The following is a 70,572-nucleotide window of genomic DNA, read 5'->3' on the forward strand; positions in this document are numbered from 1 at the left end:
AGTGTGAGTGAGGGCTCACACCCGAGCACTCTCCATTTATAGAGTAGAGCACTGGCCGAGAGGGGGAGGGAGCAATGGCCCCTAGCCGTTGGAGAAGTGGGGGGGGCACGACAGTAGGCAGGGGTGCAGCCGCACAAGAGGTGGGCCTGCTTCTACCCCCCCCCCCCCTTTGGCCGGTTACTCCCAACGGCTAAGTGGGAGCTAGTCGTTGGGGTCTTGCAAATTTTTTTAAACTTCCTCTTCTCAGAATTGATTTTCCACAAAACTTTTATTATATTTTGAATTTTCATAAATATTTTTTAAAATAAGAAATGATAATAGAAAAATCTATACTATCAAAAAATGATTTTTATTTTATTTTTCTAAAAATTTTATTTTGAATTAAAATTTTAAATTTTAAATTTTGAAAATTAAAATTTTGATTTTTTTTCTAAAATTTTTCAAGGATAACTACTGATTTACCATCGGCAAGGGCTCGCCATTTATAGTTCGTCGGCAAGACTTCTCCTCCTTTATTGCTCTGTAGCTGCATGAACAAATTTGGAGGAATTCTCGGGTTGCCCCAGGATTTTCACTGAATGGTTGATCGGAATAGCAGCAGCTATTTGAGCTATTTGAGTTTCTATCATTTTATTCAAACTTAATTGATTCTTTATGGAGGAAGACAAACTTTCAATTTTGGAATTTATATTTTCAAACATTTTATCATTAAACATCAGCTTTTTAGTAAGATTTTCATTTATTTTAGCTTGGCCTAAGACCAAGTCTTTCAAGGAAGGTTGATTCGAATTGAAATTCGAATTACCTCCTTGCGGGCAGGACTAGTTATTCCACCCACTATTATTTTGCTATCGGGGCCCATTGTTGATGTACGTGGCATCTTTATGGGTCTCAGGCTAGTTGTTCCCCAAATGTCCGATTTCTCCACAGACTTCGCAAGTCATTTGCGAGTCCGTGACCAGAACAGTGGCCTTCCTGGTTTTCTTCTTAGTGGCATGCTCGTCCAGTCTTTTTAATAGTAAGTCCATTTCTGCGGCAAGCATATCTGCCTCCTTCACGGTATGCATGCCTTTTGTTGTTTTCTTTCTTCCGCCCAGCTTTGATTGGACACCATTTTGTTGATGAGAGCCATAGCTCCATCGATGGTGAGGGAAAGAAATGTGCCTCCATCAGTGGCATTAATGTGCTCCTTCGACATGGGTGTCAGTCCATCGTAGAAGTTTTGGATCATGAGCCAATTCTCTATCCCATGCTGCGGGCATGCCTGGATGTAATCTTGCAGCCTTTCCCACACCTCGGGTATAGATTCCATGGAATTATACTGTAAGTTTGAAATTCTCCCCCTCAAGGCGTTGGTTTTGCCCATGGGGAAGAATTTTGCGAGGAACATCATGGAACATTTGTCCTAGGTGTTGACGGCTTCCTTGTCCTTGTAAAACCACTACTTTGCCTTCCCCGTGACGGAGAAGGGAAATAGACGGAGCCTAATGCTTGCTGGTGTGATGTCTTTTATGATGATGGTGTCACACAGCTCACGGAAGTGCTGAAGGTGTGCACTTGCATCCTCAAGGCAAACCATAGAACTAGTTTGCCTACATCAACGTGATGAGGCCAGTCTAGAGCTCGAAGTTTTTGGTGCCCGTGTTGACAGTGGGCCCAACGGACACATTGGCAACAATGGGGGTGGAGTAATCGCAGAGGGACTTGGCCATGGCAGAAGTAGTGGATGGTGTGGGGGTGACTGGTTCACTTGCCGACGGAGTAGCATAAGAAGAAGCAGTATAAGACCGGCTCTTCCTTAGGAGTGCCTCTAGATTATCGATATAGTTTTCCGGCAGGTTGTAACCAGTCATACACTATCTGATTTTCATCCACAATAGGAGAAAACAAGAAGAGTTATTCTGCATAAACTATGGCTACCATTCATGCATATGATCATGATCATATCCTACTAGATTCTTTTAACCTATGCCTTCCCCGGCAACGACGCTAGAAATGCTTGTTGGCATTTCTTAGCGCAATCACCAAGTATGGATATGGAATCCATTACTGGCAACATCACTAGAAATCCCTATTGGTATTTCTTAGCACCATCACTAAGATTTGGATGAATCTTAGCAATGCCACCAAGGAACACCAACGTGATAGTTCTTAATGATTAAAGAAACAATATCTGCAAGCGCACGGATCTATCATAATAGCATTTCACCCAGAAGCATTCAGGGTATCGTTATTTATATTTTCCCAAAGGAAGGCATGGTGTAAAGAGTCTAGCATGGATATGAACAAGATTACATGCTTGCATAGTGAGCCAAAGTTTATAACATGGGTAAATATGGTATATTTCAGGATAGTGGACACACACTTGGACCAACCTCAAGGATAAAATAGAAACAAAGAATAAAAGAATATTCCTAAGCGAAGCACGCGTGTTCTAATATAGCTGTGCAAAGGATAGTTGATGATCATATAAATTACATGGTTAGAGCTAGATCTAAGTGTAAGCTGGGTCGGGAGGCCACCGAGTACTGGTCTGCCAGCAACCTTATGTGACAATTTAGACACCTACACCCTACCCGAACGTGGGAGATTACGAAGGATGGATAGGGCTGTCACCACCTGCCGCCTACCCCTCAACTATGGAGCAGGAAATGCATTCACCTATCCCTATGTACCTGGGCACCACACCCGATTACACAGAAACTACCCAGATCCCCCCGGGACTCTAACCCTACAGATCGACAAGCATAGGACATGGGCACACCTGAAGGCACGATGAACCACCACCTCAACTTAGCTCTACTTCTAATCATATAAGTCATATGAATGATTAAGCATAAAGTTCTACATGTTAAGATCATGACATAGAAACTATATGCTAGTTCATGTATCAAGATTATATCATGAAGACTATACTCTAATTCAATAGCACAACTATATTGATAATATGAGAACAAAACTTTGAAAGATTTCTTCATAATATTCATACCAAAGATCATTTCTTCCAAGGAGCCAAGCTCGCCTTGATAGCTCTTACTAGCTCCAAAATACTACTAAAATGTAAAAGAATACAAGAATGTGGTAGTGAGGTGTAGAGCCCAAATGAGGTGTGTGTGGGAGAGAGCTCCACCCTCCTATTTATATAACCTGGAGGTCGGTTTGGGTGTAGGTAAATTAGGAAACCACCATGAACCGCCTGTGCATGCCACCATGCAACCGCTAGAGAAGAGTGGGGCCGAGTGGAGCGGCCACACCCTGGGCTGGCCCGCTCGCCACCACCTTGCTCTGGTGGATTCCTAGCTAGGCCTAGGTGGCTCCCACATCGGTGCTTGGTCCAGGTTTGGCGTGTAGGTGGGCTTTCTCCTTTTATTCCTTTGCGTATTTCTGCTTTACGCTTTCCGAGTTGCGCCTTTTGTCTTGTTTTGCACATGTATTCAAATATACGTCCTACAAAACATGATTCTTCCTATACAAGTGGAACTATGTCAATAATAAATGCATATATGTCATAAGTTTGTTTATTTCTCCTGTTTTGGATCTTAATTGGCGGTTGGATTTGGTCGTTAAGGACCGCCAACAGTCAAATGTGGTCGGTGTTTTGGCCCATCTCAGACGAGGTGGTGTAGCGGTTACTGTGATGTAGACGCCTCCGAGCGCCAACTCCTGGTCTCACTGATCTTGGTGAGTATCAAGTCCGCCAAAGATGATCATGACACGCTTGGCATCCCAAACTTAGTTGTTGTTCCTATGCCTCTTGTCCTTGTTCGGGAGATCCCCTCTTGCTGCCTTCTCTTCATTGGCAAGCATCCTTTGTAAATGATGCAGTCTTTGGCGGGGTGGGCCATCGGAAAGCCATGGTTATGGCATGGACTGTTCATGATCTGGTCGAACTTGTCATGGCTGCTTTGTTTCTTCTTGTGGCTAGTGCTTCGGCCCTTGCGCTTGTGATCCTTCTTCGTTATCCGGGATGGCCCGGTCCTGTTAGGGGGGAATCTTCATAGTCTGGTGGACCTGCCAGGTGTGAATGGCCGTTGCGCTTATGAGCTTGTTTGAGAATCCAGGCAAGACATAGCTGGGTAGCGATGGTGGATCCACGTCACGAGCCCAGCGTGGATCTTTCTATATCTAAAAAGCTATGTTAAGGAGGTACTCCCAACTGAACATATAGAAGTCTTCTTCAGCTTAGCGGTTCATGTGGTGGGCTAGTTCGACTGGCCCGGCCTCCATGGCATCTTCAAGTCTGGAAAGGAAGGGGCAGACAAAGGATGGTTGCTCCTCCTCTTGTACATATGGCTCGGGATCTTGCAGATGCAAGTTCCCAAGTCGATCGGCAACGAAGGCCATGCGGTCGAAGGCGATCTTGTCGTCCGTCTGCACCTGGTTGACGTCATCGTGGATCCTAGTGACGAGGCCCATTTGAAACATAACAAATCTGCACGCAAAAGGCCCCTACCTAGCGTGCCAACCGTCGGAAGATTTAGCTCCGACAATACCTATCAGCGTATTCACGTACAGAGATTCAGATGGGTAGCACACAAGACAGAGTTTATACTAGTTCAAGCATGTGGTGTCCTACGTCCAGTTTAGTCGTAAACCTTGCGACTTGTTTAGGGAGCTTGTTTTGTGGTGTTTTAGTCGAGGCAAAGTAGTGGCTATTAGAATTATCTTTTATACTAATTGCCCTTGACTAGTGTGTTTGTCTTTGAAGAGAAATTTTTTATATGCTATTCAAAGCCCCTACCCCTTTCTCTCTATCCATCTAGATCTTTTTAACCGCCACGTCCTCTGCACACTCCATGGAGACCTCCTTCTGCCACACTGGTGTAGTACATGTCCGTCCCCCACCTCAACCTTTAATTTCCCTCTACACACGTGACCCCTGGCCTCCTCCACCATCCGCGCCTGACCCCTCCTGCTCCCAGGGGTATGGCGCCATGGGCATTGCCGCGCTCACCACCATGTGCCTGGGCCTTGCGGACCTCAACCTCTCCAATGGGGGTCGACTGCAACGACTGAGCTGAATAGTCCCAGGACCACACAAGTTTTCTTATTGAATTGGTTGAACTTTAGCCCTTGATCCAGACAGACTCATGTCTAAAGCTTACCTGTCTAGAGTTTAGTCCTTAAATTCAGTCGACTAAGCTGAATAGTCCCAGGACCACACAAGTTTCCTTATTGAATTGGTTGACTAGCTCATATTTAGTAGCTACTCTCTCTGTCCCAGAAAACTGGATGTTTTAGGATTCAAAAATTTGTCCTAAAAACTTGATGTTTTGGCTCTTGGAACTAGTTAGGGCTCATATTCACTTGGGATTGTGATCCACGTATCTCTATGCATTCCCTTTTATTAGGGGCTTATTTCTTAATTAGAATGGATCACCTTCAATAAACTGGGCTACATAGGTAATTTCAATTGAGCACTAATCTATTCTAAATAAAAAAACTAAAACACCATGTTTTTTTTATGGAGAGTACTAACTATTAGATAGCTAACTATTGTGCCAGTGGATCCAAACATACCCTTATTTGTCATACGTGTTTGGGAAAACAGCTAACACATCAATTGCTTTTGCTGGAATCATATTCCCTGTGTCGTGTTAAACAAGTTTCCAAAAAACAATGGGAAGAATCTAGTTCCGACCACCAAGCCTCTTGCACTCGGTTCTCGCCCTGATCGTTTGGGCTGGTTTAGCTTATAAGGCATGGCTGAAAGTACTGTTGGCTGGTTTGGTGTTAGAGAAAAATACTGTTCATTGGCTGATAAGCCATGGCTTATAAGCCAAATACGACCAAGCGATCAGGTGTATGTGTGTTGCCCCTTTTTTAAGAATATTCGACGCCATTCTTTCAGGCATTATGGTCAGAAAAATTAGACAGCATCTGCAGTGCACTGGACTGGATTTATTTTTCTTTTTTTCAAAATTAGATGCTCATGTGACTAGGTTAGACCGCTAGTTCTGAGATTGACGAAGTCAGTCTCGCTGTCCACGTACACCCTCCGTTCCAAAATATACGTCGCTTTCGTTTTCCGAGAAATAACTTTGATAAAATATATATTACAAAATATTAATATTTATGGTACATAATTAGTATCATTGAAAAGATCTTTGAATCTAGTTTTTTAATAAATTTATTTGGAGATACAAATGTTGTACGTATTTTCTACAAATCGAGTCAAACTTGTGGCACGAAAACCGGAAACGACAAATAATATGGGATAGAGTAGTATACGTTGCCTACCTGTAGCTCAGTTCGCTACTCGATTTATTATTTATTATAGGAGTAGAGCAATCTCTGTTCTTCTCTTGGTTGCGTATGATAAACAGCATGTACTACCTAATGTAACTAAGGATCCCACCGATAAAAGAATGTACTGCACTAGTTTGCGGTGGCTCATCCACGCCAAGAACTAACGGTCTTCATTAATATGTTTATTCGTAGCGTAAAATGTCGAGGCCTGCTTTACCAATTACCATTAACATCAAAATTGTGCAGGTTTCCACGGTGTGTTTGTCACAAATTTAGGCAATTTCAGTATCATTTTTAATCTAGAAAATATTAAAATAAGTTTGTGGCCTCAGATATGTACACGTGTGATTCAAGTGTCATGAACATTTACATGATACTAATCATCATGATTTTAATCATAAAAAACAAAGGACTGGTTGCAACAGCATACCCAGCGTCACCAGCGTGGCGGTGTTGTGGCTATATGTTATCTTCTCTCTTCTCACTCGTGAACAGGAGAAAGAGTGCCCCTTTTATGCAGCGACAAAGGAAGATGAAGCTGAAGAGCTAGGTGCATGAAGAGTTAGTAGTCATCATGTCATTGTCTGTTACAAGTAACTTATGAAACCAACAAATGAATTCTCTCTTATTAGTAACGGAAACCACTATGACACTATGAACCACTAAATCATGATGCGCCAACACATAATGGTCATCATCCACTTAACACTCGTCAAACCGTAAGTTACACCACTGAAGGAACCAACAAATTACACTAGCATTAACTTTGATCTTGGAGTTTCATTTGATTTAATTGCTGAATAAAAATTGGACAAACCCAATTAAATCCAACAGTGTTGTCCACAACGTAAATTCAGCACCAGCAGCATGGAAGAACCTGATGCAATGCAACCGATTGATGGAAAAAAAATACGGCTGCAAAACATATTCTGGAAGATGGCAGGAGAAGTGCATAATGATTAGGCTACGTGAAGCGATGGGTCTACAAAATACTAGCCGTGCCAGAAGACAACAAGGCTGAGCCAGAAATTATCCAACTAGGTTACATCATTCTCTTTGAATGGTACTGGGACAATGTGGGAATCATCATGTCTCGGTTACAATCCTGCTCTTTAGTCCTTATTCGGAGAGCAAATCAAAGGACTATTGTTCCCAATTCTGCTGCAAAACAAGGGTGATGATGCAAGCGATCGTGGAACCAAATGCAAGTACAAACTTGTGGCTTTTAGTTTTAGCCGTTGGTAGACTAGCCTGCGAGGACGCTGGCACCGGTGCAGTCCTGGAACTGGAACAGTCTTCCCTGTATTCAGATGAGAGGATTCCCGACAACGCTGCAAGAAAACCATGAGCAGAAAAAAACTTAAATCTAAAACTTTGTGAAAATCTCAGACAGGAACAGGTGGATTACAGCCTTACTAGAGTGTCCCTGCAAACGATCTCGGTATCTGTCCGCTCAAGTTATTAAAGGACAAGTCTTTGGAAAGACAAGAGTGCTAGCACACCGAGTATAAATTAAACCAAGCTGTAGCTACTTAAATAACGCAGCAAGGTAGAAATGGCATATGCCACAGCGCTCACTCACAAGTACCAGAGGCTTTCAAGGTGGACCACAGAGGAAGGGATTTCACCATACAAGTGGTTGCTGGAGAGGTTGAGTTCCCTGAGCCTCCCAAGCCTGCCAATCTCTGGAGGGATTGTCCCGGTTATGTGGTTTTTCTCCAGCAAACTGTGGACACAGATGGATACAATGAAAGGCTAGCCCTCACAGTCAGAAAGGGGGAAAGGAACTCAGCTGGACACAAAGGCTACCATCTACCATATCCATGAGACCATGAGAACTGATAGGAAGCAACATGACACTCACAGAATCTCGAGATTCGTCAAGTTTCCTATGCTTGGTGAGAGGCGGCCGGATAGCTTCTGGCTTGGAGCTTCCCTGCCAAATGTTCAAGGACGGAGCCACACAACAGCCATGGGGAGAACTTCACGGATGGTGAAAACAAACCGAGAGGAAACGGGTGTGCAGCTCGCTTACAGGCTGGTGACAAGATTCTGGGTTGAGCAGGAGACCAAGGAACACGAGCAGGGTGTTGGTCTCGAGATCTCCCTCACAGATGAGCCAACCGCTTACTGTTATTGCCGACCACACACACTACGGCTAGAGGTAAAAGATGGGAGAGAGAACAAAGCACACACACAAAGCACAAGCACCAGCATTGGCTGAAACTCTGCAGAGTAGATGGCAAAAATTGAACTCACTCACTTTACTGAGTTGCAGTGGGAAGATACATATACAACTCTACCCATCTAATCCAAGTACTAGACATGCCAGGCTTTCATGCTGCTACAGTGATTAGATGTGATAGCAGGGCTAACTTTGGTGTCTGCCCCTGTTGTTGGCTACAATGCGGCAGGGGAGTCTTTCGGCGGCTGTCCCTGCTGCGGCTACAGTGCAGCAGCAGGGAGCCCTTTCGGTGCCTGCCCCTGTCGCGCGTTCAGAAATGGGAGAGCAGCAGATTACTTTATAATTCTTTCCCTAATCCTGCTGCTAACCCTAGAACCTCCACCATACCGATCATCTTCTTCAGCTCTGTGAACCGAAGATGGCCGAGCGGCTTGGTGAGGACGTCCGCGAGTTGCCGACCAATTTCGACGAACTCGATGACGATCTGCCCTCCATCGACACAATCCCTGAGGAAGTGGAACTTGATGTTGATGTGCTTGCTCCGGTCGTGGAGAACCGGATTCTTCGCGAGGGCGATGGCGGGCTGGTTATCCACCATCAATGCTGGTGGGTGAGCTTCCACACCGGTCAGCTCGCCCAGCAACTGGCGCATCCACACAGCTTGGCACGCCGCTATGACCACCGCCACGTACTCTGCCTCGCACATAGATAGCTCCACCACCTTCTGTTTTAGCGACAGCCATGAGATTGGAGCCGACCTGAGAAAGACGAGCACGCCAGAGGTGCTCCGCCATCCATCGATGTCCCCCGCCATGTCTGCATCATTGAACACAGTGAGCTACAGCCCACTTCCGCTGGTCTTGGGAAAGACGATCCCCTGATCCACCGTCCCCTTGACGTAGTGCAGCAGTTGCTTCACTGCGACCCAGTGATCCTCTCGGGGATCCTCCATGAAGCGGCTAATGTAGCCCACAGTGAACGCAATGTCTGGCCTCGTGTGGACTAGGTAGCGTAGACCACCGATGATGCTTCGGTAGAGTGTTGCATCTACCCTCGCTGCAGTACTGGCCTTCGTCAGCTTCAACTGCTCCTCCATCAGAGTCACGCACGGCTTGCACTCAGCCATGCCGCTCCACTCCAACAGCTTTGAGGCATACGCGCTCTGACTAAGTGTGAGCGCCTCCTTCCCCTGTCTCACCTCGATGTCGAGGTAGTAGGAGAGCGTACCGAGATCGTTCATTCGAAAACGAGCCATCATCTCGTGCTTGAAGCTATCGATGTCCTCCGCATACGCACCAGTGATGATCAAGTCGTCCACATACACGCCGACGATGAGCTCCTCCTTCCCCCGTTGTTGCGTGTAGAGCACATGCTCGGTTGCGCACCGCGTGAACCCAAGCTCGCCCAACATGGCGTCAAGCTTAGCGTTCCATGCTTCGTTGGGCCTACAGCAGCCCGTAGAGTGCCTTGTGCAGTCGGAGCACCTTGTGCTCCGCTCCCTTGACGGTGAAACCCGGAGGTGACCTGACGAAGACTGTCTCCGCTAGCTCGCCGTTGAGGAAGGCCGATTTTACGTCTAGGTGATGGACGTGCCAGTCCTTCACTGCTGGCAAAGCCAGCAGCAATCGGATAGACTCCATGCGCGCTACCGGTGCAAAGACTTCCTCGAAGTCAACGCCCTCGCGCTGGACAAAGCCTCGGGTGACGAGGCATGCCTTGTGTTTAACAATGGCGCTGCGCTCGTCTCGCTTGACCTTGTACACCCACTTCAAGCTGATCGGACAGCATCCTAGAGGTGGATCAATGAGCTCCCAAGTCTCGTTTTCGTCGATCGCCTTCATCTCCTCCAGCATCGCCCATCGCCAATTTGCACTGATGAGAAGTAGCTCTAGGTCATTGAGCAGCCAACCCGCCAGACCTGAGGACCCTATGCCACCGATGATGTCATCCAGCCTGCGGAACCGCACCTCCTCATCGTCGTGGAAAGCATCCACGAACTATGTGATGTCGCTTGGAGGTGAGGCGAACTCGATCAACGTCGATGGAGTCCCCTGTTTCGCCAGAGTGGTCGGCACAGCACCTGGAGTGCTCAGCACTCCAGCTGTAGTGCTCGGCACTACTCCTGGACCGCTCGTCACCACTCCTAGAGTGGTTGGCACCACTATAGGAGTGCTCGGCACCAGTCTTGGAATGGTCAGCACCACTACAAGACCTCTCCGCTCCGCTACAGCAGTGTTCGGCACCCGTCCTAGAGTGGTCGGCACCATTATAGGACCGCTCGGCTCCACTACGAGAGCGTTCGGCTCCCGTCCTAGAGTGGTTAGCACCACTGCAGGACCACTCAGTACCACTTTCGGAGTGCTCGAGACCCCTCCCGGAGTGCTCAGCACCACCCCAGGAGTGCTCAGCTTTGTTGCTGGAGTGGTCGGCATCTCCTCTCCAGCGTCTCCACCACTATGGATGACCAAGTTCTTAATGACGAAGGTGCTGGTGAAGCCGCTAGCTTCCCCCGTGCTCAGACTGTCCCAGTCCTAGGCCTCCTTCTCATCGAACATGATGTCACGCGAGACAACCACATTGCCTCCATGTGGGTCATAGAGTCGATACGCCTTGGTACCTTCCTCGTAGCGCAGGAGCACAACCGGTGTGCTCCTGTCCTCCAGCTTGGTGAGGACAGGCTTCGTCTTCCTGATGTGGCCGATGCAGCCGAATGTCCGGAGAAAAGACACGCTCGGCTTGTGCCCATACCAAGCTTTGAACGGCATCACGCCCTTCATGGCCTTTGCGGGCACACGGTTGAGGATGAACACCGCCATGGTCACCGCCTCACCCTAGAACCTTGCCGGCATGCTCTTAGCCTTCATCATGGATCAAGCCATGCCAACCACCATCTGGTTCCGCCGCTCCACCATGCCATTCTACTGTGGCAAGTACGGCATGGTGTGGTGTTGCACCACACCCTGATCTACACAGTATGCAGCAAACTCCACCAAAGTAAATTCGTCGTCGTGATCAGTTCACGGCACGTGCAGCTTCTTGCCGCTCTTCGCCTCCACGCGCGCCTTGAACTTCTTGATCGCCTCCACCACCTCATCCTTGCTCGTCAGAAGTTGCAGCTACATATAGCGACTACAATCATCCATGAGCAAGAGGAAGTACCACCGACCACTGTTTGTGGCTGGCGTGATTGGCCCATAGAGATCGCCGTGGATGAGCTCGAGAGCGTCCACCGTGTGATACTTGGCCGCCTTTGGGAACGATAGCCTCCTCTGCTTCCCAGCCAACCAGCTATCACATAGCTCACCTACATGCTTGATGTGGGTCAGCCCTCGGACCATCTTCTCTAGCTGATTGAGCGTGTCAAAGCTGAGATGGCCGAACCGGGCATGCCACAGCCATGGCTCCATGGTGTGCCATGCTGCCAGGCACACCGGCTGCTCCACCTTCAAGTCGAGGGGGTACAGCTCATTTCAGGACTTCTTCACCTTATCAAGAAGGCGATGCTCCCGGTCCCTGATCCTGAGGACGCCGTCCTTGATCAGTACCTTGCTATCGCGCTCATCTAGCTAGCCAATGCTGATGATACTTGAACGTAGCTGTGAGATGTAATATACATCTATCAGCGCGCGATGTTCACAGTTCTGGCACCTGAAGATGATGGTGTCGTGCCCTCGAATCGCCACCCTTGAGCCGTCACCGAACTTCACCGTGCCAGTCACGTTGCTGTCAAGCTCGGAGAAGGCTTCCTTAGAGCCCGTCATGTGGTTGTTGGCGCTGGAGTCCAGGTACCACCGCTGCTCCTGCTCGCCACCCACATGTTCGAGGTTGACTTGGGCACGCGGTTCGTTGAGGTTGACAACCTTCAGAGCCTTGCCATGCCTTTCCACTACCATCACCTCTCCCTTCTCCTTGGCCTCAATGTTGTGTAGTGCATAGAATGTCGTCATCAGGAGAGTGGCCTCATCATCCTCATCAGCCTGTGCTAAATGAGCCTCAGCCTTCTTCTCCTGCTTGGGATTTGGGCACTCCTTTGCCCAATGGCCCGTCTTCCCGCAGCGCCGGCGGGCGTTGGGTCAACCTTCTTCTTCTTCTCCAAAGAAGCTTACCACGGCGCTTGCCATCGCCACCGTGACTGGAGGAGGCTTCCCCGAAGTTCTTCTCCTTTATCCGGGCAGCCCACTCCTCCTCTATCAGTAGCAGCTTACCACTGTCCATCGTTATTGTGGCCTGCTCCATGCGCTTGTCCACCACCCATAGATGGTCTATCACATCCTCAATGGTGAGGGTGGACAAGTCTAGCATCGTCTCTATGGAGAGAGCGATCTAGATGTACTTCCCCAGTATGGAGTGGAGGTACTTAGAGACTGCCTCTTTTTCATCGATGGTGACATCGTTGCTCCTCAGTTTGCTGATGAGCGACTACAGGTGAAGGGAGAAGTCCTCCACTGACTCACCATCCTTGAACTTGAGGTTGGCGTACTCCTGCTTCAGCAGCTGGGCCGTCGCCTTCTTTGTGCGGTCGGAGCCAACGGGCATTGCTGCAATGGCCTCCCACGCCTCCTTAGCATAGTTCTTCGCCCCCAACGGCTCCCTATACTCCGCTGGCACAGCGGTGAGGATAGCCTCCAACGATGACATGTTATCTTCTTCGTTGTCGGTGCCCTTGTCAATGGCATTCCAGAGCCATCGGGCTTTGAGCTTGACCTTCATGGTCACCGCCCACTCGCCATAGTTGGTGCGAGTCAGCGTCGACCAATTGGTGCCACTGACCTCCCGCACCATGCACACGACGACCTTCTATCGTGGTTGGGCAGCCACAGCAGCGTCGCTGCTGTCGCACATCTTCAAACCGTCCGTCATCGCCAGCGGTTAGTCCGGCGACGGCGCTTGTACGGCTCCGATACCACTTGTTGGTCCTAATATCTCCCGCACGGGTGAGCCGACCGCTCACTGTCGTTGTCGACCACACACACTATGGCTAGGGGTAGAAGAAGGGATAGTTTTCTTCTGCGCTGTGTGTGATAGCATATGGCTATGTGGGTACGGGGGCCTTTGGCCTTTTCTCGCCTTCTCGGTACGAACAGAGAATGTTTTAGTTTTCGCCTTCTACGTGGGTAATTTAGATGTAAAATTGGGGGTTGTTTTATGTATTTTTTATAATGACAAATGTGAGTAATTTTCTTATATAAATTACGATAGATCCAATGGCTATTATCAACAATAATGATTCGAGTCTACCAAATTAAAGGTCAGATGTTTTGTGAGAAGACACAACAGGAAATGGTTCAGGAGAAAGCCACACAGAGATCCACTTATGCACGGGAAAAGTATATGGACTCCACGCACTTACCCAACTCAGCTTGGCCCTTGCGAGGTCATCGTGGCTCCAATAAGGACTAGGGGTCAGGAAGCATGAGTTTCCTGATAGCAGGAAAAAATAATTATCGTGGGAGTTTGCTTTCTCTAACTCATTTACGCATTCCACATTTACATGCTTTCCTAAGTTGTGTGCTTACTTTACTACTCTAGCTAGCTAGGTTAGTGATTAGGATTGGAATTTAGCTTGAATAACTTTTTTTTATAGTAGAGATAACAACATACTTAGCAAAACCTAGTTGCACATCCAGATAGATATCTTTGTATAGGTTTTGATAAATAGGGTTTTAGTTGGCCTTTAGCCTTAAGTTACCTAATTCAACCTCCACCTCTTAAGCATCACGATCCGTTGAGTATATACATCAAGACAAACAATTGAGAGGTTTGATTATGGAGTTTTCCCCCTAAATTACATAAAAAATATAATAATAATATCACATTTCTCTTAACTCATGGAATTTCAGATTTTTCTTTTTGACTTAGACCTTCATTTGAAAAAAAAAAGTGTGTCTTACACGATTCCCGTACCTATTCACTTGATTTATATGGTGGATTATCTCCATCAAAAGTAAGATAATAAATTTCAAGTATGAAGAGAATCACTAACCCATTGAAAGGGTGAAATCAATCCATCCATATATGATTTTTTTTTAAAAAAATATGATTTTAAAAAATTAAATGTAATTGTTGTGTATGATCTTGGATGAAGTTGACATTTATATGAACTTGTAGCACTCAATTTGATCTATGATTGTATAGTTGACAATTTTTAATTTGAAGATGTTTGGTGTCTAAAACATGGCTAAAGTTTAAATTTGAATACTAACTGCATTTTGGACATTAGTGCATGTTTAGATTAAAAATTTGAGAACTACATAGTCATAGATCACATCAAGTGTTACAATTTTCATATAAAGATCGACTTCATTTGAGATCATGTGAACAAAATTATATATTGCCATACCAGTATTTGGCGAAAATTGGTATTTTCATCGTTTCATTTTGCAAATATTACTCGCACTTTCAAACGGTGACATTCACTGTTTTTTTTAAATTTCTAAAGTTATATAAAGCTATCCAGCGAATACATCACGCAAAATGTCTCTCTATATTTTGTAATTTTATAGTATCATATCATGGGCCACTCCTACGATTACTGCATCAAACATGTTAAAAAACAGAGAATTTTTTCGTTGTTTGCCTGCTCTTTTGACTCTACCTCTTTGTGCTTTGCATTTTAATTTGTAGGAATCGTATGCTTTTTTTTTCCTCATGTCAAAGCATTATTTAATAAAGCAAGGAAAAGCGAAGAATCCAATTCCAGACTCGGCTTGTCAGTTTGCAACACTTGAGTGGGCACCGTTCTTTTTGCTTGGCTCGCAGTGCACGACGACAGGAGGAGACAGATGCTCTTGGTTTCTTACGATAAATCTCTGTACTGCCTATCACGTTTAATGATGTGATCACTTAATTATGTACTGCATCAGTCACAGCCTCAAGCCACCTGGAGTCGACGGAGGGACTATTTGGTTGGATACCGCAAGGCAAGGAGCCAGCCAGGCATCAATCTCGACCCTAGCGTCTAAAATTGAACGTCTGGAGGGAGCTCTCCGAGCCAAGCAACTTTATCTGAATCAGAACCAAACAAGCTCTTAATGGGGTGCTTGGTTGGTAGAATGATGTGGTTAATCATCATCTCATTAACGCCTGGTCGCCTCGTACAGAGCCGCTGCCGCCACCACCGCTCCTCGCTCTGCCGCCACCACATCTAGGGCCCCTCTCCTTCTTCCTCTCCGGTACGTCTGCCGGAGACAGGAAGGGGAGAGGACCCATCCTTTTTCCCCACAGTTTTTCTATTTAGTTGAATAGGATTTGGTCCAATAAATCTTTCGGCGAAATCAAATGATTTTCGGTCGGCATCGTATTTCCTACTATGACTTCGGTGATTGCCACAACGAGGTCATCGTTGCAGGTATCGATTTCATCGGTAGGCGGTCAATTTATGGCCTGCAAGGGGACACTACACTATGACATACATTTGCCTACAGTTATCTGTTGGCAAAAGGTGGATTTCGCAAACACATTATGTGTCGGCAATAGTATGACTTTTTAATGTCATATTATCTATCGGGAAAAAGGTTATACGGCCACAAGTTATCTGTCGGTGTTTGTCTGTTGATAGAAAAACTGTCGGCAAAAAATTCTAGATTGTACAAGTGTCGGGGTAGCATGAAGGGGATCACTGTACAAGTGTTGGTGAAAGAATACCCGTGTGTGTAGGACGGCTCGTGAAAAATCATCTCACGCAAATGAAGTTCCGAAATAATGAGACCCGCGCACTGAAAACTCTTTCCCATCCGGCCATCCGCCACTTTCCATACCCCGCACACGCAAAAAAGAAAAATACCCCTCCACGCCCACTGGCCGGCTGCTGGCTGCCCCCAATCGCCCGCCGCCCCAACACTGCCCCCTCATCTATGAACCCCACGCCGCTACCCCCACCTTCCGCCGCCCCAAAGCGCCACCAGCCCACCACGGCGCCACCCCTACCATCCGCTGCCCCCACCATCCACCGCTAGGGATGGTGGTCGGGGGCACCCGCCACGCGGAGTTCGCCTGTGTGGCCGTCTGCGCCAGATCTGGGAGCGTCTCTCTCGCCCTCACCACCTCACGTGGTTGAGTCCACCGAATGCTGCCGCCAACGACGCGCCACCATGTCTTTGTCACCGGAGCTGCGTGCACGGCTACCGGCGCTAGATCTGGGCACACCTCCCTCGACCTGGACGAGAAGGCCCCTTCGTCGCCTTCCTCGCAGCCATACAGATGTCTGGGAGTCTGCTCCGGTGGTTATGATGTAGTGGAGCGTAGTACGAGAGGGGCCAGTGGTAGTATGACTCATCTGCCCATTTCGTCGGCTGCTTCTACCGTGACCGTTTCTAAACTATCGGCAAAACCTTTGGTGGGAGGCTATCTGTCGGGAAAGGTACCCTTTGCATACATTAAAAATTGTCGGCAAAGGTAGGTTGTGTTATAGTCAGAGGGGTGCTTCTGGGAGCCCCCTACGAGGACAACGACTCCGGGTCATCAATTCACAGTCGATGGTCACGGAGAGGAATTCAAGGTCTCCATATGATGATTCTGCGGCCTATGTCATACCCGACGATGCAACTGCCGATATTCTTTCAACGATTTAGATGCGTTTTGGACTAGTTCCGAAGCGTTGAATCTTGAGGCATGTCCAATGTTTTGGGGTTGGTCGTTGGATTCAGCATAAGAACTGCACTTTGGCTCCGACGTTCGAGGGAAGGCATTGGGGAAGAAGACGATGGAAGAATCTAGATAGAACATCGTGTATTTTTTATATCAGATTTTTTTCATGTGAAATTTGAGGATGTACTATGCCAGATTTAATATAAGTCCCCCTTGCTTTCACAAAAAAAAATCATCATCTCACTCTCATGATGCATCACTCCATGTAGGATAAGTTGATTCCTCAAATTAGACACACCATGAACCTACAGCCTATCTGTAGTGACCAAAACATCCCAACAACACTTTATCCCAAAAAGAAAGGAAAAATAAGAAAGGCAAAAGCAAGAAGTAGTTTTTTCCCTCTTGCCTTTCTATTTTTGCTCCTCCATGTTGCCTCCCAGGGTAACTGGTTGTAATTTCTTGTTCTCTATGCAATGAAAATAGGCACAATCTGTGCCGGTTTCATTCAAAATAAATAAAGAACAAGCAATGTTTCGTTAGTAATGTTACTTTGTTAGGACTCAGGATAGACCAATTCACCGGATGATCCATGGATTCCCAGCAAATGAGGTCTGCTTATTACCATTGATAGAGGAATGCCAATAGGCTTAGATTCACTTAAAGGAGATATTACAATAGGGTTACATATATATAGAGATAGACTAAACTAGAGAATTAAGAGGGGGAAGTCCCAGGTATCATGCCGGGAGTCCCTAGGCGGCACACTGGGTAGAAACCCAAGGGGCAGCCGGTACAACAGTAAATGATAGGAAATAAATACTCTAACACCCCCACAGTCGGAACGTCGTTAGGACGAACGTTCAGACTGGAGTGAAACTCCATAAAAACAGAAGAAGGGAGGCCCTTGGTGAAGACATCGGCGAACTGTGACGTGGTGGGAACGTGAAGCACACGGACAGCCCCAAGGGCGACCCGTTCCCGGACGAAGTGAAGGTCAATTTCCACGTGCTTGGTACGCTGGTGTTGAACGGGGTTGGTGGAGAGGTAGACGGCGCTGACGTTGTCGCAGTAGACGAGGCAAGCAGAATCCAGAGGATGATGCAGCTCCTGCAGAAGTTGCTGCAGCCAGGACGCTTCGGCGACGCCGTTGGCAACTGCACGGTATTCGGCCTCGGCGCTCGATCATGAAATAGTGGGTTGGCGCTTGGACGACCAGGAGATGAGGCTACCACCGAGGAAGACAGCATAGCCGGAGGTGGAGCGGCGGGTGTCAGGGCAGCCAGCCTAGGCAGCGTCGGTGTAGATGATGAGCTGAGTCGGGGCAGAGCGGGGAATGACAAGACCAAAGCCGATAGTGCCCTGAAGGTAGCGAAGAATCCGCTTGGCAGCAACGAGATGGACTTCCCAGGGATCATGCATGTGCAGGCAAACTTGTTGAACGGCGTACGCGATGTCGGGCCGGGTGAAAGTGAGGTACTGGAGAGCGCTCACAAGGCTGCGATATGCTGTAGGATCATCAACAGAGGGTCCGGCATCAGCAGAAACTTTGGCACAAGTGTCAACAGGGGTGGAACAAGGCTTGCAGTCGCTCATGCCATGACGAGCAAGAATGTCCAGAGTGTACTGACGCTGTGAGAGAAACAGAGTGTCCTTCTGTCGCTGAACTGCCACGCCAAGAAAATGGTGCAAGGAACCAAGATCCTTCATGGCAAATTCTTTCTTCAGTGCATCGATCACCTGGTGTAAGAGCGGCTGAGAGGAGGCTGTAACAACAATGTCATCCACATATAGGAGCAAGTAAACTGTCTTGGTGCCACAGTGATAGATGAAAAGAGAGGTGTCGGACTTAGCTTCAGTGAATCCTAGAGAGAGTAGACAAGCAGCAAACCAGCTGTACCACGCTCGTGGTGCTTGCTTTAAGCTATAGAGGGACTTGTTGAGCCTGCAGACATGTTCAGGAAGAGCAGGATCGGCAAAACCAGTGGGCTAAGGCAGTACACCATTTCTGACAATGTCCCATGAAGGAAAGCATTCTTCACATCAAGTTGATGGATCGGCCAGTCCCGAGAATGAGCCAGAGTGAGGATGGTGCGAACAGTGGCTGGCTTGACGACGGGGCTGAAGGTTTCGTCGTAATCAATACTGGGGCATTGTGTAAACCCGCGAAGTACCCATCGAGCCTTGTATCTATCTAGGGAGCCATTAGCATGGAACTTATGTTTGAAAATCCATTTGCCAGTGACCACATTCACCTTGGCAGGGCGAGGTATGAGATCCCAAGTGTGGTTGTCCAAGAGAGCAGCATATTCTTCTTCCATAGCCCGACGCCAATGATGATTGGTAAGAGCGTCACGACAGGACCGCGGTAGCGGGGATAGAGCCTCGGTGTGTAGGGCAAGACGGGGCTGCTGGTACCCAGATTTCCCATGAGTCGCCATGCCATGAGAATTGGCGATGGGCGGGATGGGAACAGCACCGGCTGGAAGTGGAGGACCACTCTTGACAAAGCATGGTGGAGATGGAATGATGTCGGAGCGTCGAGGAGGAGCCCCAGCAGGGGACTCTGGTGGCGAGCTGGGTGTCGGGGCGCGCCTGGTGTAGACATGAACAATGGGTGGTTTGTCGAAGTAGGAGGCCATGGGCGCCGGCACAGGGGGCGTCATGGACACCGGTGCAGGGGCAGACGATAGGGGGGGCGCCTGCACAGGAGGCACCATGGATGTCTGTAGGGGGGCACCATGGGCCGGGACGTCGGTGTGCCTGGGGCAGGCACCGAGATGACCGATGGCCGGGGCACGGGGAAACTCGATGGAGGTGGCCTGGACACCTGCATGCCTAGTCCCAGCATCGGAGTGACCGATGGCACAGGCTGGGAGGGGGCGCACAGAGGCGCAGGTGCTGGTAGGGGGCCTGCACTCCTAGGGATACCTGCAGGAAGAAGGGAAACTGATAGGGAGTCATCATCAGTTAGAAAATCAAGCTCATGGGTAGGAGGTGAGGGCCGACGAAGGGAGAAAGGAAATGTTGTTTCATCGAAGACAACGTGGCGAGAGATGATGACACGGTTGGTGGCGAGATCGAGGCCCCTATAGCCTTTGTGATCAGGAGAATAGCCAATGAAAACACATAGAGAAGAACGTGGGGCGAGCTTGTGAGGAGTGGTGGCAGTGAGGTTGGGGTAACAGGTGCAGCCAAAAGTCCGGAGGTCATGATAGGAAGGATGAGTGCCATAGAGCACGAAGAAAGGGGTGCTCATTTGTAGAGTTTTAGTGGGGAGGCGATTGATGATGTGAGTGGCAGTGGCAAGGGCATCAGCCCAATAGGAGGGGGGCATGGAAGCTTGGAAGAGCAAGGTGCGGGTGACATTGTTGGTGGTTCGAAGCATGCGCTCGGCTTTGCCATTTTGCTGCGAGGTATAGGGGCAAGACATGCGGAGAGAAACACCTTTAGCAAGAAAGAAAGCACGAGACGCAGAGTTGTCAAACTCACGGCCGTTGTCACATTGCACGGATTTGATGGTGCAACCAAACTAGGTGAGCACATAGGCGAAAAAATTAGTGAGGACAGAAAAAGTGTCAGACTTTAAACGAAGAGGAAAAGTCCAAAGAAAATGAGAGCAATCATTAATAATAATGAGATAATATTTAAATCCGGATACACTGATAATTGGAGAAGTCCATAGATCATAATGGATTAACTCAAAATTATGAGATGCTCTTGACAAGGAACTAGTAAAGGGTAAGCGGACATGGCGCCCAAGCTAACAAGCGTGGCAGAGGGAGTCATCATTGGGTTTGCTGGAGATAATTGAAGAAGACTAGGCGAGGCTCTGAAGAGTGGCCTTGCTGGGATGGCCGAGGCGACGATGCCAAGTAGCCGGGGAGGGAGTGGCCACAAGAGCGCAGGAACCGGAGGGCGACGATGGGAGCTGCAGGGTGTAGAGGGGCCCTGAGTTGTTACATCAAAGGAGGACGTTCCTGGTACGGATATCCTTCACAAAAACACCAAGTGGGTCAAACTCAATAGAAACGAGATTATCAGAGGTGAACTGTCTAACAAATAGAAGGTTTTTAATAATATCAGTAGCTATAAGAATGTTGTTGAGATGAAAGGGACCAGGAAGAGTAGAGTAGCCGGTGCCAACGACCGATAAGGTGGCACCATTGCCTACCACAATGGAGGAAGGAAAAAAAGGATGGCGACACGGTGACCATACTAGGGTTGGAAGCGATGTGAGATGTGGCGCCCGAGTCGACAACCTAGTCCGAGGAACTTGGTGGTGGGGTGAGGGTAACGGTGCTGAAGGCGTTGGCGAGGGACTGGGGATCCCATGGTGACCATGCAGAAGGGGACGGCGGGGTGGGTGCCTAGTAGTATGCTGCAGGAGTTGGAGGATAGTATGCTCCAGGAAGAGGCATGCCCGTCATCAGAGCTTGCTGCGGCGATGAAGATGGGCCGACGCGAGGTGGTGGACCACGAGGACCACTGTGGGCGGACCCTGGCCACATATGGATGGACCCGGTCCATGGGTTGAGGATGGAGGGCCACTGTGATCCGCTTGGCGAGCCGCTGTGCGATCCACCTTGGCCACGGCCGCCGCGACGATGCCGACCACGGTTGCTGCCAGGTGACACCCCCCCCCCCGGCAGCCTATGGAGGGCGTGGGAATGACGGCCCAGATGGTGATGAGGAGGCAAAAGGCTTGCTGGACAAAGAGGCAAGGAGAGCTGAGGGAGGCGCCATGTTGAGCTCGGCCAGGTGGAGGTCGGCACGGACATCAGCAAACGAAGGGAACGGCCGTTGTCGAGTGATGAGCTGCGACATGAATTGGAAGCGCTCGTTGAGGCCACATAAAACATTCAGCACAAGAGTGCGGTCACTGATGGGCTCACCAAGGTTAGCAAGAGCATCGGCCATACTCTTCATCTTGCGGCAGTAATCATCGATGGAGAGGATGCCTTGGGAAAGGGTGCGAAATTCGGCGTCGAGGAGCATGGCGTGGGACTCGCGATTGTTTAGGAACTGCTGCTCAATCCCAAGCCAGGTCGCCTGAGCAGTGATGCCGTCACGCTCGTGGATGACATCTAGGAGGTCGGAGGAGATGGTGTTGAAGAGCCAGGAGACGACCACACAATCCATGCGTGACCATGTCGGGTCGGTGAAGCGGGAATCGTCACTGAGGACGTGGTCCTTCAGAGCGAATCGGCCAAGGGTGCGAAGAATGTAGCCGTGCCACTTGGAGTAGTTGGAAGACTATAGATCAAGAACGATGGGGATCAAGTTCTTGATATTCTGGACAGCGGCGGCCTGGCTGTGCAGATGAGTAATGGCCGTAGCTTCAGAGCGGACATCGTCGCCGTCCACGGTGCTGTCGTCCCGGAGGGGTTTTGGGCGAAGACGCTCACGGAGGGCAGCGGCCTACTGTTCCAGGATGTCAGCCTTTGCGCGCTCTTGTTCAAGAGCAGCGGTGGCGGCACGGACGTGTTCCTGGGCAGCGGTGGCTGACTTGAGAAGATCAGCCTCCTCATGGAGTTGCTGACTGCGCTCGGAGTTGGTGATGCGCAAGGAGACGGCCTCTTCTTCTAGTGTCTTGGTGGCGGCAAGGGCTTCGTCGCGAAGCTGAGTCGCGATGGACGCTGCTGAGGCGCCAGAGGTTGAGCCACCGGAGGCCATTGGCGCGGCAGCCATCAAGGTGAGGCGCGGTAGCCGAAGCAGAGGCGCTGCAGCCATCAAGATGAGGCGTGGCAGCTGAAGCAGAGAGGTGGGCGGAAGCAGAGGGGTGGGCGGGAGGTGGAAAGGCCCAAGACTGTGATTAGTCTGATACCATGATAGAGGAATGCCAATAGGCTTAGATTCACTTAAAGGAGATATTACAATAGGGTTACATATATAGAGAGATAGACTAAACTAGAGAATTAAGAGGGGGGAAGTCCCAGGTATCATGCCGGGAGTCCCTAGGCGGCTCACTGGGTAGAAACCCAAGGGGTAGCCGGTACAACAGTAAATGATAGGAAATAAATACTCTAACAACCATTAACATTGGAAACGATCGTAAATCCAGCAATAAAAGATTATAGAAAACTCCAGCATTGCCCACAAAAGAGGACCCTTACTTTTTATTTAAGGACTCCCAACTTTTAAGGGTCATGTTTTTAGACTGCACTTTAGCAATAGCCCTCAAAATAGAGCCCTCAAACTCATTCTAATAGAGAATGACACCTGGGCCCCGCTTTCCATTGACTTTCTTAGCCAAAACACCGGAAATCACGAGAGGATGGAGTCAAGCCGCTAACAGAGCTATCGGTGGAGAGGAGTCATAGTAGCATCGCTGCCGGAGTAAATTAGGGCTACCTGCCATGTGAGCCCGAGATAGGCTGTCACCAGTGGGGCTCCAACTACAAATGGGAACTGGGTACAAGAGAGGAATTGAAGACTCCATGAAGAAGAAGAACAGTAGAAGGATATGGAGATGAGCTCTATTTTGAATATTCAATGACTTCCTTGGCCTGCTCCATTCCCTTTTGTAGCTAGAGCCCCACTGATGCCTGTCTCAGGCCCACATGGCAGGCAGTCCTAACAAAGTCACGGTCATGACTACGCCAGGGAGTCGTGGATGTGTCACACGCTAGGGAGGAGTCACGAGGAAAGGGGCGAGCGGGAGAAGCTACGTTGACTGGGGGCGTGTGGGAGAGGAGTCAGGCTATGGTGCATTGGCGGAGGCGGGCGGGAGAGAGGCGTCGAGCAGTGGCTCGTCGGGCTCAGGTGAGTAGTTCCCAACATGACATGGAGATAATGTAACACCCCTGGTGTTACGAGTTTGCTTAGCACCGAAATTTAGGATCGAGAAAGATTAGCTTAACAAATTTCTGGGTTTTAAAAATGTATAACGCATGTGAGGTGAAAAACAATTTCTAGGAACAAGGATCAAACATAACATGTATTCAGTACTTAAATAAAAATTGAAGTACAAATTTAGTAGATGGAAATGCAACTTTAACTTTTGGAAAATAGATGTTGTTAACTAGTGTTTTGGGAGCTCAAAAATCAAATTTGACGTTACGATGAGCTCTTTTCGTTAAGTTGGCAAACACCTGAACTATTGTTAAAATACCATTTTTAGCAAATTATGTTGAGCAAAATAGTGAAATGGTGCTTAAATATTTTGCTCCTACGGGTTAGTATAAGGTATGGACTACTGCATGGAGTATTTGTTGGTTGAAGTTAACAAGGTTTAAATCTATTAAAAATTGCGACAAAAGAGTTAATGGTTACTTAGCCTCAAATGAAATCCTTAACTTTCCTAAGTATGGAAAAGTAGTAAGACAATGCTATTTTAATATTTAATTTCTAACAAAAATGTTTAAACACTAGTTGTATATTTTCGTATTGTTTATTGCATCAAAGTGAGTACATGAGCATGGTGTAGGTAGAAGTTGTGTTGGATGTCACATTGATCTCGTAAAAATTCCCCAACTTCGTTGGAACGCACGGTAAACCACGTGTTGGGGCTCTGTCCGTCAACTGGCGTTCAGTGCGACGAGCTCATATTGGCATCCATCTATCTCCTTCCCTGGTTGTTCTCCGGTCATGGTGATGGCGTTGCTAGGTCGTTGGCAATGTGGACCTTACGATAGGGGAGTTAGTTGAACCTCAACTGTGATCATTACTAACTCTTGCTACGCTTCAAAATTCATGCACGTCATCGCTCATTGTTGCGCGGCCCGTGTCTATAGTCACCACGCACGTGCTGCTGCTGCCTGGTCATTCCAGGCCTTGGTCGTTGCACCATTGGCCGGCCTCATCGGCTGTCGACCGTCGGCCGCATGCCGGGCTATGCCGGCCACAGTCGCCTTCCATAGGGCTGGGCAGAGCTGCAGTGCTGCTGCGTGGCTGCTGCGTGCACGCTGCCTGCCAAGCCATGTGCGGGGCCAAAGCCGATGCCGCAGCAGTCGCTGTTTGGCCGATGTGGCGCTCTTTCCACCGCTCGAATCACCTACTCATCGAGATGTTGCCTGCCTCCGTAGTCACATCGCACTAATGCCCGTGTCGCGGTGTCACTGCCCTCCCTCGCGTCGTCTTGTTGCACCGGCCCTACGAGATGGCCCCGCGTGTGACCGTTGTTCCACTGCCACCATCCACTCCCTACCAAGACCGAGCGGTCCCATCTCAGCACCTCACGGCATGCTCCCTTTGAGCCTCATCGTGCGGATGCTCCAGTTCATTTAACATAGCTTTAGTCGAGGTTGTTTGAGCCTGGAAGCCACTGCCCCGTCTGCCTTGCCGCCAATGGAGCCATGCCGCTTTGCAAGCTCATACGTGTGGTTCGGGTCACCACACCTCAATTCGGCGTTCTAGTAGTTAGACAGGAAAGCCAGCTAGGAGCCCGACCCTCACTTTGGCGCAACCAAGCACTATTGGCCACCAATTTGGCGTTTTTCTCGCCGTCGTCCCAGTGAATTTAGGGTAAGGTCCGAATTAGTTCAATTGTTTATATCTAGGACCTCGCCTTGACCTCCTCTATCTTGTTCTCGCGCCATTGGGCCAGGGCACTTACCGAAGATGTGGTGACATGCTGGTGTCCATCGTAGAGCGCCACCGCCCCGCTCGGTCGCACATGGCCAAACCACCACAGTGCTTCCTAATTTCAACCGTCAGTAGGGCGTACACCATGGTGAGCTAAGGATGCTTCTCCGCCATCTCTACCTTGTCGAGAGGGCATAGGCTCGCCGGAACAGTCGCCCCGCCACCACGGTTAGTCGCTCGCCACTGCAGTTCATGCCAGCGCGTCTCCAAGTTCCTAACCGCCGCCCACCCTTGTGCATTTAGCTGTAGATGGTGGTCGGTCCCTTACTTCCATCGTAGCGAGACTAGTTGGCCCGGCATAACCGCTGTTGCCGCTGGTGTGCCGCGACGCCACGCACGGGCACGTCGAGGACTGCTCCGTTGCAAAGGCAACACATTCTAGGGTCTTTAATGCAAAGCGTGAGTCTGTAGTAATAGTGTTTTGTTGCTCCGTATGATTATCCAAAAGCCCGAGCCCTCTTTTGCAAAACGCGAGCACGCGTGGGTGCACTCAGCCTTGGGCCGTTGCTAGGCCACCGTGACGCGCGTGCAGCTGCACCGCGCTGGGCTACCGAGCTAAAATGGTCGCCACCGGCCCTTTTCCTTTTCTAAGCATTTTCTAATTTAGATTCTAAGGTAAATTTATAAATTCAATGTAAAATTGTGTAGTTAACCAAAAATTGTGAAACCAATTTTGTTGAGTTCCTAAAATCATGATCTATCTGCTTGTATATTTTTTCATATAGTTTTATAATATTTTCAGAAGTGATCTAATTAAATTGAGATGCTTAATATTGTTAAAATATAAACTTAAAGGAATTTTTGTGATAAATTGGTGATAGTGTTGGCTCTGAAACTTTTACAATAAATTCCTAACATTATTAGGTGCTTACTATAATTTTTGTAGCTCCATAATAATTAGTTTGCTAGGTAGCTAAATAAGTCCTAGTTCGAAAATATATATTTAATCAATAAAATGCCAAAGCACCTTGGGATTTTAAAACTAGAACATTTTTCCAGAGACAAAGCCTTACTTGATGACGTGGATATATAGAATAGTACGTTAGTCATTAAAGCTAGCTCGTTAGCTTACAGAGCGTAATCGTAATTGAGAGTTGTAGTTGCTATTGATTAATTACATCTTTGTGTTGCATCCGCGTATATCATAATAGGAACAACGATGGATCATGGAGTCAAGCGAGGTAGCGGAAAAGATGATGACTTGATGATCATGTCACTATGATGGAATGCTAACTTTTGGTTATATCTTACCCAGGCAAGCCCTGGTGCATAACCCCTATTATTCTATACTTTATTTTATGCTTGTGCATTAAGTTTTAAGGAGTTTGATGAAAATCACTTGCATATATATATTCTTATCCTATGAGTCCTACTAGTATGTCAGGATCATGTAGACTGCTATGCTATAGGATCCGATAGAAGTCGAGTGATTACCTATCACTCGCGAGAGATAGGAAAGATATTATTGTTGTTATTATATTACTGTCACATGGAATATATATGAATGATAATTGAAGACCGGGCGAAATGGTACTTTGGATCTGGACTTGGTTAGGCATTTGAGCGAGGCTCGGATTGCACTTGTTCCGCCTGTGTCGATTGAGGACCGTCCATTGCTATGGATGGTAGTCAGGTCACAGACTTATTATCCTAAGCACATACTTGCTTATGGGAGCGAGAAGGCTCGTTGCTCTCTTGTCGTGGGTTCCGGCTCTTTTTGGACCGACTGATTGGAGGTGGGGATGGTGGAGGTCTAAGCACCACACTGAGTCCGAGACTCAGAAGTGGGGGCTTGGAGTTTAAGTTTGGACGGGGGACCTGGACCCCTTGACAGGAGAGTGATGGATTGGTCTTGCTTGTGCCTAGGGTATAAGTGGGGCGTGTGTTTCGGGGTACCCAGCTGGGATACATTGGTTCACGAATCGCCATGTGATACGGTATGACTTGGCTATAGTCTAGCACTATAGTAAGAACTGGAATATGAAAGATGGTAAAATGGTTCTGATTGCTTACCACCTGCTTGAAAGTATCATAGGTGCTTACATAGAATGGTTAGTTAATGAACTAATGATGACTGCTGATGAAATTGAATATAAGGACGCACGTTTAGTAATGCTTCCATAGATGCAATAACCCACGAGCCAGATAGCCTTGCATATCCTTGGAGTCTCTTATTTTTCTCCTATCAGGTAAGTCTTGCTGAGTACAATCGAGTACTCAGGGTTTTAATCCCCTGTTGTAGGTGATCGGAGGATACTTAGAGCTGACTCTTATGTGTGGAAACCTCCTGATGGGCTTAGAGAGGATTCCTTTCACGCTACGACCGTGGTGTTTATTTATAACCCTCATGAAAGGCTTTTATAAGAAAAGATGTAAAATCTGCTAGCAGCTCTTGTATAAAAATGTCCACTATGTTAATGCTCCACTATGTCATTAAATTAATCATGCTTCCTCTGTAACTCTAATAACATTGTTATATTCCGCGGTTATAATAAATTGAGGTAATATTTTGGTACTGTAATAAAGTGATGTAAGAAATGACTTAAGAATGTTGTAAGCTTTATTCTCTCGTTTACGATCCTGATGGAAAAATATAGATTTTTTAGTTCTCTCTTAGGGTGTGCTCGATGGAACTACATAGTTTAGTGTTCTCCCTTTGGTACTTAGTGTCTAATGGAAGACAAGTACTCCTAAGAGTCATTAGATTAGACGGTTCTGCCACAGATAAATGGCAGCAACTGAAAGAAGGGTCTCCCTCTAGATCCTCTAGGAATGAGGGCTAGAGGGAGGATTTGGGTGCCCACCCAAATTTGAGGGCTCTAGTAGAAGCTTTGTTGGAGTTATGTTTTCCTGAGCACCCATATTTAGATAGGGGGTTCAAATATGGGCATTGCTGGAGTTGCTCTTATGACACCAATTAACAAATCGAATGGCAAGCAAAACCTTATTTAGTAATTTAAGATGGCATGAGCACTAACTAACCATTAAGTGAAGAGTAGAGCTTACAACGTACTCGCCTAGCTTGAAGTAGACAGGCTAGCAAGGAACTTGTTCGTACGCTGCCATTTTGGTGGAACTGTAATGGCTTATTCAACTTAAATGTGGTTGACAGTCTTAATAAAACTCAGAGTTAACAGTCTATTCGCTTGGTCGTATTTGGCTTATAAGCCATGGCTTATCAGCCAATGAATAGTATTTTTCTCTCACATCAAACCAGCCAACAGTACTTTCAGCCATGGCTTATCAGCCAAACAAGCCCAAACGAACAGGGCGTCACTGTTGGCTTCTACTGTTCACCAGTGATATAGGCATAGGACATCACTGTCGACACATTCCCGTTGCAATCCTATGAAAACTATGGATGCTTTTTTACCACCCCTGATAGAATATATAATGTGTTGAACATGAGCACATGCTCTCATCCTACCTCCTTCTCTTTAGCTACCAAACCCTAGCCGACACCCGTCATTGGGACGTTGTCCCTTCCCTCTCCGTGCCATGAATCCCCATGTCGCGTCCAACTCTAACCACCACCCCATCTTGAGACATCGGCCTCGATCCCTGCCCTAGCGCTGCACCACCCATCGTTCCCTGTCGAGTGTACAACACATCTACAGTGTGCCTCATCACCCTCCACGGTCCCTTGTCCTCTCCCCAGATCGCATCTCATGATTCTGCTACCTCCTTACAGCCACCAGCACCTAGGCGGATGTTCACTCGCTCTCAGACTAGTTTTTTGAAGCTGGTTGATCCCTTGAATTTCTCCGCCTCCCACACTAAGGTGTCGCCAATCCAGCCCGGCTAGTTATCGTAGCGTGCTTGCTGATTCAAACTGGAGCGCTGCCATGGTGGTCGAGTATAAGGCATCGACAACAATACATGGCGCCTTATTCCTCGGCCTTCTAGAGCCAATGTGGTGTCAAGAAGGTGAATCTACAAGCACAATTTCCATGTCGAGACACTCTTGCATGCCACAAAAAAGCACGCTAGATTGATTCGGCTTTGCACAGTAGCACGACGTCGACTACGATGAGACGACGTTTAATCCGATCATCAAGCCAATGACGATCTAGACTATCCCCGGCATCACCACCTCCAAGGCATGGTGACATGAAGAACGTGTTTCTTCAAGATCACTTAACCAAGATATCTACTGCCAGCAGTTGCCTGCCTTCGTCTACATGGTGACTCCTGTCATTGTTTGTCTATTGCAGCACTCCCTCTATGGTTTCAAGCAAGCCCCTTGAGCATGGTGCCAACAATTCACCATGTAGATTCAATAGGTGAGCTTCATTGCCTCAGTCTCTGACATGTCCCTCTTTGTGTACAAGGAGTGGGATCAGGTCGCCTACTTCCTACTATACGTCAACGACATCGTTCTCACATCCTCATCTATGACACTATTATGGCACATCACAAGTCTCTCCACTCTAAGTTCTCCATGACAGACCTTGACGCTCTACACCTCTTTCTTTGTATCTCCGTGACATAGTTTCCCTACGACATGTTCCCGTTCTAGTGGCAGTACATTATCAACGCATCGACATGGATGAGTGCCACTCCACTTCAACTCGCGTGGATGCTTGTGCCAAGCTATCGGCGACGAAAGGCGCCCCTGTTGCTAATCCAATGGAGTACCAGAGTCTTATGGGTGCACTCTAGTACCTTACACTAACATAACCAGATTTGGCATATGCTGTGAAGTATGTGTGCCTCTTCATGCATCTCATGCTGATCAAGTGCATCCTTCTCTATGTGAAGGGAGCGTTTTAAGATGGCCTCCACATCAACACAAGGTTGATTGATTCTTTGATCGCGTACTCCGACGCTAACTGGGCTAGCTTCCCAAACTCTCGGCGTTCCACTTCTAGCTACTACTCCTTTCTTGGCGACAACCTAGTGTCCTGGTCATCCATGTGACAAACCAACGTGTCTCACTCCAGTGTCGAGGCCAAGTATTGGGCTGCCGCTCATGTCGTCGTCGAGGGCTACTTGTTAGATTGATCTCTAATCCTAACTAGACCCAACGGCCCAGTTGGGCTTTTGATTCGCGCCCTGATCGGGGGCGCCTATCCCACCATGGCTGGAGGGCCCCTGTCACCCTACACTATAAAAAGAGGTGGGGGCCGGCGGCTCTTATCACAAGGTTGGCCTGAGCCGAGCTCCCCACTGACAAACCCTAAACCCGATCTAAGTGAGGGGCGCAGCTAGTGATGGGAAGTACCTCCACCACTACACTGCGCCACCATCGATCTTCATCGCCGGCACCGCATCTCTGACCCATCTTCCCTGACCGTCGCTGCGCATGCGTAGACTTCACCAACAAACCCGATGGCGGACTCTAGATCATCCCCCTCCACGGTGTCAGGTTCGTCAGCCCTCATCCACCCCTCTCTATTTCTCTCTCATTGCATTAGAACGTGTTCTAGGTCTTTGATTCATCAAGCACCCTGGCTAGATCTACTCCTAGTGATTCTATAAGTATAACAATGGTATCAAAGCCATCGGTTGCTAGGGTTTTAGATCTAGAATGGGTAAACCGATTAGAAAAGAAAGTAGAAGGTTAGATCCAGTGCAGATCTAACAAGAACAGAGGGTTTGGTTGAACCCTAACCCTAACTGGGTTAAGGAAATGAGAAAAGAAGAGGGTTTATCCTAACCCAAACCCTAACTGGGTAAAAGAAAGACAAGGAGGGCTCAACACGCGATGTCGAACCCTAAAACCATAGAGTCCCTCTGGGGAAGATAAACAGTGCCCATCCCAAAACCCTAACCCTAACACAGTTAACCCTAAATCCCATCCCAATCGATCAAAACCGAGAAGAGCAAACAAGAACCAAAGAAGGGGAAAAGGGGAAGAGGGAGACCCAGAGGGATTACCTCGCCGTCGTGCAGAACGACGCGCGGGGAGAAGAAGGCCGAGCCCGGGGGGAGCTGCTCGCCGGACTCAGGCCATAGGGGCGCCATGGCTAGGTCGCTCAACGGCGGCGTGCTCACCCGCTGGTGAGCGCACACGATGGCGAGGGGGCCGGCGATGGCGTCGGGGCTCTCTGCTCGCTCTTGCCGTCGTTGCTCATCGCTCGGGCTTGCTCAGCTAAGAGAGGGAAGGGAGAGGAGAAGGCCGAATGGCCGTTAGGGTTTTGGCCGGGGGGCGGTTTTGTTCGCCCGAAGACGTCGTGTAGCCGTTCGATCGGATCCAACGGCGCCAGATGCATGGGCCGCATCGCGGCCCATACGGGCGCGTGGAGCTTTGTCGGCCCAGGCCCACGTTGCGGCTTGGGTGCGACAGCGCGCGTGGAGAGATGGGCCCAGCCGGCTTTTGCCGGTTTTTGGGCCAAGAAAGTCACAATGAGCCCGCGAGCCAATTTTTGTTTTTTCTTTTTCCTGAAAATTTGAAAAATGGAAATTGGCTCAAAAGAAAATAGAAAAAAGTATTTTTTCCCTGTGGGTAAAAATTTAAGAAAATGAGTTCATTTTTTCGCTGCATATTTAAAGATGTTATTTTCATTATTAAATTTGAACCAACGGGAGAATTTAATTTTGAAAATGGATATGTTTTAATTGATTATAATATTGTTATTATTCTGACCAACGTTGATTAATGGCAATATTATGATGTTTTGTCTTGCACTAATTCTATTTCTGCCCAACGGTGATGTAGAATTAGTGTAGAGGACAATTGTATGTTTTGATTTTGACCAACGTTGGAACTAAGGCATGTAATTGTTATTGTTATTATTCAATTGTTCATGTTGCTAATTATATACAGGGATTCCGTTCGACGAGGACTATGGAAAGAAGCGAAAGACACGTTAAAGTAGCAAATAGAGTCCGAGCAGAAGTTGAAGCCATTGGCGATCTTTCTCTAGAGCTTGCTGATGGTTTCAAACTTATACTTAGAGATGTTCTTTATGTTCCCTCGTTATAGAGAAACTTGATTAGTGTTTCATGCTTGGATAATGATGGATATGATTGCCATTTTAGAAATGGCAAATGTAAGATAACATTTAATAATGCATGTGTTGGTCTTGCTATCTTACAAAATAAGCTTTATCTGTTATCACTATGTGATGATGTGAATGTTGTATGCGATGATGGGAACGTTGCGTGCGACAATGTGAATGTATCCTCGTCTGCGGATGTAAACAGAAAACGAAAGAGAGCTCACGATGCATTGTCGAAATTATGGCACTGTCGTTTAGGCCATATTTCGAGGGGTAGAATAGAAAGACTAGTTAAGAATGATATTCTTCCTCCATTAGAGCTCTCAGATTTAGAACAATGCAGAGAATGCATTAAAGGAAAGTATGTAAAGAAAATTAAGAAAGATGTCAAACGAAGTGCAGGAATTCTGCAGATTATTCACACAGACATCTGTGGTCCGTTTCCTGTAAAGACTATGGATGGTTATGATTCATTCATAACATTCATAGATGATTACTCCCGTTATGGCTACATTTATCCAATCAAAGAAATAACAGAAGCATTGGATAAATTTAAAATATTTAAGGCAGAAGTTGAAAACCAACACAATTTAAAGATTAAGATAGTCAGGTCCGACCATGGGGGAGTACTACGGTCGGCATACCCCATATGGCCAAGTTCCTGGACCTTTTTGCAAGGTTCTTATAGGAGAATGGTATAGTAGCCTAGTATTCTACACCAGGCGAACCTCAGCAAAATGGAGTAGCTGAAAGACACAATCGTACCCTGATGGATATGGTGCGCAGTATGATAAGTTACTCCACCTTACCGATGAGCCTGTGGATGGAGGCGTTAAAAACCGCCATTCATATTCTCAATAGAGTACCAAGTAAGTCAGTGCCCAAAACACCGTATGAGTTGTGGACAGGAAGAGTACCCTCACTAAACCACTTACGTGTGTGGGGGAGTCCTGCTGAGGCTAAAGTATTTAACCCAAACATTGGGAAGCTAGATCCCAAAACAGTAAGTTGCCATTTCATTGGCTACCCAGAAAAGTCAAAAGGTTTTCGTTTCTACTGTCCAGATAGACATACAAAGTTTGTGAAAACGAGACACACTGTCTTCCTAGAGGATGAAATGATGAGGGGGAGCATGGTAGCTCGAGAAATTGACTTTGAAGAGAAGCGGGTGTATGTGCCCACTCCGATGATTCATGAGCCATTTTTCTTACTACCTGTTGTCGCTGCACCGATAGTACAAGATACTATGGTGCCAGCACCTGTTGTTATTCCGCCTGTGGCAATAATGAATGACGATGAGGAACCTGTTCTTCAGGATCCTATAGAACCAATTGCCACACATGAGGGGGAGCAACAACAGCCTCAAACAGAAGATGTGCCAAATGTGGAGGCCCCTAGAAGGTCTCAAAGAGTTAGAAAATCAGCTATTCCTGCTGACTATGAAGTGTACAACACTGAGGAATTTCAAATGGAGGATGATCCCACCTCATTTGAAGAAGCCATGAGAAGTGATCATTCATCAAAATGGCTTGAGGCCATGGAAGATGAAATGAAATCTATGAATGCCAATAAAGTTTGGGATTTGGAAATAATTCCTAAAGGAGCCAAAACAGTAGGTTGTAAATGGGTCTACAAAACAAAACTTGACTCTCAAGGGAATATAGAGAGATATAAAGCGCGACTTGTGGCAAAAGGCTTTACGCAAAGAGAAGGGATTGATTACAATGAGACATTTTTTCCAGTCTCATGTAAGGATTCCTTCATAATCATAATGGCATTAGTGGCACCTTACGATTTAGAATTACATCAGATGGATGTAAAGACGACATTTCTCAACGGGGACTTGGAGGAAAATGTTTACATGGCACAACCGAAAGGTTTTGTCATAGAAGGAAAAGAACGAATGGGATGCCGCCTAAAGAAATCCATTTATGGATTAAAACAAGTTTCAAGACAGTGGTACTTGAAGTTTGATCAGACAATAAGAAATTTTGGGTTTAAAGAGAATGTAGAGGACAATTGTGTCTATACAAAGTTTAAGAATGGGAAGTTCATCTTCCTTGTCCTGTATGTGGATGATATCTTACTTGTTAGTAGTGATGTCAGTCTACTACTGGAGACAAAGAAGTTTTTATCCTCAAAATTTGATATGAAAGATCTTGGTGAAGCTTTGTTCGTTCTAGGGATCGAGATTCACCGAGATAGAAGTAAAGGGGTATTAGGACTGTCACAAAAGGCATACATAGAGAAAATCTTAAAGAAATTCAGTATGCACAAATGTAGTCCCTCACCTACTCCTATAGTCAAGGGCGACAGATATGGGGATTTTCAATGCCCCAGGAACCAATATGAGATCGATCAAATGAAAGCGGTTCCATATGCTTCAGCTGTCGGAAGCTTGCAATATGCTCAGGTATGTACGCGCCCTGACTTGGCATTTGTTACCGGGTTACTTGGCAGATTCCAGAGCAATCCTGGAATAGAACACTGGAAATTAGTAAAGAAAGTCTTGCATTATTTGCAAGGAATGAAAGGCCTCATGATGACTATAGAAGATCTAATTCACTCCATATAGTGGGGTTTTCAGATTTTGATTATGCGGGAGATGATAGAAAATCCACGTCTGGATATGTATTCACTCTCGTAAGGGGAGCTATTTCATGAAAAAGCTCAAAACAAACCGTCACTACATCGTCCACAATGTATGCCGAGTTTGTAGCGTGTTATGAGGCAACGGGGCAGGTGAACTGGCTAAAGAAGTTCATACCCGGTTTGAAGGTGGTTGACGACATCTATAGACCACTTAAGTTATACTGCGATAATAATCCTGCAGTACAGTATGCTCACAATAATAAGTCAAGTGGTGCTGCCAAACACATTGACATAAAGTATTATATTGTGAAAGATAAAGTCTGGGATCAAGTCATAAGTCTTGAGCATATAAGTACAGTAAAGATGCTCGCGGATCCGCTTACAAAAGGCTTACCACCCAACGTGTTCAGAGAACATGTAGCCGGCATGGGTTTAAGGGAAAGCCTATAATTCCTAGACAAAAGAAGGCCCAAAGATAAGTATCTATTTCAGAACAGAGTAGTGTGTTGTAGCTGTTAAATCTATCGGCAATAGACCGTGACGATGAGACATGCTCTATGCGCTAATCTGTAATGGAATGAACAAAAGTAAATGATATGAAAATGAAAGATGGAAAGAGATCAAGGGGGAGATTGTTAGATTGATCTTTAATCCAAACTGGACCCAACGGCCCAGTTGGGCCTTTGATTCGCGCCCTGATCGGGGGCGCCTAGCCCACCATGGCTGGAGAGCCCATGTCACCCTGCGCTACAAAAAGAGGTGGGGGCCGGCGGCTCTTATCACGAGGTTGGCCTGAGCCGAGCTCCCCGCCGACAAACCCTAAACCTGATCTAAATGAGGGGTGCAGCCAGTGACGGGAAGTACCTCCACCACTGCACTGCGCCGTCGTCGATCTTCACCGCCGGCACCGCATCTCTAACCCATCTTCCCCGACCGTCGCTACCCGTGCGCAGACTTCACCAACGAACCTGATGGCGGCCTCTGGATCATCCTCCTCCGCGGTGTCAGGTTCATCAGCCCTCATCCACCCCTCTCTGTTTCTCTCTCGTTGCATTAGAACGTGTTCTAGGTCTTTGATTCATCAAGCACCCCGGCTAGATCTACTCCTAGTGATTCTATAAGTATAACACTACTAGCTTTACCAGCTTCTCTCGGAGATCCATGTCTTGATTGCTCGTGAGACCGGTGTGTACTACGACAATGTTAGCGTTGTCTATATGATTGTCAGTCCCATCCATCATTGCCGCATGATGCACATCAAGATCGACATCCACTTCATCTATGAGAAGGTAGCCTTGGGACATGTGCACAAGCTGCATGTCCCATCATCGCACCAGTTCGTGGATATTATGACCAAAGGCTTACATGTACAGTGTTCACTGAGTTTAGGTCCAGTCTTTGCGTCCGTGACTCTCCCGCTTCGACAGTGGGTGGTTGATAGAATATGTATGTGTGTTGTACACATGTCTGATAACGCAAGCCGTCTTGGCCTATATATGAAATTCACCCAACCCAAAGGATGTGTGGCGTTTCCCATCTCCCTTCACCAATGAGTGATTTGATGCATCACGCATAGTAAATCATAGAGGTATCACGACACGAAGATTTGGCGTAGGTGGGGTGCCCTACACCTGGTATGGTGTTTTTTATTGTCTGTGTACTGAATGCTGGTTCGATATGTGTGTAGGGGTGTGTTCGATGTACCGATCAGGGAGCTTCTTACTGCATATGGTCTTAGCTAGCTTGATCGGTTTACAGTTTGGTTTTCTAATTGGTTACAACAGAATCACAATCTGATTGGTTTACATGCCTGTCCATCTAAACCTTATGCGCCAAGTAAATGAGACATCCCAAATTACATCTTAACCAATCGGTCCCGCCCAACCCCGTCTTGTGGACTAGTCGTGGCTTCGGTGACCCGGGTTCCAGGTATTCGTCAAAAACCAATGCCAAAAAACTACAGTTCTTAAGCTTTATACAAATTTCTTTCAAATTGAAAATACTGACATCCTATATGTGTCATATGTCTGAGATGGAAATATGCTGCAGAGTCGCAGAGAAGAACAGACACAAGACTGGATCTGATTACTGAATCGAACGGCAATTGCAGAACATTATGTAAGATGGGAGGAGACCTGCATAATAATCATTATGCGAAGTGTGAAGAGTTCGTTTACAGCACACTAGCCGGCAAGAAGAGACAACAGGGCTGCCTAAGAACTGTGTAATATTTGATTACGTGTCTGCCATTTTGCCGGAACAGGAATGGCTTATTCAACCTGGGTGTTGTTGCTAGACCTTAATAACTGAGCTTCATCAGGTATATATCCTCCTTTTTTTTTGCGAAAGAGGTATATATGATCCTATAAGGTAAGCGACTGCCAACCTGGGGCTTCTACTGTTCACCAGCGATATAAGGATAGACCTTTGGTTTCAGCACTGTCCTGTCACAGTCCTGTTCTGCAGCACTGATAAGAGGATTCCCGACTATGCTGAAAGAAAACAACAGACAGAAAAACCACAGATTTTAAACTTTCTACAAATTTCTTCCAAACCATTGACTTCCTATATAAATGCCATGCGTCTGAGATGAAAACAAGACTGGATACTTACTTGAACGTTCTTGCAGACGTTTTTGGTATTGGACCACTCAAGTTATTGTACGACAAGTCTCTGAAAGACAAGAGTGCAGAGTGAGTGCAAACCAGGCTATGATTTACCCTGGCAAGAACACAAACCTTTACGAAATGGCTCAAAGAAAATCACGTTGTTGCAAATTGGAGCGTATGCTTCACTTACATGTACTGAAGGCAGCCTAAGGAGTTTGGGATTGTACCATGTAATTTGTTACTGGACAGAACAAGTGTCCTGAGCTTTGCTAACTTGCCAATCTCTGTTGGGATTGGCCCAATTATGTTGTTATTCTGCAGCAGACTGGGACAAAAAAAAAAGAACACCTCCCAATAAAAAAAGTTAAAAAAAATAACACTCAACACTAAGACTTGCTCTATCCATGGGAACAATACTCACAGTGTCTCAAGTTTTGTCAGGTTCCCTATGCTCGGGGAGAGCAGGCCGGAAAGGTCCTTGCTTGGAGCTTCCCTGTCAAACATGCAAACATAAGAACATGAGAACTATATGGTGGCTTTGATTTGGAGGTAAGAATAGATGGAGAGTAGGGGTCTAGCTTACAGTGCAGTGACAAGATTCTCTGGTGAGCAGGAGACAAAGGACCAGCTACAGGGATCAACGGAGTCTGGGTCCCAGTTTTTTAGCGCACCATGGGGGTCCTTGAGGAGGTTCTTGATCATCATAAGAACTTGCACTGCCAGTACCACAGAAATCAACACCTAACAGTGCAAAAAAACCTAACAGAGACAGACACCACTAATAAAAAATGAGTCCTTGGAAACCACAACAGAGGAGAACCTTCATAGTTGAAATCCTTGGGGGCGGCAAGGCCGCTTGAAGGGAAGAACAGCAGGAGCAACAATAGGAAGGAGGAAGATGGAGGTGCCTTCATTGCTAGAGGCAGGTGAGTCGAGAGCGCGAGGAAGGCTTCTCTTGGGGAAGAAAGAGGACAGGGTTCCCTCTGCATTTAATATGGCCATCAGTGGGGAGAATGCAGAAATTCTCTCTGACTCTGTTTATCTGTTTTGTTATCAAAAAGTACTAGGTAGACACACACTCAACATACACCACCAGCAAATAAGCACGCACATGCGTGCACATCGAATAAATGCCAAGAATTTATGGATGCTCTAAGGAGTGACAGAACATGGACATACGTTTTGCACTTGCTTTGCAAAGATTTGTACTTCAGAATTTAGTTGGAAGTCGAAAGCAGCTGCAATTGAAAATCCTTGGGCTTGGTGCATAATTGCATGCCACTAGGCACTAGCCATATATAGACACAGCCCTGCCGAAAAAGGTCACCATAGTCCAGCTCAACTGTGCTCAAAAAAGGCAGCCATGACCCGGAAATGCAAGACTCCAGCGCTTAGGGTATTTATTGATGTGGATTAAGGTTAATTAGGTAAGTAATGAAAAATAATTCGAAACAATTCGTGTCAAGAGTCATCTAAATTGTCCTCGATTCAAATTAACAGGTCGCTATCCAATAAAGTTGAGAGCTAACATATCTTCTATCGGGCAATCAACATGTTACACAACTAAAATCCTGGACAGAAACAGTATCAATCATTTGAAGCGAAACCCACCCTGGTATTCCCTCGATGCATCAAGGATACACCCAAGATCGCTTGCGTATCGGTTCACAATGCCAACTTCATATCCATGCACAAAGAAACAACAAGGAATAGTAAGTCAGGTGTTTAGAGTTATTACAAGATCAAGTGTTTAAATCTGAATTTATGATGTGCGAGCACAAATTATAGACAAATTGGTAGCTCTCACGTATGCTAAGCAAGATAACACAAGTCTGTGCTGCCGCCAGGCAGTGGGGCAGATGGTTTGCCCGCACTGCTGCACTACTCTACTGCAGATGGGAAAGAGGACTGCCGGAGCACATAGATGAGCTCATGGTGAATATGTAGCATTGGATCTTGATGGCAAGGCGTGAGAAGGGAAGCAGAAGCACAGCAGCCATGGGAGGTAGTGGCGGGAGGGCCAAGCTGAGATGGCACTGAAGAGGTGCTGGTGACGGGTCTTGAGTCTTGACAGCACAGCAAGCTCGCCAAAGGAACAGAGAGAGAAAAGGAAGTGAGCTCGGTAGATGGAATCCAGGGAAAGGAGAGACAGAGCTGGAGTGGAGAGCAAAACAGCTGAGCTTGGCCACGTATCTAGCCACGCGTCGACCAGCTCCAAAGTTTGACAGCAAGTTGACCTGCCAGTGCTAAGTGTTAGAAAAATTCAAAACATTTACCCCATTTCTACACTCTAAAACTCGACAGGCACAAAATGTGCTCACTCTGTTCCACTGAGCAAGTCACTTAAGATTTTCTAGGTTCATAGTCTTTACTATGTATCTAGACATAGTATATACCTAGGATTCTAGGTGCATAGCTACCGTACAAAAAATGTCTAGGTGCATTGCAAAAGCTAGGTACCTAGAAAAACCAAAGCGACTTACAATTTGGAATGAAGGAAGTAGTTTGTATTGGCTCCATTTAAGTACATTCATGCTGTCAGGTTTTGTATAATGGAAATGCTGACTGCATAATACTGATAAACTCGTTTCAATTTTCTAACTGGGATTGCTAAGCATTTTGGTAGCCTCAGATAATTATCAATGGTCTCCAATTTAGTTCAAGACAGATAATCTTAGCAATGTTTGTAGTCCCTAATCCTTGGCGACAATTCCAGGAACTTAACTATAATCATAAAGACCACTGAGCAAGTGAGCAAACAAGGCTAACCGTTTCTGAACTTTATTTGACTGTACAATTGAAGTCAGATTCAAACAAGGTCGATCAATGCACCACATGATAAGATCATCCATGTGTTTAGATTCCTTAAGCTCCATAATTCTAGGTTGCACCATAAATAAAAAAAAATAACTTCACCATAAAATACACATCAAGTGTGCAATGGAAAACAAATTTAAATTGAATACATTCAAACATGACACCCTACAGTGCTACAACCATGAAAACCCTTATCCTATCAATACGAATGTTTAGGTGTGAAAATTAGTATACATGTGAAAGGTCCTTGTTTGGTTTTGGTAATTGAGTGACAACTTAGGTGGACTAATTGTGTTTATGTGAGATACACAGGTGATTAGTCCACAGGTACATGTGTATGAGCAACATATGTCATGAAGGTGAAAATGGCTTGGAGATGTTGCCAAGCTCACACATGTGATGATGAAGGAGCTTAAATGCACATGAGACATGACATTGAGTCATGTGATCAAGGTGGAGAAGATCAAGACAAAACTTGGCTTGATGGACCGGTTGCAAGCGTGAAGGGCAAGTCAAAGGCTTTGGAGTGATGGACCGCGTGGCGGTGAAGCTTGAGCAAGACTTGGCGCCGATGGACGATAGCAACGGTGAAGAGCAAGTAAAGTCAAGATCGATGAACAAATATGATCATGTGATGATATGAAGTGGATCATATCATTGTTGATCGTGTTGGTGCATGTGTTGCATCGACATTGGAGGAGATGGAATGGAATGCGCAAGGCAAAGGTATAACCTAGGGCATTTCATTTCACCGGTCATAGGTATGTAGAGAAGTTTATGACCGGGTGTAGGATAGATGGCCGTACTATCAAGAGGAGCAAACTTGTTTGCATATCGGTCATCTAGTGCCACTCGAGTGATCTAACTTTGCATCGTCGCTAGGATCGAGTGGCGTGGCAAGTTGAGTGGCTAACATCCTTTGGGAAATGATTGTGAAAATGCTAACACACATACACATGGTGGTGTACACTTGGTGGTGTTGGCACATTTACAAAGGAGGTGGTGTTTGCAGGGTTGAGATGGGTTTGGGTTCCTCTCTCCCTCCCGCCGAGCTTGCGAATCTACCAAATTCTTGTGGTTGGCACATTGGATTCGGCGCTTTCAGGAAAATGGAATGCCTATTTTCTATTGCGCCGGATGCAAATTCTTGTGGTTGGCACATTGGATCAAGGGTGAAGAAGTTAGAAGTGAAAACGAGTTGATCGCGAAGACGCTGGCGTCGGTCAACTGACCGGACGCTGGGTCTGAAAGCACCGGACGCTGGTTTCTGCGTCCGGTCAAACTGACAGGTCTGCACAGTACCGAGGGTATTACACCGGACGCTGGTCTGTGTCCGGTCAAGGTGGACCGGACGCGTCCGGTCGAAAAATATGCCTCGGGGAGCTTACTGGAAACGACCGGACGCTGAGGTCCAGCGTCCGATCAGTTGAAGCTGCTGCGTCCGGTCAGGTCAAGTGACCGTTGGAATCGGGACACGTGGCCGTCTGCGGGCGACCGGACGCTGAGGTCCAGCGTCCGGTCAACACGACTGGAGCGTCCGGTCAACACGACTGGTCAAGTGACCGTTGGAATCGGGACACGTGGCCGTCTGCGGGCGACCGGACGCTGAGGTCCAGCGTCCGGTCAACACGACTGGAGCGTCCGGTCGGCCCGATTTTTGCCCAGTGAAGGGGTAACGGCTAGTTTAGCCCTTGGGGCTATAAATAGAAGTGGCCTTCGGCCATGGCTGGTGTGGAGCACCTTGGGGGACTTTGTGTTCATGCTTGAGAGTGCTTATGAGCCCTCCATCTCACACATACTTGATAGCGATCATCCGATTGTGTGAGTGAGCGATTCTAGTGCGATTGCATCGTGAGGTTGCATCGAGTGGCACTAGGTGATCGAGTTACAAGCCGGTGGTGCTTGTTACTCTTGGAGGTTGCCACCTCCTAGACGGCTTGGTGGTGGTCTCCGTCGAAGCGCGCAAGAAGCTTGTGCGGCGCTCCGGAGAAGTGCTTGTGAGGGGCATTGTGCTCGCCCCGCGGGAGCCGCGAAGAGCAACTCTAGTAAAGCGTGTCATTGAGCTACCCTCACTCAAGGGGTAGGTTCTTACGGCGCCCGACGTGCGGGCTTAGCGGGTGATGCTAATTAGCCGCCGAACCACCAAGTAAGCGGTCGACACAACGGGGACTAGCGTGTTGGCAAACACGTGAACCTCGGGAGAAAAATCATCGTGTCAACCTTATTCTTCCCGTTGGTTTGCATCCCCGTTACACAAGCTTGCAATTACTTTTATACATATTAAGCTTGTGTAGTTGCTCTTGTAATTAGATAGCTTGTGTAGCTTGCTAATTACCTTCTTGCTTGTGTAGCATAGAAGTAGCTCCCTTGCGTGGCTAATTTGGTTTTAGTAACCTTGTTAGTCACATTGCTTAGTTTATGTAGCTAAGTTTTTGCGCTCTCTAATTAGGCATTGGTTGCCTTGTTATTGAGCATTGCTAGTGAGCTTAGTTAGCTTTGTGCTTTTGCTTACTAGCATGTGTAGGAGCTCCCTTGTTGCTTAAAGTACTAGTGGCATAGGTTTGTGTAACCTTGCTCCTAAAATTGGTTAGGTGAGCTCTAGCTAGCCTAGCACCTTTGTTGCTTGATTAGTATCTTTGGAAGGTGCTAGAGAACATAGATAGAGGGGTGTAGTCTTAGCTAGACCGATAGTTATAATTCCGCACTTGTTTCGGTTAGCCGACGCGATTAATTTTAGAAAAGACTATTCACCCCCCTCTAGTCCGCCATCTCGACCCTTCAACATGCAAATATATATTTTCCTCACAGTAGATATTGCAAGACTGAAATTTAATTTATTTTAGCCATCCACGCTCTACATTCAATGACACTAAGAAGAGATCATTACATCCTTGCAAAAAGAAGAAGAGAATATCACATTATACCCATGGTCTTGAACACGAGTTATAATATTCCCCAATCTGTTCAGTCGATTGAGGTGCGGGATCGTCCTTATCGAGAATACAAGGTTGTTATTATAGGAATCATAAATAAAATTTACCTGAGTAGAAGCAAGCATTATCACTTTATTTCCCTCACTAAATATAGGAAATTTTGAGAGGCAACTAGTTTGCAGTCTTACTTGTCGGCTCTTCACATTGGCACTTCATTGCCATCGGTGCAGTCCCTTACAATCCTGCTCAATATAGAACCACAGATGAAATGACTTCTGACTATGCTGCAAGAAAACCATAAAAGGGCGTACCCAGTGCAGAGAGCTCCCGCTCTGTGCGGGGTCTGGGGAAGGGTGTTAGTGGCAAGCCTTACCCTCGCATGTGCAATGTGAGGAGACCGCGACTCGAACCCGAGACCTTCCGGTCACAAGCAGTAAGACTCTACCGCTTGCACCAGGCCCGCCCTTCATGCTGCAAGAAAACCATGAGCATGAAAAAACCTTATATTTAAACTTCCTCTGTGTGCCATATGTCCAATGAGAAAATTATGTTCTAGAGAAGCACAAACATAAAAACTACATCCTTACTTGCATTGTATTACACCAGATCTCAGTAACCATCAAGTCATTATATGACAAGTTTCTGAAAAAACATAAGCATACAATGAGTGCAAACTAAACTAGAATTACCTCAAGGAGACAAAACAGTAATGGAAGAAAGTTGTCACAGATAGGCTCCCACTCACAGGTGCAGGAGGCTTTCAAGGTGACCCACAGATTTGGGGGTTCTGCCATAAAAGGGGTTCCTAAAGAGATTAAGTTGAGCTTTGCTAATTTGCCAATCTCTGTTGGGATTGCCCATTTACATGTTGTTCAGCAGACTGTAACAGGGAAACTAATTGTTAGACGTAAACAAACACTAGCACTGACAAGGCTATCCATGAGAATACTCACACATCCCCAATTAGCTTAGGCTTCCTATAGCTGAGGAGAGCATGCCCAGATGATTCTGGGTTGAATCTTTTCCCTACCAAACAAAATTACAAAAGGTATAGGCGTGGAAATGTAGAGTTTGCCATTTAGTTAACAAATAATCAGCTGACATGAATTCACAATCTGGGAACCAATATATAAAAAGTACCAAACCTACACAGCAAACTTGAAATTTTTAAAGTCCAGATAGTTTACTAGTATTGATGAAATCTATGCAGCAATTGACAGGAGGGAGAAGAAATTTACCTGCACATATCTCAAAATCTTCCGCGACATTGCAGTTCATACAGAGAAATGGCCAAGTTGCAATAGCCTAACCGTAATCTAGCAAAATCTTACTGAAATCTGCAAAACAACAATTCCAATCAAAAAACATTCGAAAAGAAGTAAGCTACAGTTCTATGAAAGGATTCACATAACTGAAGCACCTTTTCTGAGTTCATAGTCTGTGACACTACGAACCTTCAGTACAAGCAAGGCAAGGTAACTTGTTAGGAAGCAGGTTGGTCGAGGAACAGCTCGACACAATCTAATCCTTCGCTGTTCTCGGGCTCTACGAAACTAAGAGCGTATTTATGATCCGTCATGTCCCAAAATAGAAGATCCAAAACCTCATAGGTAGCTCCTTTTCCATGGTGCAATATCTGTTCCGACGTAAAAACATAAATACGATTCTTGATGCAGAGCCAGCTGCATGACTGAACCTTCTTTGCTCTTCGATTTTCCATTGACCTCCACACTCCAGCCATTTTTTCCCACTTACATCTGGCACCATATATTTGAGCCAAAACAATATATGGCAGTGACAATCGAGATTTCTGCATCACCATCTTTTCAGCAACTAGCTCTGCCATGCCAATGTTCCCATGGACTATACAGGCCTCCAGAATATTAGAGAAAGTAGCAGCACTAGACTTTGGCAACTTGTTCTCTACATAATTCACTGCCTCTTTGAACATCCCAGCACGACATAACATGTCGACCACGCAAGTATAGTGCTCTAGGCTAGGCATAATATGGTACCTATCTTTAAACAGGGTAATTATATCCATTCCTTTAGTTACCAAACCTTCTAAACCATATGCAGATAAGGCTCCAAAAAGAGTGATTCTATCAGGTTCGATACCACACTTGAGCATCCTTTTAAATATTACAAGGGCTTCCTTAGCTCTTCCATTTTGCAATAGGCCAAGCAGCATTGTATTCCATAACACCAAATCCTTGGAGCCAACTGTGCTGAAGATTTTTCTGGCATGCTTTGTTAACCCCAATTTACAGTACATGTCAGTGAGGGCTGTGGAAACAATTACATCATTCTGAAACCCAAGCTTGCAAACCAGGCAATGGATTTGAGTGCCCTGCTCCATTAAACCAAAGCATGAACTCCATCTCAGCACACTCGCAAAACTGAACTCATTTGGAATAATACCATTTCGCATAGACACCGCAAAGAGGCTGAGGGCTTCTTCCATTAGGCCACTCCTAGCATAGCCCGATATCAGTGCATTGCAAGGCTCTGAGGCCCATGTTGGCATTTCTCTGAAGAGCTGAACAGCATCAGACAGTCTGTCAGACACGCAAAGGAAGTCAATAACAGCACTAGAAACGATGGAGTTTGTAAGGACACTCGTCTTAATGCAGAGTGCCAACATCTGGTCACCCTTGGCAAAATCCTTCCCATCTGAGCAAACACTGAGCACGATGGACACAGTGAAGCCATCAACTGAAAAGCCTTTGCTCCTCATGGACCGGAAACACCTAAAGACAGTACTGCTGAGAGCCTGATCCTTGTAAACGGACATGACAGAGTTCCAGGATGTGACATCTGGTTGTTCCATGCAAGAGAAGACACGCGCTGCATAATCCAAGAGCCCAACCCGGCCATACATATCAATAAGTGCATTGCCTACAATGGCATCACGGCGTGCCAGGCCGTGGCGGACAGCAGCAGCGTGAAGCTGTTGGCCGCGGCGGACAGAGCCAACCACCGACGATACTATGGAGAAGGTGAAGGCGGTTGGCCTGACGCCACGCTCCCTCATGCAGTACAAGACACGGAACGCCTCGTCCGGAAGCGCACCGGCGATGTAGCCGGAGAGCAGGGCGTTGTAGGTGACCGCGTCCCTGTGAGACATCCCGTCGAACAGCACGCGCGCGTCCTCCAGGAGGCCGGAGCTGAGGAGCGCCGACAGGAGGATGTTGTGGGAGAACACGTTGGGCTTGGCGGCGGCGGCGCGTAGGAGCGCGACGGCGGACGGTGCGGCGCCGAGGCGGGAGTACGCGGCGCCGAGGCAGTTGGCGAGGTAGGGGGAGCGGAAGAAGGCGTGAGAGCAGCGGAGGAGGCGGGCGTGCAGCGCTGCCGCTGCGACGCGGGAAGTGCAGCGGGCGAGGAGCGCGGCGGCGACGCTAGGAGTGAAGAGTGGAGCGTCGGACGAGGACGACGGGGATGTTGAGAGCATCGGCGGCGCGGTTCGCCGCTCGGCGGCTTACGCTTACGCCATGGAGGCACGCGCATGGCTCCTGCGTTGGCTGCTATGCTTGCTTGAATGCATCTTGTGTTTGTCCACAATCCGGGGGCGGGTCGGCCCAGTGGATCATCCAACGGGCCCATAGAAACAATCCCCTCTTGGCCCATCCATAAAACGGCGCAAGGTGATGGAAAAGGAAAACTAATGCGGCGGCGTCCTCCGACGAGGAGCGGTGGAGCGGATCGGAGCAGCAGAAGCTCCGTGCAGCCGGCAAACGCGAATGGACCGCCGCCGCTCGTCGTTCTTCCCGCTGATTTCTCTGGCCTCCGCACACACGAGAGCGCGGAAGAAAGTACATCCTCTGTTAGCTGTTACTTCACTACACATATATTTCCCTTGCATAGTTCCGTGTTTGTGTTTCGGAAGTGCTCAGTTTTTATGGACAAAGTTAACGCATGGCACGCATATATTACCTCGAAAATATATAGAAATATAGTATTAAATCAACATGTACATCTTATTTTAATGAAGTTTCTTTTTTTTCTCACAAAGGATCGTACACTGAAAATGCATGCATTCCCACATTCGATCGATGAGTAGCTATTACAGTACGTACGATATGCATATCAGATTTTTGCATAGTATAACTTATAATACATGGTATAGCACTCACATATGTTCCATGACAGATGTCAATATTTGTCTTTGTGCTCTTTTATGTGCGCAATAGGGGACCTTAGTTAACAGTACAAATTGGTCAGTAAATTCTTATCTGCTCGATTCTTAATCTTCATTTTTATTAAAGGCAACAATCGGATTCTTACCCCTGAGAGATGACATGAACCTGAACATGCAATTTTGTGTTTATATGATGGAGGGATCCTTCACACCTCTGGTTGTGGATTTGAAGCATCACTTTATGCATCTACTGGCAAGTGGGTAACACACTGTTCTTCAGGTTTTAATTACTGCATTTGTTACCTGATTACTCATAATTTTTACAGCTGTACTTAAGTCTCATGTATATATAGTAGTTATACACTGCTGGTATCTCCTACAGGATGGCATACTTTTGGTCTCACATATGTTAGTTTATCCGAAAAATGGAAACCACGTTGTTTGGTCTTGCAGCTTGCACCTACAGGATGACATAGCATTATGCTCGATTTGATTATAAGATTATTGTGCACTTTTGATCTCATAGATGCATCCTATTGTGCTGAATCTTGCACTTTTGGTCACATATACGGTTGCTAAAACATACACTGCATATATGTTGCCAAGATCAGTTTATTTGATCACACAAATGCAAGCTAAGTACTTCTGGTCACATTTGAGCAGCTACTTTGTTTCACGTTTGAGCAGCTACTTTATTGCAACGCTTCAACCTATACCCAGTTTTCCTGGGCTTACATGTTGTACTTACAGGCTTGTAATTCTGCAATGCTCACTGTTGGATTTCTGTTCTTTATGCTACCAGCTGATGTTCACTTCCAGACACAGAAGAACTACTCCTCATGCAGTTCTACAATGGATATGTGAAAGCCGGTGATGCTTTGCCGGGAGGATAGTGCAAAATAAGTCTAGGACACATGCAATTGCATACTTCGATTCTATGTTGTTGGAGTCTCATGAAACACTCAGGTCAGATTTAGCAACTCCCTTCTTTGAAATGCAGCCCACATCTCCTGTCACTTCTTAGAAAAAAAATAAATTTCAAGGCTTGGCACAATGTTTCATTTATGTCCAAATCAACTAAGGACTCTGATAATATTTCAAAACCTGTTGCATTCTGAAAAATACAGCAAGGAAAAGCATAAGAGGGAAGAGTCAACAGAGCCTGACAACCCAAGCAAAAACTTTCCGATTCAATAAAAAGCTCCTTTACTTGGTCTTATTGTCTCAACTACTAATTCTGTAAATATCCAAATCAGTACAAACCTTATGCTCTTCTTTTGTACAGTCATCTAATACACATCTATAGTTATTCTAGTATAGTATGGCTCATTTTATTCCCCAATCTGGCAATCTACACAGGATTATCGGTCCTTACGCTGTACAAGTGCAAACTGGTGGTGGTGGTGGTGTCATCTTGGGCCTGACAGCTCGACGGCCTGCACCAGCAGTGACGAGTCGTCGGTAAGGTCGGAGTAGCAGCGGCTGAAAGTGAAATCAGGCACCTTGAACTTGTGCGAGTCCGCGCGCTGCGAAGCCTCCCACCGCTCTGCAAGCCCATCACCTTCCAGCATCCGGACCACCTCCGACATCTTTGGCCGGTGGCCGGGGAGGTACTGCGTGCACAGCAACGCCACCTGCACCATCTCCTCTAGTTCGATCCTGTCATACCCGCCCCTCAGCCCCTTATCCACCAGCACGTCCAGCTTCTTCTCCTGGTGCATCTTCTTCACCTGATCAACAACAAAACCAACATTGCTTGATCAAACACACACCTTTTGGCAGATCTTTCTGATTTATTATTGATGTTTTCTGCCTAATAAATCAAGAACCCAACAATCCATTGATTGTTTACACATAAGTTCTTGTTGTTCGATGAGTTAAACAAGACTTGTAGATTTCTTACCCAATCAAGCATGGCTCCCTTCTGGTTTGCTGCCTTTCCAAACTCCAGTGCAGTCTGACCGGTGATCAGCTCCAGTAGCAGGATGCCAAATCCGAAGACGTCGGTCTTCTCAGACGATTGACCAGTGGAGAGGTACTCAGGCGCAATGTGACCAACAGTGCCTCGCACCGCAGTGGTGACATGTGAATCCCGATGATCGAGGAGTTTAGCGAGCCCAAAGTCACCAACAATAGCCTCGCAGCAGTGATCTAGCAGGATGTTGGCTGCTTTGACATCCCTGTGTATGATCTTGGGGTCACACTGTTCGTGCAGGTACAGTAGCCCCCTCCCTGCGCCAAGAGATATCCTCTTCCTGGTCACCCAGTCCAAAGGTGGCTTCCCTGTAGTGATCATTGTGGAATAAAGTGAAGATTTGCATTGATAGGAATCATATGCTTGCTTTTGTGCTGTGCCAACATTTGTCCAATGGAAAAATAAGGGAATACTAGAATCCAATTCCAGTTATTTTCCGAATTCGGCTTGTCGGGTTGCAACTTGCAATTTGACACCGTCTTTTAGGCATGGTATGATCAGGAGAAAAAAAGAGAGAGAATTTGTTCTGCACTAGTGCAAGTGGGTTTATCATTATTAATCACATTGGAATCTTGAGAAAGCTTACCTTTCAGGCGTGATGCAACGCTTCCATTTGACATGTATGGATAGACCAGCAACCTCTCAGTGGCGGTCATGCAGAACCCATAGAGCCTGAGAAGATTTCTGTGCAGTGCCAAGCTGATCATCTCAACCTCAGTCTGAAACTGTGCCTCACCGCCTGCAGCATTGCCGTCCTTCAGTCGCTTCACAGCCACAAGAGTTCCATCAGGGAGCTGCCCTCTGTAAACGTATCCAAAGCCACCTTTTCCTAGTATGTTCTTGCTGCTGAAATTGTCTGTCGCAGACTGAAGCTCCCTGAACTGGAACCTCTTCACGTTTCCAAGGCTAACGTTCTCCATGTGTTGGTCTGCATGTGGCCAATTCATTCCAAGAACAATTTCATCATTAACTGTTAATTTCTCAGGCTACCAAATGATGTATGGATTGAAAGTAAACATGGAGGTCTGCTTACCATCGACATCGAAAAGGATCTGCCGGTTTCTACGATGCCTCCACCGGAACAGAAATCCAGCAGCAAGGAAGAGGAAGCTGATGCAACCAATTGCTGTACCAAATGCAATTGCAAACTTGTGGCTTTTAGATTTTGCCGGTGGCAGAGCACCCTGTGAGCTATTGAGGTTGTAGGACACTGGTGGCATTGGGGCAGTCCCATAGCAATCTTTCTCGGTGTTGGTGCCGCAGATGAGAGGATTCCCAACTATGCTGCAAGAACATCAATAGCAGAATAGCCTTCAGTCTAACATTTCCTGTTCAAGTGTCATATACTTGGGATGTGAAAATTATATTATGAAGTAACAGGCACAAAATTCCAGCCTTACTTGAATGTTCTTGCCAAAGAACCCGGTACTGGACCACTCAGGTTATTATATGACAAGTCTCTGAAAGACACGGTGTACAGTGAAAAGAAACCCAAGTAAAATAACACCCAAACATGAACACAGACAGTGAGAAGCTACTCACAGGAAAACAAGCTGGGACAAATTAGCTGATGCTGAAGGGAATGGACCAGACAGGGTGTTGTTGTTGAGCCTCCTGGACATGGCAACAAATCCAGCTTATCATGACAAGAGACAGGAACTATTTAATGTTAACGCCTGAAGAACAGCATTAATGAGAGGCTTGCATGTACTACTGTACTCACAGGTACTGCAGGCTCTCAAGGTGGCCCACAGAAGTGGGGATTCCACCATACAGGTGGTTGCTAGAGAGATCAAGTGTCTTAAGCTTTGTAAGCTTGCCAATCTCTGCCGGGATTGGGCCGGTGATGTTGTTGTTCTGCAGGAGACTGCAACAGGGAAGGAAAGCAAAAGACCAACATGGCTCCAGTCAAAAAGGAACCACACCGACTGAAAGCAGAAACTGGCAATGACAAGGCTATCTATCTATCATCCGGGGAGAAGAAGTACTCACAGAGTCTCAAGATTGGTCAGGTTCCCTAAGCTTGGGGAGAGCAGGCCAGAGAGGTTCTGGCCTGGGACCTCCCTGCCAAACAATCAAATAACCACAGTCCACAGAACATTGGTAAGAACACATGGACATGGGGAAGAACTCTGCAGTGAAATTGATCTGGGTCTGGAAGCAGTGCACATAGAGGAGGGAGGAAGTGGGATGCTTACAGTCTGGTGACGAAATTCTCCAGCGAGCAGCTGACGGTGGTCCAGCTGCAGGGATCCACGGAGTTCTGGTCCCAGTTCTTGAGCACGCCATGGGGGTCCTCGAGCATGTTCTTGATCGTCATCAGAGCTTGTACTGCACAACATTATACATATACCAGAGAAATCAGTGAGCTCCCACCAATGCAAGAAGCAACACAACGAAGACAGCCAAGAGTGAAGTGAAGTCCTTGATTTCCCCATTTCCATTCGAGAAAGAACCGTCAAAAACACCGATTTGATTCGAGGCAAACGGAACAGAGATAGAAACTAGTAGTACTACTGTAGAAAGAGAGTACTCCGTATATAACGAAACAAAGAAAGAGAGAAAGGAAGGAGGAACCTTCAGGGTTGACGCCCTTGGGGGAGAGGAGAGCGCTGCAAGGGGAGGAGATGATGAGCAGCAGCAAGAGTAGCTCCACCAGGGAGGGGGGAGAAGATGGAGGCGCCGCCTCCATTGCCGAAGGGAGGAGGCAGAGGTGGTGGGGTGGAGCCAAGAGAAGAGCGCGAGGAAGGGTGGCGGTTCGTTCCAAGGGCAAGGGGAGGACTGAGGAGAGGGTGTGTGCGCCTGCGTCCTGCGTGCAATGTTGTATGTTCAAACATGGAACAAGCGTGAGGCCAAGAAAAACATGCAAACCCAGTGCAGGTGCAGCGCAGTCCAGCCTTCTCTGTTCTCTCTCTCTCCCCACACGCCACAGGCCACACAGAGGGAGGGAGAAAGGCAGCTAGGCAAAGCCGAGCGAGATGGCAGTGGCCAGTGGCACTGTAGGGGGACGCAAACGCAAGGCACACAGAGACAGGACACACAGGGCACAGGCAGCCCGGCTCTGGGGCCCTGTCAGAGGCAAATGACACAAAAGAAGATGCTTGCGCTCCGGCAGGACGCAACGCAAGAGCACAAAAGCAGGGGAGGGAACAAACACGCCTGCCACCTGACCTGCCATGGAAAACTGCGATATAGTCCCGTTCGCGTGGCCTTAATTGATCTGTTTCTTTTTTTATTTGGAATAGGGTTTTTCTTTCATAAATTTCTCCAATATTTCTCTAAATTATCTAAAGTTTTTCAAAATTCCTCCGAACGAGCCTTTAGAAAACAATGGACGAATTCTTTTCAGTCTTCCGAATTTGACTTGTGAGGAAGACAGAGGGGAGAAGAGGGGAAGTGTGCATAGGAGTATTCTACTATTGTTTTCCTTTTATACCACTGTGAATTAAATATAGTACTCCATATTTCTAGGGAATAGAAGGACATGTCAAGACAAAAAAGAGAAAAACAATGCAGGATTTTTCTTTTTCAGGCAGATTTTTTTCCTTTTTGTTTCTACGTAGGAGTAGTATATCAGCCTGTTTGGTAGGCCGGCAGGCCGTAAACGATCGTGGATTATTTATTGCTGGCTGGTTTGATGTGAGAGAAAAAAACCGTTCCAACTTATAATCCACGATCGTATATGAGCAAGCAAACAGGCTGTATATTACGGTGAAAAATGCACACATGATATCATTGAATAAAGTGTCACGTTAACTACCATTTTAAACTAGAATAATAAGTATAATATCTAATAAATGTATAAAATTATAGCAGTTCTCATGATAAATCTACCCATGAATTTTATGCTTTCTAAGTAAAAAAGGCAAAAGTCTCAAAACTTTGAACAGATTTAAGTCGAAGCATCAAGTTTTAGGTGACTAGTATAATGCATTAACAGGAAAAGCAAAAGCTATTAGGTTAAAAAGGTTGTTATAGAGAAAGTCCTAGTTCATCGGAGATTGCTTCTTGCTCAGTTATCATCATGGAATGCTTTATGATTTTGAGGAGCGAATCCCTTCACCATTGTTGCACAATAAAGACCACCCAAAATTCATTTAGTTAATAAATCATATCACTTTGCATTTATATGCTTTTTATGGTACTTTTTTTGTAAACTTCGAAGTTCTAATAACGATCCCCCCCCCACACACACACACACACTGACACACCCACCCACCCACAACCATTTAAGTACTACCCCATGGAGTTATAATTGATTTCTGAATTGTATAGAGTAAAAATATCTTAAATGTAGTCACGTGATTTAAGGTTTGTTTGGTTCAATACCTACTAGGCAAAAAGCCGGCCAAGCATCAATCTCCACCCAAGGCATCTAAAATCGGACACTTGGGGGAGCTCCCTGCACCAGGCAACTTCGCTAGGGTAGGAACCAAACTAACCCTAAACGTATAATACATCAGATCTAATTGGTTACCTACACTAGTCGTAGTTTACTTGTGTCCATGGACGTAGCCAGCGGTGGGGCTAGGGGGCTTTAGCGCCCCCTACCCATCCTGAGCACGTGGAGTTTTCCTAAATCCTCCATTAAAATTTTATGCATACATGTATTAGGTAGGAGGGGCTAAGGTTAAGAGAAGATAAAAAAACCTCTATTCTTTTGTTCAGCTCCTCCTAATTTTTTTTCTGGCTTCGTCACTGCTTGTGTCTGCTCTCATGCATACTTGCACAATGTTTAAATTAAAGCCAATGTAGTATTAGCCTGTACATCGAATTTGATCATATTGGACAATGCAAATTTACATACACGGATAGAGCACATAAAAATAAATATTCTTATCTCTCCCACATGTACTACAACATGTCAACACGATGCCTTTACTAGAATGTGAAAGTGATTAAATGCAACATAATGTATGTAACCAACAAAACACGATGTTATCAAACGTAGCTTCCTATGCAGGATAACTAAACATCAACATACTACACACGGTTACACTAGCTGTTAGTCCTGCTGTATAAGGTCTAATGTAGTCTAAGTAGGGATGAAAACGAATCGGATACGGACAGATATCACCGATATTACATTTGTTTTCATATTTCTGTCCGGATTCGGATTCGAATACGGATAGTGTCAACTATGTCGGATAGGATACGATTGGATATCGACATCATAAATATGCGATTTGAGTATTCGGATACGGATACGGTATCGGATGTTGGATATCCGGACTCGGATACGGACAGATCTCAACCCCTCTAAACGGATTCGGTTTCGAATACGGTCGGAAAATATCCGTACCGTTTTCATCCCTAAGTCTAAGGCTAATACAAATAACTAATCACACCGAAATTGTCTCCGCTTATCGAGTAATATACTCCCTCTTTCCCTTTTTATACGTAGTTTTTACTTCTCGAAGAGTCAAACATACTTAAATGTGACTAAATATATAAAATAAAATATTAATATTTATAATACACAATTAGTATCATTAGATATTGAATCTATTTTTATAATAAATTTATTTAGAGATATAAAGGTTGCTAATATTTTCTATAAACTCAGTTAAATTTGAAAAAAAATGTCTGACACGAATCCCCCGGCGACACTTAAATAGGAATGGGAGAGTATATTTCAAAAAGTCCACACAGTTGCATACTTGGATCCACTAATTACAACACAAGTGTTCTAGACAGAAGTTCAAACTCATTTTTTTTAGGGGAAAAGGAAATTCACCTATCATTCATGACATAAAGCAACGCCAGAGCTTTATTGGAAGCTGCGACGTGTTGGCCGCAGTACAAACTTTTCTCCCAGCAAAGCCACCAGCTTTGAAGGATTCTCTGGAAGCAAAGAATTGGCAAAGTTGGTGTGGGGGCAGCTAGGCACTGGCTTGGGAAGTGTGTCCGAATTCCACGGGAGGTGGCCAAACCGCCAAAGATGAATGAAAAGAGGAGCAAAGCGATGCAGCAAAAGCGTCTTTGGCACGAGAGGATCGATGAGGAGGCACGGATGATGACAGCCGGTGGCCCTCACCTGAGACGAAGTGGAGACATGATGGTAGGAATACGGACAAGGGAATTTTTTCCGGTCCAAGTGCTTTGCATTAAGGACGAATATCGAATAAAAGGTGTGTTTAGACTCTATTTAGGTCTGTTTGATCAGTTGGTAAAATTAGCACCGGTGGATCGAAATAGACCTGCTCATTATTAATTGAGGGATTGTTAACTATTAGTTTTATTAGTAGGTTTAGAATTAATGATGAATGCTTATAATTTATGTTTACATTCTCACTATCAAACCATATTAGTAAGCAGATCCAAATAGTCCCTACTAAAAATTATCTAGCTAATGCTAATAGATCCAAACAAATCCTTATCTTGCTAGTTATCTATCCAACTAATAGTTAGTAGCTAAATAAATAATTAAAATAGTATCGGAGTTATGATACCCTGGGTATCTCAAGACATCGATTAGTTAGCTGCTCGGGCGGCCTACGGTGCACCGGCTAAGTATAAGCCTAAACGATCGAGGCCAAGCTAAGCTACGCGGACCTGGGCCAAACACTAAGGCAGGGGCTGGTCACGACCTCTTCCCTCAGCCTTCACCGCGCGCTACGTAACTACTCACGACCTCTCCTCCATCCCGACCTCTGGGAGGAATGAGGAGAGATCGAGCCCTGCCAAGCACGCTCGCTCTGACAAGAGCAGGCACGCCGCACTGATCTCACAAGGACCGAGGGGACAGTAGTCACTTTAGCCCGGTCAGACACCATCTCTGGGCCACGCAGCATAGACAAGACAACACCGCTGAGCGGTGGCAGGCAGTATGGTGACCCACCGTCCAAATACGGCCCGACAAGACAAACATACGACTCCCACACTACGGGATGGGGACCACGACGGCGGCCTTGACTTTTGAGGCAATCCAAGTTAACGAAGGCCACGACCCCGGAGCTCGGGATCGTGACCACCAGCTCCACAAGCAGCAAGATGACCAACAACCTAGGGGTGGCTACTGTCAGGGATCAATACTAGGGTACCCGAAGAGTAGGAGCTAATGGTCATCAACATTGATTCAACTGAGCAGTCAAGAGCGCGCCTACAGCTCCAATCGACCCCTAGGTGCACGGGCTCCGCCTCGCCCGACCCCAAGGCCGCGATCTCCGCCTAACCCGACCCTTGGGTTTATGCTCTGCCTCGCCCGACCCTAAGACCATGGGCTCCGCCTCTCTAGACCCCTTGGGTGCGGGCTCCGTCTCGCCCGACGGGGACCCATACCGCCACCAACCACTCTAGGTTCAAGCATATGGCCCTGGGTCAAAACTCTTACACCAAGGAAGAGATCAGCACGCCTCGATTTAACCCACGGTCACGATAGGCCATACTTAAAGATTCACATCAAGAATAGCATTGGGCGTACCGTTCTTGTTCTGCCTCACCCTCGTATGAACACTGACAGGTGCGTTAGTTCACCACGACGTCCGTCAGGACGGAGCGGAGCGCCATGACCGGGGGATGACGCCTGCGCATGGTGCTAGTGACGGACAGGACCGTGATGTGGAGCCATCCCTATTGAAATCTACAGGGTCAGCGGGACCCGCATGAAGGAGAAGAAGGACTTGGCTATCCTAGAGGCCTTCCTCTTTCTTGTTCTTCTCCTTTTCCTCTGCTATAACCCGCGCTTTCCCTTGGCCTATAAAAGGGAAAGCAGGATGCCCCATGAAGGGGATCCCGAACCGATTGACCCATCAAGATCCGATACAGATCCACACAAGAGCACGACATGAACGCACAACTGAGTAGCGATCGAGCTCTCAGCACCCACTCACTTCTTTCATCAGAGACTTGGGATCCTTTCGCTCTCTCGCTTGTTTGTAACCCCTACTACAAACTTCCGGTGCTAGTAACACGAGCAGCAGTGACGAACTGGACGTAGGGACTTTCTGCCCGAACCAATATAAATCTCGTGTCATCTAAGCACACCATCTGAGTCAGACACACAAGAATACAAATTTACTCATCGGTGGTAACTCGAAACACCGACAGTTGGTACGCTAGGTTGGGGCCTTTTGCGCGTCTCGACATCCACACCATGCCTCGGATGGCTATTTATGGCGTCAGCTAGGTCCTGGGCGCGCACGTGCGGTTCGGGAACCTGGACTTCATCGTCACGACAGAGGGAGACTTGGTGTAGGCTCCTGCCACCGTCCAACCTCTCCACTTCACCGACCTCGACGTGATCGCCGAGGCGCTTGAGGAGTTGCAGCTGTAAGCACCGGAGGCCCGCACCCTCAGGAGCGACCAGCTCCTCGGCTTTGATTACGGGAGGCTAGAGCACCAGCTCGGTGCCTTCCTGGGACCCAGACCGTTCTGGGAGGACTTGCGCCACCTCACCTTCTCGTTCGCTAATGTCATAACGCAGCTTGCCGGAGGAGAGCCACTCTCCCCAGAATACCTTATCCGGAGCGCCCCGATAGCACTCCCGTCCGGTCTCCGCAACACCGCAGAGACCGTTGGCCACCCTATGGCGCAACGCACTCCTCCATCCTCCATGATGAGGATATGACACTCATGCATATGACCATGTTTGGCATATGGTATGGAGGGGTAACAGGGCAGCAAGGGTGTCCAAGGCAAGAAGGAGGCCCGAGGCTAATTCGGTTTGAGTCCTAGAGGTGGAGGCCCAAAGCAATTCAAGTTCGAGCTTGTCTCGAACTCTAGGACCAGTCTACCTTAAACTGGTCACCCAGGACGCATCCGGACTCCATTTTCGACGATACACATATGGCTGGAAAGACAATTTTATAAGGAAGCTAATCCAAGTGGTCTCACATCAAAAGCCCTTCAGAATCAACGGGAATCGTCGAAACAAGTTAGCGTCCAGAATCTACCAGGGTGCTGCGACACCGTCTTTTGGTCCGTTGGGCTGTGTATCATGTTTGTGCCTATGAGGGGGCACGTCTAGGGTAGGCGATGACCCTAAGACCTTTATAATCATACACCACCGCCATCATTAGATTTTGGGTTTTGCTTAGATTAATCTGTCAAGAACAGTTTCACCATTCATCGGTTTGTGAGACCCCAACATCGTGAGATTAATCATTCATCTGCAATTTGGTTGTTCTCTTTCTTGTTCTTGCTTGTGTTCTTTGTTGCGTAGGTAGGGATTAGACTTCTTGGCGAGGTCAACCGGATCTGTGTCTTGGTTGATAACCAGAGGAGTTATGGTGCTAAGATTGCAGGGTTCGATCTTTCGATCTGAAGCCGGATCGGTGTGTCATTCTCCGCCACAACGATAGTTACCTCTACCTGATGAAAGATCGGGATCCCCATCCCCTTTAAGTGGTAATCAGAGCTTCAGGTATTACCATCAGGTTTATTATTACCCTAGTTTTATTTTGTCTTTGTCCTATAAATCCAAAAAATTGGCCCACAAAAATATTTGTGTTAATCTTTGTTTTCTCCCTATCCTATCACCCCTTGTGCCGTTACAATATTTTAATTTTAGTTTGCTTTATTTTACGATCGTCCCTCGCGTGTCATCGTGTTGGTTGCCTCTAGATTTTGTTGTGTGATCTTGGTCTTTCTTTGTCAAGCCCCACCGTATTGGTCCTGTTTGCTAAAAAAAGAGAGAAGAAGACGATCTATGATTCTGGTGCACTGCAATTTTGGTTAGTCACATTGAAGGAAAGTGCAAATTGTACGTGCTACCTTGCCATAATTTACACATGACAAGCAAGGCGACAGATTTAGTTTTATATCTGTTATTTTTTAATTGCCTTATTCGTAGGATATCTTTTTTGGCCGTGTCCTACTGTGTGGATATGCCTTCTATCTCGGCCAATAACCTACCTTGATAGCTACGTATCTAAGCTGGTTGGTTTATTCTGTTGCCAACTTGAAGTGCTTGTTGTGCATACGACATCTATATTTACTCTCCTACCTTAGTTGGATTATATATTTTTATATCAAATCAGGAGACATATCTTGCTGTCCAAAACTTTCTACACGCAGAGTTTTAGCCAATAGCCACAACTTCGTTACGACTTGTGCTCTGTTTTGGCTGACAGCTTTAAGTTGTGTCATATTGTGATATTTACTCCTGCGGCACTTCTGATTAAAAAAGGCAAAGGGGAGTAAAAAAAGAAGAAGGAAAGAGCCGCACCAAAAAAAAGAGATAAAAAATTCAGAAGTGCTTGCATTTTTAAGTCCTCGTGCTAAGCTGTGTTGTTGCTTGCTTGAACTCAGTCCAGGACAAGTTTAGACTGGCGACATAGACTACCTTAGGACTACTTTTCAATCTTGCAATTTCTAAATTAAATTATTGTTATTCCTTGCTACCATATTTTAAGCCTCCCAAGCTCCACATATATACTTTAGATCAGTACAGAAAAAGGTCATTGCAATCTCGGTGCCTCTGCCTCACAGGTATCACGGACCAGCCGCCGGTTGTACCTTCCACTGCTTGCATTGATAAGAACTTTGTAAGAGCTTGATAAGATGCTTCCACTTGCTGTGAAAAGTGACACCACTTCAACCATGTAGTCATTTGATAGGGATAATACTTTTGTGTTGTCTTTTGTTGTCTTCTAACAATGATAGATTGTTCGTATCCACCGACTTATGATGGTATAGGTGCTGATGAGTACATGGAGTGGGAAATTGCCATAGACAACATATTTGCTACTCGCTTTATGTGTCCAAGGAGGAAGGTAAAAATACAGCTAGTGTTTTGCGACATTCTGCTTTATCTTGGTGGGAGTCTTTAGATCCTTCTGATAAACCTCAAACTTGGAATGCTATGAAACTTCTTATGCGAGAAACCTTTGTTAATCCACCTCTTGTTTTGACTTCATATGCTGAGGTGCACCATTTAGAGGAAGAGTTTGTTGTTATTCCTCTTGCTATGACTAACCTTCTATAGAATAATGCCATAAGGGAGAGGATGACATGGACGAAAATGAGGAGCTTACAACCTCATATGCAAATTCAAAACCATCACTTCACAATGCACCTATTACTCATGCTGAGAACACAGGTAATGCCCATGGTGCTACACTCATGGAAGGTGAGAATTGTTTTAATGTACTAAATTTTTCCACAAACCATGCTATCATAGAGCAATTGTTAGTGGAACCCTCTCTTGATTTATCTCTGTCCCATGATAATTTGCTTGAAGTTCCTTGTGATAAAAATGAATTGGTTGATGATGCTTCAGTTTTACATGTTTTGGAACCAGTCACTTGTGCTGAAAATAAACATGTTATTCATATTGCTACTAAAATTGATGAGTTCAAACTATTGTCTTCTTTACATACTTTGGGTTACATTGAATTTGATGTTTTGTGTAACCTAGATTGTTTGGAGGAGAGCCTTTTTAAATATGCTGATTTGCCTTGGTTTTCTAAACATACATATCATGTTATTGGCAAATATAACAACAAGGGACAATATATGATACATCGAGTATACATTCGTAGTAATATTAATTTTTCTTTTGTTGTACAAGATTATAATCGTTTAGAGAGCAGCCATAATAATACAAATATTTTCTCATGTTCCTCAAAGAAACAAGTTCACTTCCAAGAAGGGAAACATTGTTGGTTGCTACCTATGTCTGCTAGACCATCTATTCCTGCATTGTCTTTGGTTAGTTCTAATCTTTCATAGGATAGTGTTGACATACATCGTGTGCATTCGGGTCATGGAGTCTACATGCTTGCTGAAATTTTATGCGAGATGACATGCTAGAAACTTGGAAACATGATCATGTTCCTTCTCACAATTATTTCAGTTTCCTTTGTCTTCGCAACCCCGTTCTCCTTTGTGTTGTGCAGGATCAGTTTCAATCACAATCGATACCGAGGACGGCTTTTCGTCAAGAAGGGGAGGATGATGAGGACAAGACACCCATGCAATGACCATGTTTGGTGCATGGTATGGAGGGGTAGGAGGCCAGCAAGGGTGTCCAAGTCAAGAAGGAGGCCCAAGGCTAATTTGGTTCGAGTCCCCGAGGTGGAGGCCCAAAGCAACTCAAGTTTGAGCCCGTCTCAGACTCTAGGACCAGTTTGCCATAAACTGGTCACCCAGGACGCATCCGGACTCCATTTTCGACGATCCACATATGGGTGGAAAACTAATTTGATAAGGAAGCCAATCCAAGTGGTCTTACATCAAAATCCCTTTAGAATCAATGGGAATCGTTGAAACAAGTTAGCATCCAAAATCTGCCAGGATGCTGCGACACCATCTTTTGGTCTGTTGGACCATGTATCATGTCTGGGCCCATTAGGGGGCACATCTAAGGTAGGCGATGACCCTAAGACCTTTATAATCATATACCGCTGCCATCATTAGGTTTTGGGTTTTGCTTAGATTAATCTGTCAAGAACAGTTTCATCGTTCATCGGTTGTATGCACTTGTCCGTTCTTTAGAGACGTGGCATCATTATTTGTGGCCTAAAGAATTTGTCATTCATTCTGATCATGAATTGCTTAAGTATCTTCGCTCTCAACATAATCTAAATCGTAGGCATGCTAAATGGGTTCTTAAAGGGGATGGGGATCCCAATCTTCCGTCAGGTAGAGGTTACTATCGTTGTGGTGAAGAATGACACATCGATCCGGCTTCAGATCGAAAGATCAAACCCTGTAATCTTAGCACCACAACTCCTCTAGTTATCAACCGAGACACGAATCTGGTTGACCTCACCAAGAAGGCTAATCCCTACATGCGCAATGAATAACACAAGCAAGAACAAGAAAGAGAACAACCAAATTGCAGATGAATGATTAATCTCACGATGTTGGGGTCTCACAAATCGATGAATGGCGAAACTGTTCTTGATAGATTAATCTAAGCAAAACCCAAAACCTAATGATGGCAGCGGCATATGATTATAAAGGTCTTAGGGTTGTCGTCTACCCTAGACGCACCCCCTAATGGGCCCAAACACAATACACGGTCCAACAGACCAAAAGACGGTGTCGCAGCACCCTGGTAGATTCTGGATGCGGAGCTGTTTCGATGATTCTTGTTGATTCTGAAGGGCTTTTGATGTGAGACCACTTGGATTGGCTTCCTTATCAAATTAGCTTTCTAACCATATGTGGATCGTTGAAAATAGAGTCTAGATGCGTGCTAGGTGACCACTTTAAGGCAGACTAGTCCTAGAGTCCGAGACGGGCTCGAACTTGAGTTGCTTTGGGCCTCCACCTCGGGGACTTAAACTGAATTAGCCTCAGGCCTCCTTCTTGACTTGGACACCTTTGCTGGCCTACTACCCCTCCAAACCATGCGAAAACATGGTCATATGCATGGATGTCATGTCCTCATCACCCCATGAATGACGAGTTCATGGGGATGACTGAATATGTCGTAGAATCTTGACCTCCTCACGGGAGAATCAGGGTCGCCCTCCGACTCTGACTCCAGCGGGGGGAGCCATCACCCTTCTCGTGAATGTTTCATGGCAAGTACCCCTGAGGGACACATCGAAAGTATCCATGAGGGAGAGGCTACCCCAATGAATGACCTTGATGACGAGGTCGAGAGGGATGCAGGGGCCCTACCTTGCCTGCAGGTGGAGCAGCTGAAGGCCTAGCACCAAGAGCTCGAGGAAGCATGACTCCAGCTCGAGCAGGAATGCACGGAGCTCGAGCAAGAGATCGAGCGCCATGGAGATGGTGGGCATGTGCGCGCTGTGGCCCACAACATGAACTGGAGGATCATCGAGGATGATAAAGCCCTCCCACACTTCACCCGGGTGAGCCAGAACATCGCTACCATGGTGGCCTTGCTTCGGGGGCTTCTAGGGCCCATGATGCCCAAGGATCGTTGGGCCCATCGTGAGATTCACATGCTACTCGAGCGTGCGGTGGCGCAACTGGCTGAGAGCTTGCTGTCCCAATAACGCGAGCTCGACGCTAGCCAGTGCGTGCCATCAGAGCGACCCAACATGGACGTGTTAGTCCTCTAGGCGTAGCGAGGCGATGGGCCGCGCACCGTGGTTCTGGTGCACAAGTGTCTTGGCTGCAACCATGACGCGCGCGACACCCTCGATGCCCACAGGTGTGCCCACGGTGACATGAGGGAGGGGGCCAGCTGCAGCTACCACCCTCATCATGGCGGACGCTATGACAGCGTCGAGGATCAAAGCCTGAGCCCCGACTTGCCAAGACCTCAAGCCATTGGCCGACACATCCTCAACGCTGCCTTTTCACCACGGTACCGACCGCTGACCAACATCCCAAAATACTTCAAAGAAATGAACCCCAGACTATGGCTCAAGGATTATTGGCTTGCTTGCCAAGCCGGTGGAGCAAATAATGATGATTTCATTATCTACAACCTTCTATTGTTCCTGGCCGATTCGACGCGAACGTGGTTGGAACACCTTTCGCCCAATAGAATCCAAAGTTGGGCAGACCTGAAAGAGATCTTCATGGGAAACTTTCAGGGCACATACGTGTGTCTTGGGAACCCATGGGATCTCAAAAACTATCGATAGAAGGCCGGGGAAACTTTTCGTGGGTACATCCGGTGCTTCTCTCGGTAGTGCAACGAGCTGCCTAACGTCGTCGATGACAACGTCATAGGAGCCTTTCTATGTGGGACCACCTACGAGTCCCTGATTTAGGTTGAGATGGCGACTAGAGGGGGGTGAATAGTCATTACTAAAATTAATCGTGTCGGCTTACCGAAACAAATGCGGAATTAAAACTATCGGTCTAGCCAAGACTACACCCCTCTATCTATATTCTCTAGAACCTTGCAAATATCCTAATTAAGCAATTAAGGTGCCGGGCTAGCTAGAGCTCACCTAATCAATTCTAGAAGCAAGGTCACACAAACCTATGCCACTAGTACTTTAACCAACGGGGAGCTCCTACACATGCTAGTAAGCAAAAGCACAAAGCCAACTAAGCTCACTAGCAATGCTCAATAACAAGGCAACCAATGCTAAATTAGAGAGCGCAAATACTTAGCTACACAAACTAAGCTAAGTGACTAACAAGGTTACACAAACCAAATTAGTCATGCAAGGGAGCTACTTCTATGCTACACAAGCAAGAAGGTAACTAGTGAGCTACACAAGCTAACTAATTACAAGAGCAACTACACAAGCACAATGTATATAGATGTAATCACAAGCTTGTGTAAAGGGATTCCAAACCAACGGGAAGAACAAGGTTGACACGGTGATTTTTCTCTCGATGTTCACGTGCCTGCCAACACGCTAGTCCCTGTTGTGTCGACCGCTCACTTGGTGGTTCGGTGGCTAATTGGCATCACCCGCTAAGCCCGCACATTGGGCACCGCAAGAACCTACCCTGAAAGTGAGGGTAGCTCAATGACATGCTCAACTAGAGTTGCTCTTCGTGGCTCCCACGGGGCGAGCACAATGCCCCTCACAAAGCTCTTCTCTGGAGCACCGCACAAGCTTCTTGCGGGCTTCGACGGAGACCACCACCAAGCCGTCTAGGAGGTGGCAACCTTCAAGAGTAACAAGCACCACCGGTTTGCAACTTGATCACCTAGTGCCACTCGATGCAACCTCATGATGCAATTGCACTAGAATCGCTCTCTCACACAATCAGATGATCACTATCAAGCATATGTGAGATGGAGGGCTCCCAAGCACTCTCAAGCATGGACACAAAGTCCCCCGAGGTGCTCCACACTAGCCATGGCCGAGACCACCTTATATTTATAGCCCCATGGGCTAAACTAGCCGTTACCCCTTCACTGGGCAAATTTTGGGATGACCGGACGCTCTGGTCGTATCGACCGGACGTAGGACCTCAGCGTCCGGTCAACGGATGCTTGCCATGTGTCGCCTCCATTTAAACACAGTCGCTCGATCTCAATGGTCAAGTGATGACCGGACGTAGCTGCTCAAAGTGACCGGACGCAGCAACCCCAGCATTCGGTCGTTTCCAGTAAGGTACCAGTCGCGACCGGACGCGTCCGATCGGTCATGATCGGACGCAGCATCAGCGTCCGGTCCTTCTCCAACTTTTCTTCATTGTCTACGTCTGTAACACCTCGGGTGTTTAAATACTAAAACCTGACATGTCATCATACGCATTGCAAAGCATTTGGCAATTGGTGAAAACTTTGAGATGCATACACTAAAACAAGTTTATATTTATGTGGTATGTGTTGAATTGTATTGTTTGACTTAAGTTCAAAGTTTGCTTGGATTTTGAATTTTTCGAGAAAACCCCGATTTTCAGCATTTAAATCCTACCCTGAAAATCCATTTCAAAATCTAAGCATATTTTTTGGTTGAACCCAAAAGCAAAAGTGTAGAGCTTGACAAGTTATACAAAGTTTGTTTTTGGAGTTTTTCAAGTTGTTTAGAAAAATTTTGAGTAATTCAAAAAGGCGTAATTCGTTAAATTTCCCTATTCAAATTCAAAAGTTCATTTCAAAATCTAGACCGAATTAGGAGATGGTTATAAAAGCAAAGTTGTAGAACTTTTGATTTTGAACAACTTTTGTTTTTGGAGATTTTTGAGTTGTTATAAAAATTTGGGAGTAATTTGAGTTTCTAACTGGATGGCAATTCTGTAATTAAGTGGAACAGTACTCGCCGCTCAAGCTACACCGCCGGTGACCTTCTTCGGCGTTCCAGGCGCGTCATGGCCGTCCTTGGCATCGCGCTGGTACGGGAACGGCTCCATTGTGGCTTCCTTGAGCTTCTGAGTCGCGTTATAAGAACCGAGACACCGTCGTCGTCATTTTTCTTCCTCCTCAGTTTTTCCCGTCACCACCATCGCAGCTCCGTCGAGCTCTCGCCGTCGACCTAACGCCGTTGCCGTCTCGGCAAAGCCCGTCCCAGCTTTGCCTATTCCTTGCATACCCAGCCAACCAACCTTGGTCGCCTGTATTCGCCGAGAACTTGTTGTGCGCGCTCTTCTTCCTCGCGGTCGGCAACATCTCCGTCGTGGCTGCTCCGTCGTGGCCAGCACTCTACGGTGAGCTTCTGACCTCAGGAAGCATTGTTTCAGCTTCTTCGTGATGCCATGGTGCTTTGTGCCTGGTTGATTGACCATTTTGTCTACCACAGTCGCTGGAACATCGCCGTCGTCATTGCATGCTCCGCCGTGGTTGCTGTGAACGTCGACCAGCGCCTCCGTTGATCATCCAGCTCGACTCTTGGCTCCAACTCGTTCGGGGTGAGCTGCTGGTGCTTCCTGAGCCATCCGTTTAAGCTTTACAGGTCTCACATCGCCGGCATAGTGCAGCAGCGCCGTTGTGCCCTCCATGGTCAGCGTGGTGCTCGGTTCGGTCCGTAATTGGTCGCGTTAGTGCCATAAATCGATGCGCTGTGACATAGTGATCATGTTAGTACCCTCGCCGTCGCTGTTGGTCTCACCGGCGGCGAGAATTCGCCGGTTAGCACGCGTGCCACCGTGGTCAACGTCGGAGGTTAGGGATGACAGGTGGGGTCGGATTGTCAGTGACTCAACGTTCAAATGAAATTTTTCTATTTTCAGATTTGAATGAATAGTGATGTAATTTGTTATTTTTGTGTAGATTTATTTAGAGCTCCAAAAATTATGAAAATTTTTGTGTGACCTCCGTATGGTGTATATTATTTAAGAAAAATATGAAATAATGTTTTTCAATACTTTTTGAATGTGATAAAAATTTCTCAATTAATTAATAAATGGATTTCCATGATTTTTCTAGGCTTATTTAATTGTCCAAAAATTATGAAATTTGTTTTGCCACTTACTTATCATGTAATGAACATTTACTAAAATTTTGAGCTCAATTAGAATAAGTTGATTTATTTCATAATTTTGAATTAAATAATTAATTCATAAAAACAAATAGTAACCTTTAATGATTTAGGTTTTGTTTGAAATTTTGGATTGAGTGATGACCTTGGGTCATTAGTTGGTAATGATCCTTGGCAATTGATGTAAGTAATATGAAAAAGATTTGGTTAGTTTGACTTGCAACTGTACCGCGAAGGAAAGTTGTATTCAAATTCTTAATTTTTGCATCCATCATCAAGCATCATGTTTCGTATTCCGCATCATGTTAAACATGGCATTGTTACTACATGTAGTGAAAGAAGGTGAACACGTGATAGTTAATCAAGTTGTTGAGGAGGTTAATCCGTGTGTTGAGGTCGGATCGAATACTTATGAAACGTCGTAGGAACCGGACTTTTCCGTCAATAAAGGCAAGCCCCGGATGCATACAAACCTACCTTATGTCTTACAAATAAATTTTGCTTTTGCTTTCTGTTACTGCATCAAGTGATTAGGAGTTAAGTAAGAACCTAATTAGTGCATTACCACCCTTGTTATTCCATATTTACCATATGACCAGTTTTAAATTCGTATATGCCTAGTTTTGCTTAGCTATGCGTAGAACAATAAAAGTCGGGTGATTACCTGCCACCTGCAAGTTTTTAAATGGAACCTTGGTTACTTATGTTATCATGTGATATGGGGATATGGAGTAATAAATCTAGACCGGGCGGACTCGGAGTGTGTGAGCCACAAGACATGGAGGTCTTGTGAGCGGGCTCTTTCCGCCTGTGTCGATTAAGGTCCGTCCATTATTGAACTGTGTGCGGTGAGACTTTGTAGTACTAACCACATACTCTGGTAAGCCTTAACTTGGCGATTCTATTACGAGAATGGCTACTCGCGCACTGGGAGTGGAGAGATGGCGGGAATAGCGTGTACCCACGTGGCAATGGGCTGGATTGGTGGAGTACTGTATTCTTGGGTGGCGCGGGCCCGTTCTTGTTTAGAGGATCCGAGGGTAGGTTGGTATATGTAGGTCGGGGACCTGCATATGTCGTGTGGTCTAGAATCCCCAGCTGGGTTTAATCGGTTCGAATCGTCGTTGCTCCTCGGTTATGGAGACTCACTTCTCTGTTCATCATCATAGTACTAATAACTGGAACTCTAATAAGGCTTGTGAAGGTGTTGGATATGAAGTTTCATGATCTCAGCATGGATGTGTATGTGTGTTAGCATTTTCACCATCGTCGAGTTGATCCACATCAACTCCAACTTCATCTCCTTTATAAATATGCCAACACCACCAAGTGTACACCACTATGTGTATGTGTGTTAGCATTTTCACAATCATTTTTCAAAGGATTAGCCACTCAACTTGCCAGACCACTCAATCCTAGCAACGATGCAAAGTTAGATCACTCAAGTGGCACTAGATGACCGATATGCAAACAAGTTTACCCCTCTTGATAGTATGGCCATCGATCCTAAACCCGGTCACAAACTTCTCTACACACCTATGACCAGTGAAATGAAATGCCCTAGGTTATACCTTTGCCTTGCGCATTCCATTCCATCTCCTCCAATGTCAATGCAACACATGCACCAACATGATCAACAATGATATGATCCACTCCATATCATCACGTGATCATATTGGTTCATCGATCTTGACTTCACTTGCTTTTCACCATTGCCTTCATCCATCGGCGCCAAGTCTTGCTCAAGCTTCACCGCCATGCGGTCCATCGCTCCAAAGCCTTCAACTTGTCCTTCACGCTTGCAACCGGTCCATCAAGCCAAGTCTTGTCTTGATCTTCTTCACCTTGATCACATGACTCAATGTCATGTCTCATGTGCAATAAGCTCCTTCATCATAACATCTCCAAACTATTTTCACCTTCACGGCATATGTTGCTCACACACATGTACTTGTGGACTAATCACCTGTGTATCTCACATAAACACAATTAGTCCACCTTGTGTTGTCACTCAATTACCAAAACCACACAAGGACCTTTCAGCTGGAATGTTGAAAGCTCTAGTTTGATTTTGGTGAATTGATGAAACCCTAAGTGCTAACCTAGTTTATCAAAGTGATTATAAGATAGGTGACACTACTCCAAGTAATAAAGAAATTTTGAAGATCATGATGATGGTGATGCCATGGTGATGATCAAGCGCTTCGACTTGAAAAGAAGAAAGAGAAAAACAAAAGGCTCAAGGCAAAGGTATAAATGGTAGGAGCTATTTTGTTTTGGTGATCAAGACACTTAGAGAGTGTGATCACATTTAGGTTCGATAGTCATACTATTAAGAGGGGTGAAACTTGTATCAGAATGCGGTTATCAAAGTGCCACTAGATGCTCTAACTCATTGCATATGCATTTAGGATCTAGTGGAGTGCTAACACCCTTGAAAATGTTTATGAAAATATGCTAACACATGTGCACAAGGTGATACACTTGGTGGTTGGCACATTTGAGCAAGGGTTAGGAACTTCACCGGTGGAGTGACCGGACAGTCCGACGGTGCCACCGATGCCCTAGACAGAAAAGATAGAGGTCATTGTAAGTGACCGGACGCTGGTCTCAGAAGGACCGGCACGTCCGATCAGTAGAAGCAGCGAAGACGCTAGCATGGTCTCTAACCAGATGCTAGGTCACTTAGTGACCAGACGCTGGAGGGCTGCGTCTGGTCCCACCGACGTGGCAGCGCACAGAGGAGTCACCATGTGATCGGACGCTGGGTGTGTCCTATCGAGCTTGACCGGACGCGTCCGGTCGTGAAAAGTCATCTCTAGATGCTTACTAGAAATGATCGGACGTTGGGGTTCTACGTCCGGTCACTTCGAGCTGCTGCGTCCGGTCATCACTTGACCGTTGAGATCAAGCGATCAACATTTGAAGAGAGGGTACACGTAGCACGCATCACGTGACCGGATGCTAAGGTCCAGCGTCCGATCGATATGACCGGAGTTTCTGGTCACCCCGTGTGTGCCTAGTGAAGGGGTACAATGGCTCTATTTCATGGGGGCTTCTATTTTAGCCCCATAGCTGGCTCAAGCTCACCCTCTTGGCCATTTACATTAACATAGCAACCTTGTGAGCTTAGCCAAAGCCCTCCCACTCATCTCCATCATAGATTCATCATCTTTGTGAGATTGGGAGAGAATCCAAGTGA

General features: G+C 46.5%; 5 protein-coding genes and 1 long non-coding RNA gene across 15 annotated transcripts; all 6 read right to left on the reverse strand.

Moving 5' to 3' along the window:
* Nucleotides 1-7,004: 7,004 nt before the first annotated feature.
* Nucleotides 7,005-8,362, reverse strand: LOC136522270 (uncharacterized). The gene is made up of 3 exons (XR_010775830.1): nt 8,114-8,362; nt 7,666-7,975; nt 7,005-7,580 (listed from the first exon to the last, which is right to left on the reverse strand). It is a non-coding gene; the product is annotated as an uncharacterized lncRNA (long non-coding RNA).
* A 910-nt stretch (nt 8,363-9,272) lies between these two features.
* On the reverse strand, nt 9,273-9,845 carry LOC136523747 (uncharacterized mitochondrial protein AtMg00810-like). The gene is made up of 2 exons (XM_066517322.1): nt 9,633-9,845; nt 9,273-9,518 (listed from the first exon to the last, which is right to left on the reverse strand). Exons 1-2 carry the CDS (start codon nt 9,843-9,845, stop codon nt 9,273-9,275), a joined length of 459 nt encoding a protein of 152 aa, XP_066373419.1.
* Nucleotides 9,846-21,673: 11,828 nt separating this feature from the next.
* Nucleotides 21,674-22,162, reverse strand: LOC136523748 (uncharacterized). Its single transcript, XM_066517323.1, has one exon. The coding sequence runs from the start codon at nt 22,160-22,162 to the stop codon at nt 21,674-21,676; it is 489 nt and encodes a 162-aa protein (XP_066373420.1).
* A 15,111-nt stretch (nt 22,163-37,273) lies between these two features.
* On the reverse strand, nt 37,274-38,676 carry LOC136522269 (LRR receptor kinase SERL2-like). The gene is made up of 5 exons (XM_066516102.1): nt 38,335-38,676; nt 38,173-38,244; nt 37,942-38,076; nt 37,756-37,815; nt 37,274-37,634 (listed from the first exon to the last, which is right to left on the reverse strand). Exons 1-5 carry the CDS (start codon nt 38,454-38,456, stop codon nt 37,538-37,540), a joined length of 486 nt encoding a protein of 161 aa, XP_066372199.1. The 5' UTR covers nt 38,457-38,676; the 3' UTR covers nt 37,274-37,537.
* Nucleotides 38,677-38,718: 42 nt separating this feature from the next.
* LOC136522267 (pentatricopeptide repeat-containing protein At1g43980, mitochondrial-like) lies at nt 38,719-47,012 on the reverse strand. Of its 10 annotated transcripts, XM_066516094.1 has the most exons (10): nt 44,922-47,012; nt 44,740-44,838; nt 44,455-44,527; nt 44,247-44,381; nt 44,089-44,143; nt 43,875-43,972; nt 43,690-43,743; nt 43,493-43,608; nt 39,363-39,428; nt 39,037-39,061 (listed from the first exon to the last, which is right to left on the reverse strand). In XM_066516094.1, the coding sequence occupies exon 1, from the start codon at nt 46,950-46,952 to the stop codon at nt 44,985-44,987; it is 1,968 nt and encodes a 655-aa protein (XP_066372191.1). In that variant the 5' UTR covers nt 46,953-47,012; the 3' UTR covers nt 39,037-39,061; nt 39,363-39,428; nt 43,493-43,608; nt 43,690-43,743; nt 43,875-43,972; nt 44,089-44,143; nt 44,247-44,381; nt 44,455-44,527; nt 44,740-44,838; nt 44,922-44,984. The 10 variants fall into 10 exon arrangements, with proteins under 10 accessions (XP_066372197.1, XP_066372191.1, XP_066372190.1 ...); XM_066516093.1 differs by lacking the exons at nt 39,037-39,061; nt 43,493-43,608 and having other exon boundaries at nt 39,373-39,428; XM_066516095.1 differs by lacking the exons at nt 39,037-39,061; nt 43,493-43,608 and having other exon boundaries at nt 39,383-39,988.
* A 1,800-nt stretch (nt 47,013-48,812) lies between these two features.
* On the reverse strand, nt 48,813-52,628 carry LOC136520298 (LRR receptor kinase SERL2-like). Its single transcript, XM_066513756.1, has 10 exons — nt 52,192-52,628; nt 51,813-51,945; nt 51,607-51,678; nt 51,338-51,481; nt 51,157-51,228; nt 51,015-51,074; nt 50,648-50,898; nt 50,201-50,542; nt 49,543-49,922; nt 48,813-49,369 (listed from the first exon to the last, which is right to left on the reverse strand). The coding sequence occupies exons 1-10, from the start codon at nt 52,304-52,306 to the stop codon at nt 49,049-49,051; spliced, it is 1,890 nt and encodes a 629-aa protein (XP_066369853.1). The 5' UTR covers nt 52,307-52,628; the 3' UTR covers nt 48,813-49,048.
* Nucleotides 52,629-70,572: the final 17,944 nt, after the last annotated feature.

Source organism: Miscanthus floridulus, chromosome 18, assembly GCF_019320115.1.
Source record: "Miscanthus floridulus cultivar M001 chromosome 18, ASM1932011v1, whole genome shotgun sequence".
Classification (NCBI taxonomy): Eukaryota; Viridiplantae; Streptophyta; class Magnoliopsida; order Poales; family Poaceae; genus Miscanthus; species Miscanthus floridulus.

What these genes read in the sequence shown, in the direction of transcription:
- LOC136523747 (XM_066517322.1), bottom strand. Translation starts at nt 9,845, where the DNA reads ATGTTGGGCGAGCTTGGGTTCACGCGGTGCGCAACCGAGCATGTGCTC. An exon ending in CCTACTACCTCGACATCGAG is followed by an intron (nt 9,519 to 9,632) that starts GTGAGACAGGGG and finishes ATGGAGGAGCAG; the next exon opens with TTGAAGCTGACGAAGGCCAG.
- LOC136523748 (XM_066517323.1), bottom strand. Translation starts at nt 22,162, where the DNA reads ATGGATTGTGTGGTCGTCTCCTGGCTCTTCAACACCATCTCCTCCGAC.
- LOC136522269 (XM_066516102.1), bottom strand. Translation starts at nt 38,456, where the DNA reads ATGATGATCAAGAACCTCCTCAAGGACCCCCATGGTGCGCTAAAAAAC. An exon ending in GAGAATCTTGTCACTGCACT is followed by an intron (nt 38,245 to 38,334) that starts GTAAGCTAGACC and finishes CATGTTTGACAG; the next exon opens with GGAAGCTCCAAGCAAGGACC. An exon ending in CTGACAAAACTTGAGACACT is followed by an intron (nt 38,077 to 38,172) that starts GTGAGTATTGTT and finishes TTTTTGTCCCAG; the next exon opens with TCTGCTGCAGAATAACAACA.
- LOC136522267 (XM_066516100.1), bottom strand. Translation starts at nt 46,952, where the DNA reads ATGCTCTCAACATCCCCGTCGTCCTCGTCCGACGCTCCACTCTTCACT.
- LOC136520298 (XM_066513756.1), bottom strand. Translation starts at nt 52,306, where the DNA reads ATGGAGGCGGCGCCTCCATCTTCTCCCCCCTCCCTGGTGGAGCTACTC. An exon ending in CAAGGGCGTCAACCCTGAAG is followed by an intron (nt 51,946 to 52,191) that starts GTTCCTCCTTCC and finishes AATGTTGTGCAG; the next exon opens with TACAAGCTCTGATGACGATC. An exon ending in GATCCTTTTCGATGTCGATG is followed by an intron (nt 50,543 to 50,647) that starts GTAAGCAGACCT and finishes GGCCACATGCAG; the next exon opens with ACCAACACATGGAGAACGTT.